At 39.5% G+C, this 72089-nt stretch overlaps 2 protein-coding genes across 8 annotated transcripts; one reads left to right on the top strand and one right to left on the bottom strand.

The window, feature by feature from the left end:
- The first annotated feature begins 14005 nt into the window (after nt 1-14005).
- LOC128253200 (rap guanine nucleotide exchange factor 2) lies at nt 14006-26533 on the top strand. Of its 7 annotated transcripts, XM_052981427.1 has the most exons (9): nt 14006-14222; nt 14298-14353; nt 16825-16930; nt 16987-17232; nt 17567-21341; nt 21448-21597; nt 23376-23813; nt 24003-24120; nt 26023-26533. In XM_052981427.1, exons 3-8 carry the CDS (start codon nt 16901-16903, stop codon nt 24068-24070), a joined length of 4707 nt encoding a protein of 1568 aa, XP_052837387.1. In that variant the 5' UTR covers nt 14006-14222; nt 14298-14353; nt 16825-16900; the 3' UTR covers nt 24071-24120; nt 26023-26533. The 7 variants fall into 7 exon arrangements, with proteins under 7 accessions (XP_052837387.1, XP_052837386.1, XP_052837385.1 ...); XM_052981426.1 differs by lacking the exon at nt 14298-14353 and having other exon boundaries at nt 14006-14216; XM_052981425.1 differs by lacking the exon at nt 14298-14353.
- A 20233-nt stretch (nt 26534-46766) lies between these two features.
- LOC128253202 (tyrosine-protein phosphatase non-receptor type 21) lies at nt 46767-71025 on the bottom strand. The gene is made up of 7 exons (XM_052981433.1): nt 70664-71025; nt 64936-66883; nt 52880-53744; nt 47952-48170; nt 47702-47878; nt 47322-47645; nt 46767-47262 (listed from the first exon to the last, which is right to left on the bottom strand). Exons 1-7 carry the CDS (start codon nt 70746-70748, stop codon nt 47134-47136), a joined length of 3747 nt encoding a protein of 1248 aa, XP_052837393.1. The 5' UTR covers nt 70749-71025; the 3' UTR covers nt 46767-47133.
- Nucleotides 71026-72089: the final 1064 nt, after the last annotated feature.

Here is a 72089-nt window from a genome sequence, read left to right as displayed (position 1 = left end):
GGTAGAGGCAACACACGCTCCACAAACTGAATTTTCACGGAAAATAACATTTCTAAATTTTAAAAAAGTGTGAAACCGTTTAAAGCAAATCTACTCGAGGGTAACACAACCTGTTGCTGATAAAAAGAAAAAGGCGTAAGTCTGAAATAATCAAATTGTTGAAATAAGCAACAAGTGCGGTTGTGCGTGCACTCTAAGTGAGAGTCAGCCTCTGCGGCATAATCTTGGAGTCTAAGAGAGTTTCAGGATGCCCCATCAGTTACGTTACCGTCGAAAAGGCTCTTCGTTAATAAGCTTACTGTGAAAGAGCAGGCTCGTAAAGATCAAGTTGCTTATCTACAGGCACTTGGGGATCGTGTTGCGGCATTGGCATTTTCTTGGAAAGATGACATCTTATGTCTTATATGCGATTCATCGCACTCGTCTATGGACAATGGAATCGCTGGAACCCTTCGCTTTAACATTTTCTATGTCTTTATTTAAACTTGTAGTAACACCTTATACTTTAATTATAATTATGTCTTATTATCTTCTGTGGCTTCGTGTCCTTTTTGTGATGGCTATGAATTGTTTCGTTCTCATCGCACTGGTCATGCTGGAGGAGTAGCGATATACATTTCCAAAAAACTATGTTCTGGGTTGGTTAAAAAGCATGATACAGAGGGTGATATTGCCAAAAGCCAACTAAATGTCAGTGAACAAAACTTCAATTGGTTGAATTTATAGACAAAACAAAAATATTGATTACTCTGACCTATTGATTACTGGTGACCTTAATGAAAATATTTTAAAAGAAAAAAGTCTTAAAGAGCTTTGAAGGTATAGGATTTGCTTATGTAAACTCAACTCAACCAACCATTTCCCCAATTTTTGTGACACTCTTTTAGATGTATTTCTGGTTACTCATAACATATTTGATAACAATGAGTGCAATGAGTGAATAACGAGTTTAGAAACTTTAAAAATATTTACTGTTCAAAATTTGAGCTAGAATTTAAAAATTTAATAATAGTTTGTGTTAACGAAACTTGTGTGACTGGATTAGGATTCAGCGGAGGACACACACACATACAGTCACATTTTTGCCGGCCAGCAAAACACAAACACAGACAACACAAAAGATTTATGAAATTTTAAATGCTAAAACAATATCTTGTTTAACTAGTTAGTTACAATCATAACCTATCATTCACTTATTACTTATTTATAAAGTTTAAAAATCTCTACTCACATTTTCTAGCGCTCCACTTGTAAAACGCTTTAACGAAGTCTTCTCATTCTTCTGATTCCATTGCCGCATTAGTAGACTTTTTAAATGTGCCTGATTCCATTGGCGCATTAGCATTTAGCCAATGCTACTCCGACATGTGAGCTGATCTGGGTTTGTTTACTTTTGAATTGTTGCAAATCAAAAGGAAATGAATTAAAAATCATGAATATGAGCAAGATTACGGATATATTTAGTGCTCAGCAGGTCATCCATAATGCCATCGACGCATTTGCCAACTTGGCCGACAAGAAAGGTAAGCTGATGGTGTTTTTGACGGGTTTCGAATGGAGACTACCACAGTTTCTAAAATAAGCAAGGATCCCCGTATACGTGGGAGTTTTTTCCTGATAGAGATCCAGCAGTAATGCATTGTGTTACTGCGAGCAGAATTTTCAGCGTGCGCTCTTGTTTTCAGTCATTTTTATACATAATAGATTTTATATTCGAAAGCAATCCAAAATTGCGCCAACCTTGCATATAGAAAACAGCTTTTTAGTGGAAGGACGAACAAAATATCGTTAAACATCGGTATTTTTTCTGAAAACGTTCGTGGCGAATGGTTTTTAATCGCATTTAATAATATCATTTATTTTAAATGATATTTTCGCCTTATGGGATTCCCTGTGTAATTAAATGCGCATTAGCTAAATGTGTTTTAATGCGCCAATAGAATCAGGCTATTAAAGTCAAATCACCTAAAAACAAGCAATGCGAAAGCCTTGTAAGCGGGACAACACTTGTAGAACTCGGGTGTTTGAATTTCGTAACTGTCCTTCTCCCTTTAACTTATTTTATTTTTGTCGCCATCTTTCAGAATTCTCTCTTTTTCGACTTGAGAGCACTTTAAAAGAGAGAGAAATCGAAAAATACCATTTTCCAACATCAAATTTACATTTTTCAATGATTAAAATAAAAATCTGTTGTAAATATCAAATTGAAGAGTCGTTATCAAATTGAACTTCAAGATTATTTTTTGTGTGCAGGAAGTACATATTCATTCTAATTACTGACCTAACAGGACACTGCAAAATAGGCAACCATGCGCGAGGGCTTAGAGTCCAACACCACGACTTCAGCTTTAGCTGAAAGCAGATAGACGAGGAGAAAACCATATAACACCATAGAACACATCCCGTGTCTGTGCCCTGCGCACAACCACAAAAGATTCCTATATTCCTTGCCCAACCTTTCGGCTTTACTTACAATCAAACTGGTCAATCTTTCACGATTCTTGCATCATACCAAATGGTTTGAGAAGACATAACGAGCTTAGGGACTGACCTCAGAGATCATGTGGCATCACAAAAGACCCATGCCGCCTAGGTGCGGCGGTTCATGCAGGCCAAAATTTGAGGTACATCGTTGCAAGTTAAGAGGATGGTAGTTGCGGGTTGATCTAAACTATTCCAAAAGTAATTTCGGACAAGGGAAGTAAATAATAAATTAGTTGTATAAGGATCTTCAAATTCTTTTGACCATCGCGAGTCGAGTTTTAATTTTGGGTCAAGAAGAAGCTTATCACCATAAAAAGTTATTACGTTACATTTAAGGCAGTTCAGATTTGAGAGGTTAGACTGACACCATTTCTGAAAACAATCAATATCAGAATGCAAACCGGAACCCGAATGCAAATTATTATGTACACTTAACATCAGTCTGCATTTTATTATTTAATCCTTTAACTATAATAGATGTCAATTCAAGCAGGTTCGTGGTAGTAGACCTTTGATAAGGTGATATTAGTAAAAAAAAAAACACACATATTGCAAATGACAAGTAATAATGCGCTCAAATGCTTTAGGTATCGCAGACAAGTGGAAGAATAAAATTATCTTTCCAGATATATGAATGAACTTATGTTGAGGTAGACAATTGAAACAGATTAAGTTTCGGCTTAGAACTACTTGAGGCACAAAACTTAAGCACGCACCTAGAAAGCCGGTCCGGCCCTGGAGAGTATGTTGGTGTTGTGGTCTCGAAATCCTTTAGAAGAGAACTTTCTGTTATTACCGTAACAGTATTTGACCTGTTTAAATTGTAATTTTAATAAACACCTCAGACGGATCAAAAAAAAATACAAGATTTAATTGCTTATTTATTGTCATGATCCGACTAAGGCGTGCAACAAGTGAGTCAGAAGGAGATGACCAAGATATTTCTGGGAGATTAAAATCCCCCAAGACTATCAAATGAACTCCGTCAGAACGTAGAAATAAAACAGATTTAAAGTAGCCAAATTATGTTTATAAATTAAAATGTCAGACCCAGGGGGATATAAGAACTTTGTCTTTTAGGAACAAATTCTTTTATTATTAGTTCATCATCAGGCCAAAAACATTTATTATTTAGACCGTCAAAAGCTTCTGGAGGATATCTTGCGAGCGTATGAAAATTAAAATTGTTGAACTGTCATGTTTGGAGATTTGTATTTTTCTTGAATAAACTCCATAACATCATCAGATGTGGTTTCGGGGTGAAATCGAGAAACAAATAATTGTTTCCTGTGGGGAACAACAGAAAGTTTCTTCTTACCACCACCAGCACCTTGAACACTTTGAACATTTTTACTCCGACTTCCTAATGAAGGGAGTACTTCATAGCACGCAGTACCATTAGGAACAGCTGTAAAGCTTTTGATCCCCCGGGCTGCTCTACAACTTCTCCAGCGACAGGGGCTGATGAGCTAGGTGCCGGTAAAGACTTATTACTAGTACTTAAAATTGGAATTGGGGAAGATTCCTTTTCTGAAACTGAATTTAAAGACGCGCCCGTTCTAATGGGCTCGGTTTTTTTAAGTTTAGTTCACTCACTTAGCAGTTTTTACTTTTTAAACTGTTCACTTACCGCGTTGAACCCTTCAGTGAGTTGTTTTAATACTCAAAAAAGATTCTTAAAACAGTCACTAGTCTGCCTCATAAAGCCAATCATCAGTCTTCGACTATCTCTCGTCGCGAGTGGACGTCTCTTATCTCCAAACAGCGGTTCCCGTACGGTCACTGTTTTTATTGGAACTACGTGGTTCTTATCTTTCTCACCTTTTCATCGCGTATTTTGCAATAGTCTTCTAACCACCGTTTATAAAATAACAATTAACGTATAAAATCAAGAAGCCCCATCGTGGGCCCATCATGAGCCCATGGGCGACAATCGGTTTGCGCCGCTTGTCATCAGCCCACCATCAAAAAAAAGAAGACAAACCCAAAAACTAGACATAGCATTTCCCGAACTTTCACCTACCTCAGTTGACAATCCAAGATATATTACAATCGCCTCCATCAATACCAAAAAGACAATTTCTCAATTCTCGTGCTTCGCCGTCCACCGTGCTTTAAAAATGATCCCCAAAAACATTGTGACAATTTCGAACCTCAGAGACGGAAATTTACTCATGCTTGTAAAATTGCTATTGATCTAACGTTAGCATCCGCATCACTGTTCCCTTTTTGTTTGTGGTCTTTAAAAGACTCTCTACACGGAAGCGATCATTATCCTTTAAAGACACATATTCAGTTTCAAACTAATCTCAAAAACCACCATCTGCAAAATATAAAATAGATAAAGCCAATTGGGATCTGTATCGCAGCAAATGCAAAGTTCACTTTAATTTCCCTGCTACAAACGACTTAAACCTGTTTGCCGCCAAAATAATAAAAGGAATCAAAGCCTCAGCTAACGTAGCAATACCACAAACCAAACCCTCTCCACATCCGCGAAATGTTTCTTGGTGGAGCAAAACTCTGCAAGATCTAAGGCAACACAAGCAATCCCTCTGGCATGCCTACAAACAAACTCAGAGCCCCGCTGCCCTGATTTCCTACAGAAAATCTAATGCTCTATTCAAATACAATTCCAAAAGAGCAAAACGGGAATCAATTGAAAGATTTACAGCTAATATAAGTCCTCAATCATCTACCAAGAAAACTTGGTCTGACCTAAATCGGTTATGAGGAATTTCCCAAATAACCCCAGAACAATTAAATATAACAACGTGGTTCTCCAGCACTCTGCAGATATTAGCGATGCCTTTGCGAACTTTTGGTCGGACTACTCCAAGGACGACAACTTCTCACACCAATACAAGACTCGTAAAGAAGAAATTCTTTCTCAGGAATACACACCCACCAAACTGTCCACCGCCTACACAGACCTTGACTCCAATTTCACTCCTAGTAAGCTCGAATATGCCCTTAAGTATGCGAAAGGAAAAACACCCGGCATAGACCGAATTTCATATATCCAATGCTTAAAAAGTTACCCTCCGAAGCTAAATACCGAGTATTAGAAATGTTTAACGCAATGCTAGCTAGAGGTACCTACCCTCATGTGAGGAAATCTGCCATCATTATCCCTATCTTAAAACCTTACAAACCAACCCACGAATTAACATCCTTTAGACCCATTTCTTTACTCCCTTGCTTAAGCAAAACGATAGAAAAAATGTTAGCCAAAAGGCTAATGTGGTTCATTACGAAACAGCAACTTATCAGCCCCCACCACAACAGCATAGCACTCTTGATTCTCCTCTGCATCTCCACCATTACGCATCGGACGCCCTTTCTACCAAAAATCATGTTACCATTTTGGCAACTGATTTTGAAAGGGCCTTCGATCGCGTAAAGGTGCATACAGTATTGGATCAACTTTCCCGGTGGGGGGTAGGTCAAAAGACCTTCAACTTAGCGAAGGCTTTCATGATCAATTCTACTATCCGAGTAAGAGTTAACAACACTCTATCCAAATTCTATACTCTCCACCAAGGCATCCCACAAGGATCGCCACTCTCTTTGGTATTGTTCATGATCGCCTTCCAATCCATGAATAATATAATATTATTGTAAGACATAAGCAAATTAAACTGTCAATTTATGCAGACGATGCCATAATTTTTAGCATATGTAAGAATACCACTACACTAAATAATAAGTTTAAAGAAATCCTTGTAGAAATCCAAATCTGGGGAAACACCTCCGGTGCGACCCTTGCTGTAAATAAATGTAAGCTTTTTGATATTTGTAGAAAAAAAACGCTGTACATACCCACCATTATCGTACAATAACATAGATATAGAACGAGTTCCTTTTCTTAAAATTCTTGGCCTGACAATTGTTAAACGAATCTCATTTAAACAACACTGTAACGAACTTAGGATCAATCGTATCAATAGACTAAACATTATTAAATTCCTAACATCTAAGCGGGTTTTCATCCATCGGACAACACTTATACAAGCGACTAGAGCTTTGTTTCTGTCCAAAATTGATTATGGCCTCGCCATTTATAGGTGGTGCGCGTCATCGAACTTAAAAATGCTGCCGTCAGACGTAGCATTGGCGCATTTCGAACAACCCCAACCAAATGCATCCTAGCCGAAGCAGGATTACAGGACAAACTACCTTCAAACTACCTTTAAATTAATACCAAAACTCATGTGCTCTATTCTGCTGAAGGACTTTGAAGTTGCTTCGAAGCATCGAAGGATATTTAAAGTCCAATCCACGATACGAAGATGTATAACCTTTACCAAGAGGCACAACATAGAAACGCCTTATGGCTGGAATAAACTCATTCCGTCCCCTCTGTGGAAATTACGCGCAACCGCCACAGACACTACACTTCACGATTTCCAAAAATCAAGGACACCAATCACAACTTTTAAGCAGCTATATAAAGAAGTTACCCACAAATACTCCGTTAGGAAATGGCTTTACACCGATGGTTCAAAGTCCGACGCCACAACCACCTTTACAGTGGTAGACCAACACGGATTAATTGTTTCATGGGGTCAGCTACCTCACCACTTCTCCGTTTTTACTGCGGAAGCAGTAGCTTTTATTCAGGCAACTAAACTGGCTCTCGAATTTAAGGGAAGATATATCATCTGTAGTTATAGTCTGTCCACCCTGCAAGGAGTCCAAAACTTTTGCAATAACAACACCCTGTTATCAGAAATTCGTCACCTCTGCATCAAAAACAACAGCCAAATTAAGCTATTATGGGTCCCGTCTCATATAGGAATAGATGGGAACGAATTAGCTGACAAAGCTGCAAAACTAGCTGGACGAGCTCCGTGCCACACTTTCATCCCTGGAGTACAACAGGACATCTGGAAAAACATCAAAAACATAATGCTGAACATCGAACTGGAAGACTGGTCCTCGTTTGACCACTGTTATAAGCAGTTTAATCCTGGCAAAAAGGACATCAAGTTTCCTACTTCGATCAACAGAAGGGAATGCGCCATTCTCACTCGGTTAAAAACTGGACACACAAATCTCACGCATAAACACATCCTCAACGGTGAAAGGCGGCTGAACTGCCTATGAACTATCAGTCAAACATATACTTGACACTTGTGGTCACTACCAAAACATCAGAATAAACCTATTCGGTCTTACCCCGCCCTCAAAACTATTATTTGATCTTACAGCTTCTAACTCCAATCGAATATTATCTTTCCTACGCATATGTAAAATTATACATCAGCTTTAAATGTTAAATCTCAAATACAAATAAAAAGTTTTATCAATTGTCGAGTCGATGGCCACAGTAGCTAGTTACTCCTTTCCCTAAATTAGTTATTTTATTTTAAATGTAATTTTACGTATAATAGCTAATACTGAATAGAAAAAAAAGCCAATCATCTCAAGTTCCATTTAAATGCAGGACTCACATGACCACTTGAGCCCATACCGCAGGTCAACGTAATCACTAATTCTCCCAACAAATCCTGCACATTTTGCATGCATGATTGTATCGCAGAGCCAGCAGAAGATAAATATATCTTTTGAAGTAGGTGGAAGCTGGCAATCTTTCTTGGCACAGGTAACAGACATAATTATTAAATATTTGTTTTGTTTAAAGTAAGTAAATAAGCGATAATGTAATTTATTAGGCAAAGAAATTGTATAATAAATAAATACCTGAGTAACTTAACTCAGTAACGTTCTTGATCAGTATTGGGCTTATGACTCTACATTGTTGACCACATTCATGCTAATTTTTTTTTTTAACAATATGACTTTACGTAAGTGCGAGCAAGACAGACGTATGACGATTCCAATGAGCAATGGGCTCTACATTGTTGGGCTCATTCATTGCTCATTTTTTGTTTTAACTATACGATTTTACCTATGACGATTTTAATGAGCAATGAATGAACAAAATTATCAGAAGATAGTAAAAAATATGCACCGGATTTTGATACAAAAATACCATACCGTAGCCGATACATCAATGAGAAAAATTCTATCTAAAAAGTAGAATTTTGCTCATTGATTGGAGTTGACGACAAAACGGAATGAAAAAGCAAGGCTTAAATGTATACGAAATAATTTTAAAATTTAAAATAAGCGGGATAAACACAGTTTAATAAACAAAACAATAAAGTTTTATAGCCTGATTCCATTGCCGCATTAGTGGACTTTTTAAATGTGCCTGATTCCATTGGCGCGTTAGCATTTAGTTAATGCTACTCCGACATGTGAGTGGCACGAGCAGCTGATCTTGGTTTGTTTACTTTAGCATTTTGGCAAATCCAAAAGAAATTAATCAAAATTAATGAACATGAGTGAGTTTACTAAACTCTGAAATGCTCAGCAGGACATCCATAATGCGACCGAGGCATTTGCCAACTTGAACGACAAGGGAGAGAAGCTGATTGCGTTGTTATGACGGGTTTGCAATGTAGACCACCACAGTTTCTATAAAGGGCAAGGATCCTCGTATATGTGGGACTTATTTCATGCCAGAGATCCAGCAGTAATGCATTGTGGTACTGCGAGCAGAATTTGCGCCAACCTTGCATATAGAAAACAGCTGTTGTAGTGGTGGCACGAACAAAATATCGTTCAACATCGGTATTTTCCGGTATTTTTTCTAAAAATGTTCGGGGCGAATGGTTTTTAATCGCATTTAAAAATCGCATTTATTTTAAATGCGGCATTTAGCCTTATGGGATTCCCTGTGTAAATAAATGCGCATTAGGCTAAATGCGTTTTAATGCGCCAATGGAATCAGGCTATTAATTCTTTATTCTTTCTAGTGTGACCGAAGTTTTAGTCTTGCGATCTTACTGTCAGTCAGCTGGGCTTGCAAATATATATAATACATATAATCATTATTAATACTGTAAAAGTATATGTAATATTTAATAGCCTGATTCCATTGGCGCATTAAAACGCATTTAGCCTAATGCGTATTTATTTATAGCCTGATTCCATTGGCGCATTAAAACGCATTTAGCCTAATGCGCATTTATTTACACAGGGAATCCCATAAGGCTAAATGCCACATTTAAAATAAATGCGATTTTTAAATGCGATTAAAAACCATTCGCCCCGAACATATTTAGAAAAAATACCGGAAAATACCGTATTGAACGATATTTTGTTCGTGGCACCACTACAACAGCTGTTTTCTATATGCAAGGCTGGCGCAATTTTTGATGTCTTTTGAATATAAAATCTATTTTGTATAAAAATGACTGAAAACTAAAGCGCACGCTGCAAATTCTGCTCGCAGTACCACAATGCATTACTGCTGGATCTCTGGCATAAAATAACTCCCACATATACGGGGATCCTAGCCCTTTTAGGAAACTGTGGTGGTCTCCATTGCAAACCCGTCATAACATCGTAATCAGTTTCTCTTCCTTGTCGTCCAAGTTGGCAAATGCCTCGGTCGCATTAAAGATGTCCTGCTGGTCATTACAGAGTTTAGTAAACTCACTCATGTTCATTAATTTTGATTAATTTCTTTTGGATTTCCCAAAATGCAAAAGTAAACAAACCCAGATCAGCTGCTCGTGCCACTCACATGTCGGAGTAGCATTAGCTAAATGCTAATGCGCCAATGGAATCAGGCACATTTAAAAAGTCCACTAATGCGGCAATGGAATCAGGCTATTACACAGGGAATCCCATAAGGCTAAATGCCGCATTTAAAATAAATGCGATTTTTAAATGCGATTAAAAACCATTCGCCCCGAACATTTTTAGAAAAAATACCGGAAAATACCGATGTTGAACGATATTTTGTTCGTGCCACCACTACAACAGCTGTTTTCTATATGCAAGGCTGGCGCAATTTTTGATGTCTTTTGAATATAAAATCTATTTTGTATAAAAATGACTGAAAACTAAAGCGCACGCTGCAAATTCTGCTCGCAGTACCACAATGCATTACTGCTGGATCTCTGGCATAAAATAACTCCCACATATACGGGGATCCTAGCCCTTTTAGGAAACTGTGGTGGTCTCCATTGCAAACCCGTCATAACATCGTAATCAGTTTCTCTTCCTTGTCGTCCAAGTTGGCAAATGCCTCGGTCGCATTAAAGATGTCCTGCTGGTCATTACAGAGTTTAGTAAACTCACTCATGTTCATTAATTTTGATTAATTTCTTTTGGATTTCCCAAAATGCAAAAGTAAACAAACCCAGATCAGCTGCTCGTGCCACTCACATGTCGGAGTAGCATTAGCTAAATGCTAATGCGCCAATGGAATCAGGCACATTTAAAAAGTCCACTAATGCGGCAATGGAATCAGGCTATTACACAGGGAATCCCATAAGGCTAAATGCCGCATTTAAAATAAATGCGATTTTTAAATGCGATTAAAAACCATTCGCCCCGAACATTTTTAGAAAAAATACCGGAAAATACCGATGTTGAACGATATTTTGTTCGTGCCACCACTACAACAGCTGTTTTCTATATGCAAGGCTGGCGCAATTTTTGATGTCTTTTGAATATAAAATCTATTTTGTATAAAAATGACTGAAAACTAAAGCGCACGCTGCAAATTCTGGTCGCAGTATCAATGCATTTTTGGAAACTGTGGGGGTTTTCATTGCAAACCCGTTGTATATTTGGTAATTACAATCTTTATAAATGGTTTCAGCTATATTTTGGACCGCGTTCAACAGAAGGGATATATAAACGGATGGGGAATATTTTGTACTATTATAGTGCGTTTTGCTGAGTTTTTCGTGTTTTGCCGTATATTTTTTGATCCGATCCTGGCGTACGTTCACCCAGAGAAATCTAAAAGCGCTTTAAAATTTTCTGGTATTTTTTCGTCGATCTGTGTACCGGTTACTTGCCACTCGCTCTCGCTCATAGCTGACGAACGGATTTCGTTGATCTAAGTACTAGGCTATAAAAGATACCTGTGCTTGAAAGAGACGGGGATAAAGGCGGTACAACTGCGAGTAGTATTCGGTAATTCTGTTGTGATCCAGGATTTTTAGAGTATTAAGATGATTTTTGCGATTTTTTGGAGATGGAGATGCATTTTGCCAAGTCGGCGGTTTTAAGGTTTGAGGTCAACGTCTTGAATGTAATTAATATGAAAGAGTAGGGCGGTATTGATTTCCATTTGACCTGCGGGGCAAAAAAGGTGGACGACCTACAATTATCGCGCAAAAAATTAAGCAGAAATTAATGGATCGGGTGGCCACCATAACATCCATCACAGGCCAACATCAGTGGAAAAATCATTAGCAGAGGAAAAATTTTCCACCGAATGTCCAAATTGTATTTAGTTTTGTGTTAATATCCATTTTGTTGCAGGATAATTGAATTTTGTGTTCTCTTCTTCTTTTTAGGTTTGTTTATTTCTAGTAGGCTGTTCAGCTGTTTTTGCGTCAGCGGATGCCTGTGTGAATGGGTCGCTTCAACTTTTTAGCTACATCTCCTTTAAGCGGTCGTGTGCAGACTCTGTTAAGCATGAACTAGCGAACTAACATGAACGAGTACTTTCTGATATGTTTTCGTACTTCAGCCAGAAGGACTTCTCTTAACACCTTGGTTGCGTCACACTGAAAAGATATTGTTATTTTCACTTTGCTTCATGATGAGCTCGTTGCGGACGCCAATTTGGAGGTAAGGGTTTCTGATTAAGTTCTATAACATTTATAGTTTTGAAGATACAGCTTTGTTTTCCTATTTTTTGCAACTTTAGTTATTACTATTTAAAAGAATTTCGAATTTTTTTGTAAACATGTCTGTCAAAAATAAAATTTTCATTTAGTACTTTTTACTTCGTTTAATACCTAGTTTAGGGTCTAAAACATGTATATAATTTTTTCTTCAGAAAAGACCTATTTTCAAGGGACTCTTGGAAGTGGCGTCGTAATGGCCAAATATCGAATCTTTATTAAACATGTATGTATATTTTGAACAAAACCAAGTTTAAATAAAATATTATATATATTATACTAAAAAAATCATTGGAAATAGTACAGTGGTGCTCATATACTTAAGCCACAAGACTTCAACCAAGAATTTAAGCGAAAATGAAGAAAAGTTTTTATTTCACAGCTCCAATTTTTTGTGTCACATTAGTTCTATATAGCTTTTTTCTAATAGAAGAATAAATTATAAAAATATATATTCAACAAAAATATTAAAAAATCAGAGACCATCTCCTAAATGCCCTGCTCACATACTTAAGCCACAAGGGAAAAAATGTTTGAAAGAGTTAAAATTTGCTCAATATTCCTAATACTTTTAATAAATTTACTTAAATATTGAGTGGGGTGACCTTTCTGCTTAAAAACAGCGAAGCAACGCTTAGGCATTGAATCCACAACATGTGCGCACTGTTGAGGGGTGATTTTCTTCCACTCTTCTTGCAAAATTCGTCACAAATCGCTTTTTTGTTTTTTTTTGGCCAACGACTTGTTTAAGAATTCCCCACAAGTTCTCTATAGGACTCAAGTCGGGGCTCTGCGGTGGCCATTGCAAAACATTGATTACCTCTTAATTAAGCCACGACTTGACTATCTTGCTGGAGTGTTTCGTGTCGTTGTCCTGTTGAAAAAACCAGACAAGTGGCAAATTATCCAGTTAAATTGTTAATAAGAATATATATACTAGCGGTGAGCGCCATAATCTGCCACCATTTGACCTCTGATTTGCGTCGAAGTCAAAAACGTCGTCAAAGCGTAAACAAAGTCAATAGGTCAACCATCTTTGTTTATGTTTTGATGAGCTACGGCTGTTCAGATCAGCAGAAATCGGAAGGTTGAAGGGGGATTTGCTCTGTAGAAACCGGAGTTTCACTTTTTTCAAAAATCCCAACGGTTTTTCAGGGATGGACTGCGTGGAAAGAAAGTTTCAACGCAGAAACATCGGCTAACTATCGCATAAATTGTCCGTCAAAGTCCGTCATATTTTAACGGCGGACTTACTGGGAAGTTTTTAAAACGGCAAAACCTTATGGACCATCCCTTCAACGGATGGATGGATCTCTGTGGAAATACGCTATTACAAATTAGTAGAATACTTGGGTTTTTTTTTTTTGGAATATTCTAGCACAACTTTACCGGAAAAAAACACAAGTTTGACGATTTTAGCTCAAGGTGGCTTAAGTATATGAGCAGAGCGCAATACTCCTGTTTGACATTTAGTCAATTTTTGATACCCACGAATTCCCACTTGTCATTTTTTTCTTGTGGTCAGCTGCTTAAACAACAGTGTTTCAAAATGTTAAATTTCCAGGCCGAAATAAATATGTTCAAAAAGTTATTACGATATATGGGCACCACTGTATGTTATTTAACCAAGGAACAAAAGAACCCGTTTAACAGAAATGTTATCTAAATTTTTTTAACAGTAATATTAGGAAATTTATTTCTTGATGATTTTTAACAGAAATGTAAAAATTATGCTTTGGAGATGGATTAACATCGATGACTTCTGCCAAACATCGATAAGACTGATGTTTTGAAAACATCGATGTTTCCCCACCTCTAATTTATCACAAAAAGACGCGTCGGACTTTTAGTTTTCAGCGACTTTATTTTTTTAAATTAGACAAGCGTCCTCAAATCAAAATAGCAATACTTCAAATGCAATTACAAAAAAGAGCACTCAGCCGCAGAGCTGAAAGCGGAAAATAACGGAAAAGTGGCCGAGCACAATCGAATTTTCCTCGTCAAAATGTGCGTGTGAGTAAAAAAATTCCAACAATGCGCAGCCCAATACTAATACATACACGCTGCCCGAAAATCTGTATGCAAAAGAGAGCGCAAAAAAGCAGCGGGGAAACTACTTGCCTACGTTGCGCCAGCTTTTAAAAGTGCGTATAATTAGCAATTGCACCCACATAAGCAGTGCCCAGAGGCTTAAAGGCCCTCAAAACCATTCAACTGTACAAACACGCCCATATTTGATGTCTGTGTGTGATGCTATTGTCCATGTGCCTATGTGGACGCTTCCAAGTGCAAGTGTGTATTATTTACTTTAATTTTGCAACGATCTTTTTATTGTAAATCGCTTATCCAGCGAACGGAAGTCGTCGCCTACAATTTTCAATTCATTTTATTATTATTTTTGTGTTGCTTGCCTTACAAACACACACCAGCAAATGCTCACGCTCACGTGCAGTGTTGACAATTTAGCTATTTTGAAGCGAATTTTAGCTATCATTAGAAAGCTACCAATCGGCCGAAATTTTGTAAAAAAATGCATGTGCCTCCAATATTTTGCGAACTTTGACATTACTCTATATATAATCTAAAGCTTAGGATGTTTGAATATGAATTTAATTTAATGAATTTCATAAAAAATATTAAGAGGACTTACAATAGGTTTTCACATACCTTAGATTTTTAATGTTTTCTTATGGGCCTAATTACGAACGAATGTCTTAAATGTTAAATTATAGTTGTTGCTTCTCCTTTTTATCTACATTTTACAAAATTAAGCGATTATAAGCTAAAGCTAGAGCTTGCAACACTGCTCACGAAGAGTAGCAGCTTTGCCTCCCACGCACTGTTGCCGCTACCTCAGCGCAGTCTCAAATGCATGGGAATGTTTCTTCAGCTTGTTTTTCTTTGACTTAATCTATTGCAGTGGTGTCCACATGCACGAGTCGCTAGTCTGCGATTTATTCTGCCGGCCCGCTGCCGACACCGACAGTGTAAACGGTCGTGTGGCTTTGGCAAGCGTCTTCGGTTTAACGCACACAATTGCAAGTTTACATGTCATTGTAATTGTGTGGACATCTCTCATCTATTGGCAGCATTGTGTTTGTGTTGCAGATAATGAAAGTGTGTTAGTAAGGGCCACAAAAGAAACCTGCAGACCAAAATATAAAATAATAGGCAAAAAAAACTGACAATAGTTTTGATTTGTTTTGGCGAAAGAATTCAAATCTTTAAGAGCTTTGTGCGTCAAATTTAAAAATTGTTTTCATATCCTAAAACTTCTATTTTTGTAGAAATATAATACAAACATAAAATCGTCTAAGTTGAATTTGTTAAGAGTTCCGAATAAAAAGATATCGCTCAAAAAGAGGTACCTGCAATATCTCAAAGTATTTATTTGATGGTACAAAGTTAGGCATAACTAGAATTTTTAGCTTTTATACACGAAATCGATTATGAATGAATTATTTTACCTTCACTAATAAGGAGAGAATAGATTACCACCTGGACTACATTGCCATTCAACCATACAATCTGCTTTACTAGTAATAGGGAAAGCAGGAGGGAGCCGAATCGCTTTCGGGTCCGAATACAATTCAATATACAAATAAAAAAAACGTAAAAATATTGTTTCCCCAATTAAGAATCGAACGTGGATCTAATTTTTACTGTGGACTTTCTAGCCACTGGGCCACAACTCCTTTAACCTGACCTAAAGCAATTTACTTATTTTTGGAGTTCCGCAGCGACGGAAGAAAAAACATAATAAAGAAGTCGTGTGAGCATCGATTACAACTTTGCTGACTTAAAACAGCAAATGTAATCCATTACTTTTGGGCTTACAGCAATGCATTTCGCCGCTGGGTAGCAGGGCTCAGTCGAATAAAAAAAATCTGTTTCAGCGTTAGAAACCAAGGAAAAACATATAAAGATATTGAAAAAACTGTTGGATGTAGTACTACTATGGTATTCAATGCTATACACTATGAGAAAAAGAAGAAAATCTAGGTCGTGAGCGTAAAACAATTATTTTGGAGGATACACTGATTGTCCGGTACAGCAAGCGCAAGTCCTTTGCATCGTCTAAAATGATAAAAAAGGATTTAAGATTAAGATTTAAGTAACTTAACAGTGCGACGTCGACTCATTAGTCACAACCGAAATGCGAGACCAAGAAGGTAATCTTGGTCGCAAGACTAAAGTTTGCAGACTAAAGTTCGCTTACGTTATTTATCGGTTATTACAGTTTTATCCTGGAAAACGTTTTGTTTGTCAGCACAAGTGTATAGTTCTACGATTTGATAACACTCAAGGGATGGTCACGAAAAATTATTAATATCACATATTACAAAAAAAATAGTGATTTACGTAAGTTTTAAGAGTCTATCTTTAAATCTAAGCTCGAAACCGAAACATAAACAAACGGACAAATGGACATGGCTATATCAACACTGGTCTAGTCTAGTAATGTTGTTTAGAAATGTATATACTTAATAGAAACAACTTGACTTCTGTCCAATATTATAATGTATTCTTTTGTTTCATCTTAGCTCTCCAATTAAATCTTCAGATAAACTACTCACTTCTGATGTGGACTTATGTCTTTTCTTGACTCTTTCAGTTAAAAGTACATAACATAAATCTGACGGGGTGAGGCTGGCAGTAGTAGGCAAAATTCACAGCAAAAGCTTCGCCTCATGGATCCGTATCACCATATCAAACATCATGTGAGTGCGCTCAGACTTTTTTTTATTGGTCTTTAATACAATTTATCTTTCTACAGTATCCACCCACAAGCATAGCCAGCACAGGAGCGGCGGTGGGCAGCTTTCCGGCAATCAACCGACCAGAATTGCACCAAAAATGCAACCGGGGATCGCACTCCAGTGACACCAGTTCGGCATACAGCGGTAGCGATACAATGGCCTCAAACTATGCCTCTTCAATGGAGGCCGAGGAGATTGACCTATCAGGCTTGGTGGAGTCCGTCGTAGACTCTGACGAGGAGGATCTGGCAGAGAGCATGGATGTAAGTATTGATGGTTAGACATCTATAATTTTCGGGAATAATGCGCATTTTACATATATGTGTTACATATTTTTGTTATTACTTAAGAAAGTTTTTTTGTGTTTCTATTTTGTTAAATTCAGAGTACAAATTCATTTATTGGCGATCCATATCTTGACCATTGCTCCAAAATTAACGTGTTTTTTAGAAGAATAGTTAATATGTATGTAAAAAGTCCATTTAGGCGTTAAACTTGCTTTGGTTTGAAATTCAGTATAGATGACCCATTGCGCAAAAAAAATATATACATTTTATTTTATTTGAACACCTCTTGTATTTCTTTGCACTGATTTAGAGTCTAACTGTTCGAGATGCAGTGCGGGACTGCCTGGAGAAGGATCCGGCGGAGCGTAGCGAAGAGGACGTGGAAGTGCTGCTTGAGTTCACGCAGGGCTTAAAAGCTTTCACTAACATCACACTGGCAGTACGACGAGCACTCTGTTCAGTGATGGTGTTCGCCGTGGTGGACAAGGCCGGAACCGTAGTTATGTCAGATGGTGAAGAACTGGACTCATGGTCGGTGCTCATAAACGGGGCCGTGGAGATCGAACATGCGAACGGCAGCCGGGAAGAGCTGCAGATGGGAGACTGTTTCGGTATCCTTCCAACTATGGACAAGCTTTACCACCGAGGTGTGATGCGGACCAAGTGCGATGACTGCCAATTTGTGTGTATCACGCAAACGGACTACTACCGTATTCAGCATCAAGGCGAGGAAAATACACGGCGGCATGAGGACGAGAATGGGGCCGTGGTCATGGTCACGGAGCTAAGATCCATTGGAGGCGGTAGCACCGATTGTCCTGGCGGTGGCGGATCGTCAACGAATGCTTTGGCTTCGTTAAACATGAAACGCGGCCACGTCGTTATCCGCGGCACTCCGGAGCGGCTGCTTCAACAGCTGGTCGAAGAAAACTCAATGACAGACCCAACCTATGTGGAGGACTTTTTGCTTACACATCGCATCTTTATTCATAACCCGAAAGAGGTGACCAGCAAGTTGCTGCATTGGTTCGATCTAGAGCAAATGGACGCCCACAAGACTCAAGAACTGCGAGATCGCGTTACGCGCGTGGTGCTCCTCTGGGTTAACAATCACTTCACGGATTTTGAAGCAGACCATGAGATGATGGAGTTCCTAGAAGTCTTTGAGGCACTGCTTGAGAAAAAAAAATTGTTAAGCCAACTGCGTCTTTTGCACATTGCGTGTGCCGCCAAAGCCCGAATGCGCAGCTCCACCCTCACTCGATCTTCGCGTGACGAGCCGCTTAAATTCAGCATCGTAGGTGGCTATGAGCTTAGAGGAGTAGCCGTAGCCACCGGAAACGCAGCCGTGGGCATTTATATTTCGCACGTTGAACCGGATTCAAAGGCACAGGAGGTGGGACTCAAGCGAGGTGACCAGATTCACGAAGTAAATGGACAGTCACTAGACCATGTGACTAGCAAGCGAGCCATCGAGATCCTTACGGGCACCACCCATTTGAGCATCAGCGTAAAAAGCAACCTCCTTGGTTTCAAGGAGATTTTGCAGGCCCTTGAGCATGGCGGTGGATCCGCTGGATCCGGAAGTATCTCTGCAGGCAACGTCACTTTTAAATGCCTAAGAAGTCCACGCCGCATTTGCGCTAATGACATTGCTAAGTTGCACGGTCGCTCTGATAGCACTACCGATGAATTGTCCACCGTCAACGCCTCGAATCGGGCGCATATGGTGCGCCTAAGTTCTGTAGATATGCTACTCGACCAGCCGGATTGCGCGCCCCCGCAAACACCGCCAGTGAGTGGAAGCGGTAACATGGCCTCCAACTTTATGCAGCAGCTCCTACAAAGCGTTAACAACAGCTCCGCTAAAAAGAGCTCATGGTCCAACTCTAATTCGGATCAGCAAGACACAAAAGGAGGTTTTATGACTTTGGCGCCCAAGCGGCGATTGCAAAAGGCGCTGGCAAAGATGAATTTGCTCAATAAACACCATCACGGAAGCAGCCTTAACGATTCATCGGACACGCTGCTCAATGAGCCCAAGTCAAAGCTCTCTACGGTCACCTCGTGTAGCAGCTCTACTCAGTCTTCAATTAATGGCTGTACAGTCAGTGGCAGTGGCCGTCTTTACCAGTCGCAATCAAATCCTGATTTAACCAGTCTCAACTATGAAGGAGGCAGTGAAGCGGGAGGAAGTGGTGACGGAAGGCTGCAGGCAAACTTTCTGGGCGCACACGTTCACCGGCCATCAGCAGCCAGTACCCTAACGACAAACTCGATGCAGTCACACCTGCCTGACTACCCGGACCACGTGTTAAAAGTGTATAAGGCAGACCAAACGTACAAATATGTGCTTATCTACAAGGAGACGACGGCTCACGAGGTGGTAATGCTGACACTGCAGGAGTTTGGAATCCACGATCCTAGCTCAAATTTCTCTCTTTGTGAAGTGAGTGTAGGCGATGGAGGGATGGTAAAGCAGCGTCGGCTTCCCGATCAGCTGCAGAATCTGGCAGAGCGAATAAGCTTTGCGGCGCGCTACTACCTTAAGCTGAATGATAGTACCGAACCACTAGTTCCAGACGAACTAGCCTTGGAGTTAGTACGCGAGTCAAGTGTGCACTTCCTGCAGCTGAATGCATACGAGCTGGCCATTCAACTCACCCTTCAGGACTTTGCCAACTTTCGCCAGATTGAGTCTACCGAATATGTGGACGAATTGTTTGAAATACGCTCTCGCTACGGGGTGCCCATGCTCAGCAAATTTGCTGAGCTCGTCAATCGCGAAATGTTTTGGGTGGTGGGTGAAATTTGCGCCGAGCACAACATCGTCCGTCGCATGAAAATAGTAAAACAGTTCATAAAAATTGCGCGCCACTGCAAAGAGTGTCGTAACTTCAATTCCATGTTTGCTATCGTCTCCGGCCTGGGGCACGGAGCTGTGTCGCGACTGCGTTTAACGTGGGAAAAGCTGCCTTCCAAGTACCAGAGGTTATTCAACGACCTTCAAGATTTAATGGACCCTTCGCGCAACATGAGCAAGTATCGGCAATTAGTGTCCGCCGAACTGCTGGCTCAGCATCCCATCATTCCGTTTTATCCAATTGTAAAAAAGGATCTTACTTTTATCCACTTGGGCAATGATACGAGAGTGGACGGCCTAATCAACTTTGAGAAGCTTCGTATGCTTGCCAAGGAGGTACGCCTACTGACTCATATGTGTAGTTCACCCTACGATCTGCTGTCTATCCTTGAACTCAAGGGACAGTCTCCCTCAAACGCCCTTTTCTCGCTTAATCAAATGTCTGCGTCACAGAGCAACGCAGCCGCCGGCACAGTAATCGCGGCCAACGCTGGCCAGGCAACTATTAAGCGGCGCAAGAAGTCAGCGGCGGCGCCCAACCCCAAAAAAATGTTTGAGGAAGCGCAGATGGTGCGTCGAGTAAAGGCGTACCTTAATAGCCTTAAAATACTCAGCGACGAGGATCTTTTGCACAAATTTTCGTTGGAGTGCGAACCGGCACAGGGATCAACCTACTCGGGCAGTATATCGCACGGCAACACATCGCACCGTAGCGGAGGTGGGGGCAGCATCAGTGGCGGTGGCGGTGGAAGCTCTAGTGGAGGGGGTGCTGGCAGTTCCAGCCTCAATGCCGGCGACCAACTGAGCATCTACTCGCATACCAGCTCTAGCTCGGCACCGAATTCCTCTCTTTCGTGTCGCAAAAGGCACCCAAGTTCGCCCACCCTTTCGACTACCAGTTCAACTAGTTCCACCAGCGATTATCAGCGGCGACATGTTCACAACAACGGGCCCAAGTTTGGCACAGCTTCGCCTCAGGCAGTCAAGAAGATGCTATCGCTGTCAGAGTCTTCCAAGATCCGGCCACACCAGCCGTTCGTAACACGCCACGGATCCGCTGTGCCTGGTGTAATTCCGCCGTTACATCACATGCATGCCGCACATGGTTTCAGCACACCATCGGCTGGTGGAGTAGCTACTTCGCCGGCGGCAGGTGTAGTACCCAATGTTCAGTGCACGCCGAGTCCTAGTCCCTGCTCCCATCGACGTCTGGCATCGGGAGGTAGGAGGATAAAACAATTTTATTTTGAAAAAACTTGTATTGTATGGACATGTTGTAGCCTGTTTGTCTAATCGATTTTCGGTTTTTGTTTTAATCTCGATTGCAGGCAACATAATGCCCACACGTGCCATCCACGAACGATCGCACTCGGATACTCCAGCTCCGCCCCCGCCTTTACCATCGGTTGATCTCTCTCTTGAGAGCAGTAGTGTAACTACTTTTCGCGATTTACCACTGCGCAAATCCGTAACTTCCGGTGAGTGCCCTTTTATCATGACCGTAGTTATAAACTAAAAAAAATGTTTTAAGGGCTTTTAAAACCGGATGCTAAGTATGCTTGTACTTTAAATTTGAAAAATAATTCTAGGATACGGATAAAGTGTTTTGTTGAATCTTAAATTTTTTTTTTGTTTAGTATAATTTTTGTATACCTCCTCAAGGGTATTATAATTTTGATAAAAAGTATAAAGTGAAAGGTGTTTAGCTCTCCTTTTTTTTCTTAATAAAAAACTTTGGTTCTGTTTTTTGATTATGTTTTTTTAAAAATACCACAAAAAGAAATCTGGAACGGAACCACATTTCATCCAGTCCTAATTCGCCCAATTGCGCCAGAAAAAACTCTGTTAAAATGGTCCTATAACGCGCACGGTGTACTAAAAAAAAGACGATTATGAAGGTTGTTCACGTAGCCTCTGAGGTGGTAATAAGCCTCATCGCTCGTTATGATTTTGTACAAAAATTCGTCTACCTCGTCAATCAATTATGACAGACCCATTTGGCTAATATCATCTCTCTATTTAGAAAAAATGCATTCGGCTGACTTCTTTTGGCCCACCTTGTATATATGTTCCTTAGTAGCATGATTTCTTTCTATACCGTTGGAAGGCTCAGCTTAAAAGCTAGAAAAACTTTTGCAATATCTGTCAGGGGAACGGTAGGCCTAAATTAGTTACATTTTGTTGCCTTTGAAGAGACCCTTATAACTGGCCTTATCAGTTAACCAATTTGTTATTTTTGTACAATTTCGGAACCGGATGATCCTGATCATTACATTGTTTTATTTTTTTTTTTTTTGATTTTTTAGCATTTATACATAATGGCGGTGCGAGTAAAAATAACTATAAAAAAACGGGTTGACATTTTTTAAATATTTTTTTTTATTGAATAGCCCTACATTTTTGATTATTTGTAAAAAAAACACATCATGCGTTTTCGGTTCGAGCAATGGGCCGAAGAGCGCTTGCTTGAAGATCAGCATTTTTATCGAAAAATCATCTTTTCAGATGAAGCTCATTCGTTTCAACCTCCGGTGGTTATGTCAATAGTAGAATTGCCGCACTTAGGCAAACAGGCATGTAGTCTTGGAGAAGCCTATGCATCCGCAACGAGTGGCTGTTTGGTGCGGTAAGGCACCTAGGGCCCGCTTTCCTTTGAATGCCAACGATCCAGAGAGAAATGACGACTTAAAGCCATTGAGTATCATATTATCGAAAATGTGCTTTAAAAATTTTGTCATTTAAATGACATACTGCAAGGCCTTCCAGGGCAACCAGTGGTCTTCCACAAATAAACCCCAATTTGTTGGCTATTCAATAAAAAAAAATATTTGAAAAATATTCACTAGTTTTTTTTTTAAAGCATCTAAAAGCGCAAAATTTTTATGATCCCCCTTACTATTACATTTTTAAATTAAACAAATTTATTAAAAATTTATGAAGTTGATTACGAAGCACAGTGCAGTGGCATACTTAGCAATCGAAACCCTATAAATTTATTTTAACCTTTAGTCGCCAATTAGATATTCTTCGCTAGTTGCGCTTTAGACTCTGTTCCCTGCTTGCATTTGACATTATATAGTTTGTTATGGTTGAATTGGGTTTGGTTGGTTGTCGGCTTAATATACGGAAGCATTAACACGCTTACATAACACACATATTCGCACCTCGTGGTGTCATAAAATGAATCCTAAAAAAGGTAACCATTTCGCGGTAGCCACCTGAGACATTTTCTTTAAGCTACTTTCACATCCAATAGGTTCCATATCGTCCTGTGACAGCGGCTACGTGCATCAGCAGCAACACCACCATTTGCACTACCGACAGCAACAGAGCAGCACGCAACACGAACTATCGCCGCCGGTTTATACGGCAGCCGACTGCCGGTTGCTGCAACAAATATCAAACAATGCAGTGACTCGAAATCTAAACAGTTTATGTCAGAACACAAACACATCGTCCAGCACACCAATACCTCCACCAACACAGCCGACAGCAACCATTCAGCTTTCTGCACCACCGACGGCAGCGGCATACATGCAAATACGCAACCAACAAAATCAGCAGCTTCAGCACCAACAGCAATCCTTGGTCATGCCACCCCCGCCTCCACCGCCGTACAATGTGCCACCTCTGGCCAGTCTCTACAGTCACCATCAAGGCAATCCTGGTAGCAGGCCTTTGAACCACATGCATGGTAAGCGGAACTGAGCAGACTTCATGCAACCAGACCCAGATCAGGATCCAGCAACTTACAAATGCAATGCGGGAACCGAGTCAGGTTTTTCTGATATTGGCGCTAACGGGATTTTGGGTATTTTCCCTTATTAATCTATCTTTAAAAGATAGTCGCTTCACCACCTTTTTTAATCTTTTTTTTTTACAGTGGGCCCGCCAAATTTTATGGATAGCACCAAGTGTACCATATGCCCCATGACATCCATAAATCAGTAAAAAAAACCCAATTGTGCTGTTTTTACTGCTGCATGTTTATTTAATTAGTTGTAAGTATTCCTTTATAGTGTTTAACAATCAGGTCCTCAAATTTACACCGAAATAAGTTTTGAAGAGTATTATTTGCCATGGGGCTATTCTATGTGAAGAGTGACAGAAAATATCGAATTATTGACAGAGCCAAATAAAAGTTTAAGGTACCTCGTAATGAAAAAATGGACAACTGTAGAGTCGTTCGCTTAAGGGAGCATTTCAATGTAACAAGTTGGAAAAATATATGAAAATTGTAGAAATATTTAAAAAATGAACTCTTTAAAAAAATGTAATAAAGTGATTTTAACGAGTTTTCCAAAAATGAAAATTGTTGATTAAAGGTCGAAGTTGTTAGGGCTTGCACTTTCGGAACACCAATATATTTTTTTTATTTTCTTTAACGTAAAAATATTTTTTTAAAATGCATATCGACATGTTGGACATTTTACCTTCTAATAAAGAGGGTAAACAAAACGGTAAAACCTATTGTTCTTTTTGGCTCAATCGACATCCTTAATTTTGTTTATTGTTTGTTTTTTTTTTTTTTTTTTTTTTTTTTGTGAATTTGAGACCCTACAATTTATGGCACGTTTCATATGGAATTGCTCAGAGGGTTTTATACCCCTTACTCGTAGATACATACATATATACCCCTATATTGTGTTATTTTTTTCGATCACGATCATTAGCAGTGTCGATTTATCCACGTCAGTATGTCTGTCCGTCAAAAGGTCCACAATTCACGAACCTCGGTAAAAATTGGATAACATAGTAACAGTGTCACTGTTTGTTAAAAACATAATTCGCAAATAATTGTTTTTTTCACTACGCTTTGCTCGCGAGAACAACCGAAAAAATCACCCTCCTTCGCTCGCTCTCTGACCGGTAGACTTCGTTTTTTTTCTTTTTGGTGAGACACTCTCCTACCAAACTTCACACGATGAAAGAAACAAGTGATGCTCGCACAGAGACACTTTCTAAAAGACCGATTGACTGAAAATGTCAACCCAAACGGTCTTTTCATTGTTCTCAAGCCAAATTCACAAAGCCAAGTGACGCGGTAGCTCTTTAAATTTAAGTTTAAAGCAAACGGTCCGGGAATAAGCAAAGCAAAAGAGATCGGGAAAACTGCCCGTCTGTTGACTGCGGATAAAATTTGTATACCAACAATGCAATTGGTTGCTCTCGGACTTTTTGTTCAAAGTCTGAATGGAGAACACTTATTTTGCGACCTTACGAATCGGTCAACAGCTATTTGCGAGCTATGGTTAAAGAACATTTATATTGGATAGAAAAAAAGAGACTCGACTTGGCTAGTGATGGTGTCTATGTGTTCTTTTTGGGTCATATTCCTTTTTCTCGTTGCTAACCAAACTTATAAGCGGCTCTGTTCCAGTTTCATCTTTTGAAAAACCTTTTTTCACGGAATTCTTCCTCCCGGCATTAGGCAGTAAAATTCAGACCCGCCAGCAAAATTTTTGTAAATACTTTTCGATGTTCCTTATATTTTTTATTCTAATCTAAAATCCAAATCTGTTGGTCCTGATCTGAATAATCTTTAGGCCAGAATTCCAGGAAATAGTACGAGAAAAGAATAATATTTTTTTGGGATTATTTTTCAGCAATCTCTATCATGTTAATTTAACTATGAAAATAATTTTTTTATTTCAAGTTCAAGAAAATCTCACAAGGTTCATTAATAAAAAAAAGCGGTATAAAATTGATCAGACCTTTGGGCAGAAAATGTTCTTATTAAACTTATTTGATCATAATCACTTCCGAGTGGAAATTGGAAAAGGCCGTAGTACCATCAAGCTTTTAGGATAAGTTAAAACTAGAAAGTGTTTCAAACCGTATGGTTCAGAAACGAATTAAATAATTCGTGTTTATATATTATAAAATTTATGTATTTTTTTCAGTATATAGAGCTGCCAAAATTTGTTAATGGTTGCGACTTCACGTTTGGCAGCATTTAATCACGACAAACCCAATAACTTTTTCGGAGCAGCCAAAACAACACTGGAATCCATTTGTTTTGAGTATATGATTAGCTTTAGTGTTTTAAAATTTAATTTTAGTTAGTGGTAAACGATTTATATTTTAATTTAGCAAAATTCTTTGTACACATTTTCACCCTCATCTTTCATCGCCAGCGTAGAAGTTGCCTTTTCTCTTTAAAGAAAACGTCTGCAGGCAGACTCTCAAAGCAGACCCTAATTAAAATTTTAAGACTTTTCGTCGGTATTTAAAATTGTAAGAACAGAACAAAAAATTGCATGCCTATCATGACAATCGATAAAGAACCACAAAATGAAATCAACTTAAAGCTCTCGTTAATTCCATAAATGTTGACTTCTTTGAACACTTATGTACAAGTAAATTTTACTTCTGTATACGCTATATATATATAACCTTCGCTCCAATTCCAAATATTTAGTTATTAAGCCCAAAAGAGAGAGACAGACAAAAATTTATTTCGAATATTTTTTCCAAACATTTATATTTATGTACTCAACAAAACAAGAGAAGGAAAATGGCAAAAAATGCAATATTTGTCTAAAGAATTATACAATTCCTTGATCTAGCCCACAAGAATAAAAATAAATGAACAATGTACAATTTTCTCCATTAAAGACAAACCTAAGACATATAAGTAAACCATATATAACATTTTTAAATCGCATTTTTCTCACACGTAATAAATAAGATTTACATATTTTTATGTGTGTATTATTAATGCCTGTTATATACATAGATATATACAATATATATACAACATAAATATACAAACTATACAAGAAATCTCTATATATACATACAAATCATAAGTGGAGATTCGTTTCCCGCTCAAAATATAAAGCGAAAATCAAATAAAATAAAATCAAATCAAATAAGGCCCGAAATATGTATACATTGTGCTTTTTGTATTTTAAGTTAGACTAACAATAAATTTCGCGTTTTACAGCTTTGAAGGAACTTATAAAAATATAAACTTAAAACTGTATAAACAATACAAATCGCATTCTTTGCTTTATTATCTAACTATTTTTATATTTTTCTAAGTTCACTAAGTAATTCGATGAGTATAAATTATCATTCCAAACTAAATTTTGATGTTTAAATAAGGACAGTTCCACTTGTTTTTTATACCCTTGCAGAGGGTATAATAATTTCAGTCAGAAGTTTGCAACGCTGTGAAGGAGACGTTTCCGACCCTATAAAGTATATATATTCTTGATCAGCATCACTAGCAGAGTCGATCTAGCCATGTCCGTCTGTCCGTCCGTTTCTACGCAAACTAGTTAAAGCTATCTGCATGAAACTTTCCCAAAAGTTGTCTTCCTCTTGCAGGTAATATATAAGTCGGAACGAGCCGGATTGGACGACTAAAGCATATAGCTCCCATAGGAATAATCGGGAAAATAAATGAAAAAAAATTATAACTTTGTTGTTTTTTAATTTTTTTTTGTAGGTTTTCGACATTTAGTAATGGGTAAATATTTCAGAATTACGGTTTAAATTTAATAAAAATCTGACGACTATAGCATATAGCTCCCATAGGTACAATTGGAAATTATAACTTTGCGGTTTTTTAATTTTTTTGTTGATCTTAAATAAAATTAAATATTTCAGAATTACGATTTAAATTTAACCAAAATCGGACGACTATAACATAAAGCTTCCATGGGAAGAATAAATATATAAAAATAAAAAATTTTTTTAATTTAGCTTTTTTATTTGGTAATTTTTTTTTTTTTTATCTTTTTGACTTTTTAATAATTTGACAGTTCAGAATTACGGTTTTAATTTTATTAAAATCGGAAAGCGATTTCATATAGCTGCCATAGAAACTATTGAATAACTGAGCTGCAAATCATCAAAGCTTCAATGTTTTTAAACATAAATGCATGTAAATCATAATTTTAATGTTTTCAAGAATATTTAATTTTTGCAATAGCTGCAAGGGTATATGAAATTCGGCTTGCCGAAGTTTGCTTCCTTTCTTGTCTCTTCTTAAAATCACAATTTTCCGACTATGATCAACACGAACTGAACAAGTGTTTTAACTTCATTGAAAGAGTTCGCTTTAGTTCCATTTAAACCAACAAACAATAAGCATAGTTTAACTTAACTCATTGTAAAAAAATTTTAAACTCTTTTTTCAGTTTACTTCCTTTCTTGAATGTTGATTAATTCTAAGCCATTCCTCTCGTGCCGAAAATTTCGTAGTTTTTTTTGCAACAAAATGAATAAATAAATAAATACAAATTCCATTGAGTGTACGGAAAAGAACAACTATTTGCAGTGAAAGAATTTTCGGAAGCTTATCTAGACTAAGTCCAAAAGTCGGTTAATTAATAAAAAATTACACAGTAAATAAAATGTAGTAAATGGCGAGTTGTAGTAGTAGTACATAATAGGAACAATAGGAAAAACTAATGAAAAAAATTATAAGTTGCTGTTTTTTAAATTTTTTTTTATTTCTTCGACATGTAATAATGTAATGTAAATTTAATGAAAATCTGACGACTATAACATTAAACTCCCACAGGAACAAAAAAATATGAAAAAAAAAATTTTTTTAATGTAACTTTTCTATTTTGTTATATTTTTAATTTAATTTTAAATTTTGCTTTAATTTTATGATTTTTCCATGCTAGTGTGTTGTTGAACGTAATGCCTTAATTGTTTGCATTGTAAACGTATTCAATGGGAATACTTTTAATCACTAAATTAGGCCATGTTCTTTATTCAATCAATTTCTTGTAATTGGTTTTTAATTTGGTGCATAAAATTGTATAATTTACTATGTCAAAAGCTTTGAAAAGTCAAGTAATGCCAGAAAGGTAACTCTGCTTTCATCCACCTCCCTCCGAATATCCTCGACGATGTCAAGAATGGCAGTTTCACAGCTTCTGTTCTTCCTAATGTTTCCATGAGGCTTTAGAGTCTTTCTGGGAATTTACCTTGTTTTAGAATTACTACGTCGTCCGGATATGCGATTATCTTAAAGCCCTCTCTTTGCAGGAGTAAGACTAGTTGGCTGACTTCTGTGACACATAGTAGAGGGGATAGTACTCCTCCTTTATTGGTTTCTCTGTTGAAGAAGCTTGTAGCATAAGCAGATTTCATAGTTGAAGTCGCCAACTTTGTATGGAGTGCGGTTTCAGTCAATTTGCCTTTTCGGTAAGTATGCTGTGCGTTTGAGAAAAGGATATATTGGGGGTGTCTATTAGCCTTCACAAGCTTTTGAGTAGGAACGAGGAGAAACTTATTGATCTAAAATCTTTTGTGACGATTTCCCATCGTCATCTTGATCTTGGGATGAAGATTACTTTTACTTCTAACCACCTCTTAGGTATGTGTTGCAGAAGTAGACAGTTAATGAAAATAACAACTTCAGCCAGATAATGTGGAGGGTCTCTTGCAGTTTTTCTGGAAAAAAAAAGCATCTGGTCCTAGGAATTTAAAGGGCTTGCATGTAACTTATAGCCAATTTATGCGCTCTGTACCTGTGGTAGGAGATTTAAATAGAATCATTTTTTGTCGAGCCGCTTCGGTGGTCGACTCTATGCTACTGCAAAAGCGGGCGACTTTTTTCGTTTGGCCATTCTATTTTTTTTTTGTATAAGCTAAATTTTGTGTAGTACTTACTTCAGCTATTACACTGGCTTACAAGTTTAAATCGATGTAGTCCTTGAGATTTGATAATTCTATTTCCCGGGTGTTTCGAATAAATGGAGGTAGAGAGTTGGTGGTCCTTAGCATTTTTATTTCTTCAAAGCTTGGGCATAAAGCATTTATTGTGAATTCTATGTATCGGTGGTCGGAGAAGCTGTGTTATAAAAAAATGTGCCGATGCTTTGTGTAAACCATTATCTAAACTTTTTCGGATATCCCTCCTACACTCGTATATGCCTGAAGTTTGGAAGGAATCTTTTAAATACTACCGCGGTATTGCAAAACTGAGCGCGATCCCCAAGCTATTTTGAGCAGCTTATTATCGCGCAGCTACAGCACCAATGCAACTCAGTAATGTCTTCAACTCAGCATGACTTTATGAAACAAAGGTAAACGACCACAAATCTTCTTGAATTTACCTAAGTCATCAAAAGCGCTTTTAAAAATAACTATCAAACTGATGTTATTTTTACGGACTTCAGTAAGGCTTTTGATTCCTTGAACCATCAGTTATTATTGAAAAACTAACACTCTTAGAATTCCCGGACCCGTTGACAAAGTGGATTTCAACATACCTGTCGAACCGGACTCAGAGAGTAGCTTTTAAATGCACATTCTTTAACTGTGTTCACGTGACCTTAGGTTTTGAATTTTCATAAATGACTTGCCTCAAGTTGTTCTCTCTTCTCGTGTTATGATGTCGTAAAACTTTTTTTTCCCTTATCGAACCCCAATGCCTAGAACATTTCCAAGCCAATCGGAACAATCTGCATTCTTGGTGCATAAAGAATTTATTGTTTTCAAATAACTCGAAATAAAACTTTATATCCTTTTATCGGAAGAGGCTTCTCCTCACTTCATATGCTGTTGGGTCGAATGATCTTGAACGCATAAATTTCGTATTAGACCTTGGAGTGTTATTCAAACACAACTTAAACTTCTCTGATCACTTTGGCATTATAATTAGTAAAGCAAAAGGGGTTTTTGCCTTTATTAAACGTTGGTCTAAGGAATTTGAGGACCCCTATACCACGAAACACTTATACATTTCCTTGGTTCGTCCAATTCTTGGATACTTCTCGTGTGTTTGATCTCCTCAATATACCAAATATCAGGACCTTATGTAATCGGTACAGAAACAGTTCCTTCTGTTTGCTTTACTTGGTTTAAACTGGAATACACATCGTCACCTACCATCTTACGTGGATATATGCGTCTACTGAACCTGCCCTCCCTCAAGGATCGTCGGACCTGCCATGATGTCATGTTCCTTCACAAATTAAATTAAAATTAAATTAAATTGTAATAAATAAATAAAAATATGGGGCTTATAAGTCACAGATTTTGATACCCACAATCCAAGATTATTGGACTAGGATTATGTCTATATCGCCTGTCTCCAGGCTTTTGAGGAACTAGTCAATTGACACATAGCCTGTGTTGCTTGTCTCCTCATCAAGTTCTAGATCGTCCTCGCTCGGGGGTTCATACGATGCTCTGGCCATAGAACATCGATATAATTCAAACAAACAAACAGGACGAAAAAAGTTTTTATTGTTGGATATCGTTGGGCGCGTATTTAGAGCCAGAAACAAAAACGTTTTTTCGCACTTTCACTCATATTTCTCTAAAAGCTCAAACTCTATATTTTTCGATTGTTTTATAATTTTTTAAGATCAGACTATTCTATGCTGATGGTAGTCTCGTTGCGTACACTTTCCGATAGCTCCACGTTCATACTGACGGACAGACAGACGGACATGTCCAGATCGACTCGGCATTTGATTCTGATCATGTAACTAGTAGATGGCTTGGGTGTTACTATATGATGATAAGGATAAGGACGCACGCGCATAGGTCCAGCTGCTCCTTGTCGGCTATTTATGAGTCTTCGAATAACTATGAAAGTCATGGCCGCATTTTATCTTGTAATTTGTGGAGATCGCCAAGTCTTTCTCACACAATTTGCATTTAGCCTCTGTTGCAGCCACTACTTTATCGGCATCACTCATTGTTTGGCTTTTTTTTTGTTTTTGCTTTGATTTCAATGCGAAATTTTTGTGACTTAAAGTCCTAAAATGATATTTGTTTTTAATTTACAGCTAAATGAATGAGTAAATTAAAGCTATATTATTTTTGTTTGCACACTTGGCGCTTTTGTTTAAATTGAAGTCACTAGTTGTAGGGCGAGATCGAAATATTTTGTCGATGACTGCTCGACTTTTCAACCCACTTGGCCTCTTGTGTCCTTTGGTCACAAAGGCAAAGATGTTGTTGCAGGAACTGTGGCTTCGAAAATTAAATTGGGACGAGTCGCTACCGATGCAGTTGCTTACATCGTGAGAGACGTTTAAAGCGACGCTTCTGCAGCTGCCAAAAATTAAGGTATCGCGATTCGTCAACTCAGATCCACAAGACCCGATTTAAATACATGGTTTTGCTGACGTTTCCATGCGAGCGTATGGAGCGTGCATTTACGTTCGGACCCAAACTGCTGAAGGTTTGAAAGTGTCTTTATTGACCGCTAAATCGAGGTAGCTTCCATCAAGACGAAAACTTTGCCGCGCCTTGAGCTGTGTGCAGCTCACCTTTTAGCAGATCTCTAAAATCGTATCAGGCCATTGCTTAATTGGACAGACTCCGAGATCAATTTACACTGGATCAAAACCCATCCCTCGTCGTTGTCGGTTTTTGTTTTGAACCGGGTTGCAGAAATTCAGGAGTGGTCGGAGAAAGCAATTTGGAGAGACGTTCCCACGAAAGTCATCCCAGCAGACATAGTGTCCCGAGGATGCGACGTAGAGGAGCTTACAACGTCCATTTGGTTCGGTGGGCCTTAGTTCTTGCTAGATTTAGAAAATAATTGGCCTGTAAATAAACATTTCGAACTGCCGCCTGATGTAGTGTCGATGGAGCTACGCAAATCGGCAATAGCTCTCGTAGTCAGCCCAGAGCCAAATTATTTGCTTAAGAGAATGGTGTCCCTCTCGTCGCACCTGAAGCTTCTGAGTGTGTTCGTGTGGGTTTTTCGTTCTATTCAAAGGTGCAGAAAGGTGTCGAAGCCCTTTAAAAAAAAGTATTTCGCCAAGAGAACAGGACTTCGCTTTTGAAAAAATTGTCGAAGCTATCCCAATTTTACGAATTCAGGGTCGACATAAGTAAAATTCGGAATAAACCGGTAGCACCAAATATAAAAAAGTTAAACCCTTTTCTTCAGGAAAATAAATTAGATTGGTGTTCCTCGACATTGCTACGAGTTGGGGGTCGGTTATTGAATGCTCCTATCCCGTACGAAGCCAAATTCCCCTTGTTCCTGAGTAAAAGCTCACAGTTCGTCAGATCCTATGTGTCATACCTGCACGTTACGAATTGTCACTCTGGCCCACGAGCTCTCGTAAGTCGTCTGCGCGAAAAAATATGGCTAGTTAATGCTCAAGAAATCTGCCGACGAACAGTTCGGTCGTGCATGCGCTGCTTTCGCTCTTGACGGAAATATTTGTGGCGTTGATTTTTGTGGTCCCTTCAGCACAACGTATCGTACCCGTGGTACGCCACCGTACAAGTCGTACGTGGCCTTGTTCGTCTGTTTTGCGTCCAAAGCGGTCCACTTAGAATTAGTGTCTGACCTAACCACTGATGCGTTCTTGTGGGCATTTCAAAGGTTCGTGAGTCGTCGCGGTATTCCGGTGAAGGTGTGGTGCGACAACGCCACCAACTTCGTCGGCGCAGATCGGCACATGTGGGAGTTTCGAGCCTGTCTGGATGCGAGTTTGCGTTCATACCGCCCAGAGCACCGCACTTCGACGGACTATGGGAGGCAGGTGTGAAGTCTGCAAACCACCTGTTTCTTCGGACGGTAGGCCAAGACCTCTTGACCGCGGAGGAGCTCGAAACTCTGCTCACCAGCGCGGAGGCCGTGCTCTACTCCAGGCCCCTCGGAGCTCTAAGCAGCGACCCGAACGATGGCGGGGCCCTGACCCCCGGCCATCTGCTCATCGGCGGTTCTCTTCTGGCCCCACTATCAGCGGCGCTCCGGACCAGACCAGCTTGTTCTGATTGCGAGGATGGCGAGGTGCCTCGTCTCTCAGGCACAGGTTTTGGCAGCGATGGTCCCGAGAGTACATCTCCAGCCTCCAGCAGCGGTCCAAGTGGCACCAGGAGGAGCCCAACATCGTCGTGGGAGCGCTCGTCGTCGTTGCCGAAGACAACTTTCGCACACCAGTGGAGGATAGGCCGTGTGGTAGCGGTGCACGCCGGCGCCAATACCAAGATTTGCCTAGCGGACGTCAGGACGCAGGAGGGGGAGTATCGGCGAGCAGTCCATCGACTGGCCCTGTTGCCCGTTCTGGGCTGAAGGACGTCGTCCCTTCAGAGGGGGCGGTGTTTGCGCACTTGGCGCGTTTATTTAAATTGAAGACACTAGTTATAAGGCGAGAGCGGGATCCAATTTAATAGTTTTTTAGATACATAAAATGAAAAGGCCTATTTAATTTGTTTTATTAGTACCTTTTCTATTAAATTTTTTTTTTCTAAATTTGCAATTTTAAATTAATTTAAAAGTATTTACTTCAAATGTTATTTATAAATTATCATTTTTTTCTTTGCAACCAGAATTATAAATTTAAACATGACTTGGTAGAATTCAGTTCATAGGAGCTGCTGACGCAACAGTAGAGTAGATCAAGAAAGTGACATAATTTCCGATGAACAACCTTGACAATAGAGCGACGATCCATTACGGGCCGAAACACAGCCCGTTTAAAATTTATTCTTGTTATCTTGGAGAGGGGAGCTACCAAGATCCACACCCAAATACGCCGAGTTCATGCGGGGCAAATCGCACGCTTTTACTTTTTAGCTATAATATGGGCAAATAAATTGTAACAAGACAGAAATTTATTTCCTCTTTTGATCGGTTTACCTCCCTTTCCCCAAAGAATAACACAAATCGAACGCTACAGAGTATGGTTATATTTTAATAGTACGATTGATTAAGACTACGTTTTCTAACTATAGTTATATCGAGCGAGATACTGCTTGCAAAGTGGTGTCGGCGCTGCTGAAGGGCCGAATGTGGTACTGCTTGTTGATATCGACGCTGCGGAAGGGCCGAGTATATCGCAGCTCGTTGAGTATCGCCCTGCTTGGTGTGCGAGATCGGCGCTACGGAAGGGCGGAATGTTGCACTACTTGTTTTGTGGTAGCGGGGTACACTGCTTGGTGTTGGCGCTTCGGGAGGGCCGATTATGCACTGCTTGATGCAGACGGTGCGCTGTGGCTGGGTGCACTGCTTGGTGTCGGCGCTTCGGAAGGGCCGATTGTGCACTGCTTGGTGTCGTCGTGTCTCGTCGTTCGAGTACGTCGGGTTCTTCAGTGACCGTCACCAGGTCGTAGAGCCGACTTGAAATCGAACTTTTACGGATCCACCACCACTACCAAGACTAACTACCAGAACACTTACCCGGGAATTGTTGTTTCCGCGAGAGTCGTCGGAACGCAAGTAACTGGTCTGGGGCTGTGTCTCCGCTTATATAGACGCTGCTTAGTGTGACCAGATCGGATGATGATGATAATCCCGCTTTGGGTACGGGTTTATTGGGCGATGATTATCGGCAATCGATAGCTTCATCGAATAGATGTGACCGGGTGCTGTAGGCTTTGGGCGCGCGTTAGAATAATAAAGGGCCAGTATTTGGAGTGTTCTTTTTAAGCTTTAATGTGAAAGTTGAATTTTTATATATTTGTGACGGTGGGTCGTCACACTCCCCCCCGTTTAGGAGGCCGTGGCTCCCGTGGTCGTCACGCTGACGTTGTCACTTCGTTTTCTACCACTTTGAATGGGCCCTCGTATTTCGGTACTAACTTTGCTGCAAACCCAATAGCTGCAATGGGTGTTGTCGTTCCCATACGAGATCTCCTACTTTGGGTCTCCAGTCTCTTTTCCGCAAGTTTTATGGTCTGGCTTGGTCTTGTGCTGCTTTTCCCATGTTCCGATGTGCTTGTTTGCTCGTTTCTATCATGAGTTGCAACCTTGCCCCTATCGTTTCCTTTACCATTCCGGATGCAGGTGTGGTCTCGTTATACAGGTTCCCGGATAGTCGTATTTCCCGTCCGTATAGTAGGTACGCCGGGCTGTATCCTGTTGATTCTGACCTGCTGCTATTGATGGCCTTTGCTATTTCGCCAGTCATCCCACCGGGTGTGTTCGGTTCCGGAGAATTGAGCTATCATTGTTTTTATTGTCCTCTTTGCCCTCTCGGCTGGGTTCTCTGGCGGGGTGTATGGCGCTGTTAATAGGTGGACGATTCCCCATTTCTGTAACTGTGCCTTAAACTTATTACTGGTAAAATGTACCCCGTTGTCCGAGATGAGTTTTTTCGGTGTACCATATCGTGTGAGGATCTGTTCCCGTAAAACTTTTAATACAATTTCTGTTGTTGCTTTTCTGACGGCTGCTAGCTCCACCCACTTGGAGAACTTGTAGACGAAGTCTATGCAGAGTGTTTCCCAGGGTGCTTTTGCTATTTCTGTTAGCATTGCTGCTCCGGGAATCTCCACTTTTGGCTGTCGGCGGTGATGGTGGTTGTGCTTGGTGGTGCTTGGGTGGGGCGTGGGAGTGGGCGTGGCTGCGGCTGCAAGTGCATGGCGACAGTAGGAGGATCACCACCATTCGATCATCTGACGGTGGCGGTGGCAACGGTGGCTGTGCTCTAACTGCCGACTACATCTGCTCGCCCCACTGTCCCTGCCCTCCAGTTCTCCGCCAACCTCCCAATCCCGTTCCCTTTCCCGATCCAGTGGCACTTCCCGCTCCAGATTGTGGTGTTGCTCGGCGGCAATTCCAAAGCTCGCACCACATCGCTGAGCGCGAATTACAAGTTCAGCTTTCGAAGATTAGGCCCGGAGTCTATGCCAAATTGGGTGGCCGAGTTTAGAAGGATTGAACCTGATGTGAGGTCTTGTACCGTTGGCATGTTTCACAGCGACGTACGTACTGTTGCATGTCTCTGTGCATCCCTTGTCAGTAGTACGATGCCATTACCCGATGCTTCGTTTTTCTAACTCCACGCATAGCTTCCACGGCTGTGTATCCTCGACATGACGGTAGATGTCTGTATAGTTTTCCTTCTATTAGTGCGTAATCTGGCCATGTTTCTGGTTCCTTTTCTATTGCAAGGAGTTTCTGTTTTATCCACTCGTCCTTCTCTACTTCGGCTCCGTGTATTTCTTTCTCGAGCATTCGGGATAATGCCTCTGCGACGACGTTAAGCTTGCCTTTGCGATAGCGTACCTCGAATGAGTATGGCTGCATTGCCAATGCCTATCTGGCAATCCGTCCTAAAGGGTTCTCGATCGAGTTAAGCCATTTAAGTGCTTGGTGGTCCGTGATAACGACGAAGTGGTACCCTTCCAGATACATCCACATTTTCTGGATGCCCCAGTGTATTGCCAGGCACTCTTTTTCGGTAGCCGAGTAGTTTTGTTCTGTTTTTGTCAGCTTCCGACTGGCATATAAAATAACGTGTTCTCCGTTTTCGTACTCTTGGGTCAGTACTGCTCCTAGTCCGTAATTACTGGCGTCCGTCTGAAGTACAAAGGTTTTTCCAAAGTCCGGACAAGCCAGGACCGGTGCTTCGGTTAGGGCTTTCTTTAGGTTTTTGGTCGCCTCTTCTGTCTCCTCGGTCCATTTGAACTTTGTCCCCTTCTTGACCAGGTTGTACAGTGGCTGCGCTAGTTCAGTGAAGTTCGGGACGAATCTTCTGTACCAGGAGGCCACCCCTAGCTGTGTACTTGCTTCGTTGTCTGTGGGCTTGGCATGTTGAGGATCGCGGCTATCTTTTCTGGATCGGTGTGTATACCTCTTGCGCTGATTACGTGTCCTAGGTATTTTAGTTCTTTTTTAAAGAAGTGGCATTTCTCCGTGTTGATCCTTAGATTTGCCTTGCAGAGTTTCCTCATTACCTCCTGTAGCTTCTCCAGGTGTTCCCGTTTCGTTTGTCCGATTACCACTATGTCATCCAGGTATGCGAACGCGAATGGTTCCATCTCTGGTCCGATGACTGAGTCTAGCGCTCTTTGGAACGTCGCTGGTGCTGTGTGTAATCCGAAGGGCATTACTTTCCACTGAAACAGTCCGCGCCCTGGTACGGTGAAGGCAGTGTACTGTTTACTGTCTTCGTCCATCGGTATCTGCCAGTAGCCACTTTTCAGATCCAGTGTGCTTATGTATTTTGCCTCGCGGAGTTGGTTGAGAATGTGATCCATTCGTGGTACCGGGTATGCGTCTCGCTCAGAGTGCTCGTTCAGTTGCCTATAGTCTATGCAAAGCCTCCATTCCTTGTTTTTCTTTTCCACGATTACCACTGGCGAACTGTAGGCGGAGTGCGAGGGTTCTATGAGTTTGTGCTATGAGTTTGTCGACTTGTTTGTTTATTATAGACTGCATTGCTGGGTTTCGAGGGTAGTACCTCTGTTTAATTGGGCGGTCGTGCTTCATGAAGATTTTGTGGCTAGCAATGTGACTTACACCTTTGATTTGGCTCATCATCTCTAGCTCACTTTTGAGGGTTTCTTGGATCTGTGCGTCTGTTAAATCCCCTGTTTCTAGTGATCCGATGCCGTTTCTCTTGTGTTTCTTGCTTCTGCGTTGGCTCCTCTTCTTTTTAATTTTCGCTGTGATGCGTTGCATTGTACTAAGAAGTCTATTCCCAAGAGTAGGTCTCCGATCACCTCGTCGAGGACTAATAGTGTTGCTGTGTTTGTTTGTGTCCCGCGTTGTATTTTTACTTCTAGTCCCTCTGTGACCGTTCTGTTTGTTCCGTCTGCCAGTCTAATGGCTTCGATTACTTGTTTTCTTTTTCTATGTCTAGCTATTCTGCTGGCTAGTTCTTGGCCGATAAAACTCCGTGTGGCTCCTGTGTCAATTGCCCCGCGAATTCTTGTGCTGCCTATGACTTGTGCTAGTAGACGTCGACCGTTGAATTTTATTGATGTTGCGGGTAAGGTATGTGCCCTGGGTGCCCGCTCTGATCCCATGGGCATCTTCCGTTTCCCGTCGCTTCATTCCTGCGGCAGCAATGAATTGTTCGTATTCCATCCTGTCCGCATACCCAGCAAAACAGTCTTGGTTGGTTATTGCATCCGCATGCTATGTGTCCCACTGCTTTGCACCGCGAGCATCTATTGCTCATGTCCCAAGATCTTGTGACGCCTCTGTTAAGTATTGGTTGTGTTTCTTGGGGTCTCCATTGGTTTATTGGTGGTCTCCAGTAACTTCCTGGTGGTTGGTGTCCCAAGCGAGTTTCCGGTGTTTGTTGCGTTGTCTGCTGTGCTATGTGCTCCTGTGGTTGTAGTGCCTCGAATTCCTCGGCTAGTCGGAGGTATTCCGCTAGGGTTTGGCATTCTCCACGTTTGGCATATCGCTTGAAATCCACTCGACTGTTTCGGTACACCCACTCCAGTTTTTTTTCTTCTGTGAGCGTAGTGAATCGCATGATTTTCCTGAGTTCTAGCGCATATTCCTTCGCTGGCTCGTTCTCGCCCTGGTGTCTATGTGTGATGCTTTCCATAGCTTTCTCCTCATGATCCGCTGGCCTGTAATACTCTAGGAATTCTTTCCGGAAGGTGCTCCATGACGGCATCGGGTTTGGGTGGGTGTGCCACCAATCCAAGGCACAGCCTCTGAGAAGTATTACCATTGCTCCTGCTGCATGATCTAGATCTATGCCGTATGCCTCTGCTAATTCCTCTGTTCTACTAATGAACTCTTCCGGGATTCCAGTTCCGTCGTATTCTTCTCCCCAGCTTCGTATTACTCCCATCGTGGCCACTTTATTTCCTTCTGTTTTTCCTCGATGTGTTCCTCTGTGTCTGTTGTTCCACTAATGCCTTTCGGTTGGTTTTCTGTTCCGTTAGGTGCTGGTGATGGGCTTCTTGCGTGTTTCTGAGCCAGTTCTAAAAGGCGTTTGATAGTTTCCTCGCCGTGGTTGCCGTTCTTTATAAAATCTGACATTTGTCTTCGCATGTCCTCGCACAGTGTTTCTGGTTTGACCTCGAATTCTATTAGATAGGCTTCCAGTTGGGCTTTATTGGCATTGCTTATTTAGCCTCGAGTTAATTTGTATGCCATTGTATTAGTTTGTGTTGTGTTGAGGAAGAGGGTAAACGATCTTTGGTGTTTCTATTTGAGGATACTGTCTTTTTGTGTTCAATTTGTTTGGGCGCCACTGTAACGACCCTGTTTTGGGAAGCGGTATAGCTCGCCGTGGCCAGGGTTCGAGACAGAAATTTATTTCCTCTTTTGATCGGTTTACCTCCATTTCCCCAAAAATTAACACAAATCGAACGCTACAGAGTATGGTTATATTTTAATAGTACGATTGATTAAGACTACGTTTTCTAACTATAATTATATCGAGCGAGATGCAAAGTGGTGTCGGCGCTGCTGAAGGGCCGAATGTGGTACTGCTTGTTGATATCGACGCTGCGGCAGGGCCGAGTATATCGCAGCTCGTTGAGTATCGCCCTGCTTGGTGTGCGAGAATGTTGCACTACTTGTTTTGTGGTACCGGGGTACACTGCTTGGTGTTGGCGCTTCGGGAGGGCCGATTATGCACTGCTTGATGCAGACGGTGCGCTGTGGCTGGGTGCACTGCTTGGTGTCGGCGCTTCGGAAGGGCCGATTGTGCACTGCTTGGTGTCGTCGTGTCTCGTCGTTCGAGTACGTCGGGTTCGTAGTGTTCTGGGTCGTTTTAGAGGAACGAACTACTTGGATTTTCTAGTGGGATGTGGGAATGTAGAGCATCGTTAGTTTCGAGCTGCCGGGCATCGTAAGTTTCGAGCTGCCGTTTTATTCCGTATCGTTTTCGGGTCGGAAGCCGGAAACGTGACTTCTGGGAGGAACTCACTGAGATGGGCCAGAGTTACGAAAACCGTGCCGGGCTCAGCGATCTCGACCGGGACTGGGTGCGTATTCCTAAGCCACACCGGGCGTCGGTGATCCTCACCAGGTCGTAGAGCCGAATTTCAAACCGAACTCTTACGGATCCACCACCACTACCAAGACTTACTACCAGAACTCTTACCCGGGTATTCCTCCTAGTTGTTGTTTCCGCGAGAGCATAGAGTAAGAAATGTATAGAGGCACCATTTGCTCTGCCGCTCTCTCGAGTGACTTTTCCAGTGATGCCACCTAGACTAAAACAGGGGAAATTTTCAGTCTCTCACGGTTCGATTCGAACTTGTAATTCGGTCCCGCGGTGAGTTTCTGCATCTGAACTGCTCGCTCCCATTGCCAAGGGCTGGTGCGAGCAGTGCAGTTGCAAATTCACCATGGGACCGAATTGCAAGTTCGAATCAAAAACTGAAAAGTAAGGGGGGAAATCAAGGTTAGCTTCAAACATGGCTCTCAGCAGAGCTTGGGCAGAGGTCCGGGCAGAGCAAATGGTGCCTCTATATAGTTTCTTACTCTATGACCTGATCATGAATATATACATTAAAAGGTCGGAATCGCTTTCTTTAACAGATAGGCACATGGACAAGGCTAGATCAACTCGGTTTTTGGACATTTGCTCTGCCGCTCTCTCGAGTGACTTTTCCAGTGATGCCACCTAGACTAAAACAGGGGAAAATTTCAGTCTCAGTCTCTCACGGTTCGATTCGAACCATTAGTTCGGTCCCGCGGTGAGTTTCTGCTCGCTCCCATTGCTAAGGGCTGGTGCGAGCAGTGCAGTTGCAATTTCACCATGGGACCGAATTGCAAGTTCGAATCAAAAACTGAAAAGTAAGGGGGGAAATCAAGGTTAGCTTCAAACATGGCTCTCAGCAGAGCTTGGGCAGAGGTCCGGGCAGAGCAAATGGTGCCTCTATATAGTTTCTTACTCTATGACCTGATCATGAATATATACATTAAAAGGTCGGAATCGCTTTCTTTAACAGATAGGCACATGGACAAGGCTAGATCAACTCGGTTTTTGGACATTTGCTCTGCCGCTCTCTCGAGTGACTTTTCCAGTGATGCCACCTAGACTAAAACAGGGGAAAATTTCAGTCTCAGTCTCTCACGGTTCGATTCGAACCATTAGTTCGGTCCCGCGGTGAGGTTCTGCTCGCTCCCATTGCTAAGGGCTGGTGCGAGCAGTGCAGTTGCAATTTCACCATGGGACCGAATTGCAAGTTCGAATCAAAAACTGAAAAGTGGGGGGGGGGAAATCAAGGTTAGCTTCGAACATGGCTCTCAGCAGAGCTTGGGCAGAGGTCCGGGCAGAGCAAATGGTGCCTCTATATAATTCTTACTCTATGGCCATAGAGTAAGAAATGTATAGAGGCACCATTTGCTCTGCCGCTCTCTCGAGTGACTTTTCCAGTGATGCCACCTAGACTAAAACAGGGGAAATTTTCAGTCTCTCACGGTTCGATTCGAACTTGTAATTCGGTCCCGCGGTGAGTTTCTGCATCTGAACCATAGAGTAAGAAATGTATAGAGGCACCATTTGCTCTGCCGGACCTCTGCCCAAGCTCTGCTGAGAGCCATGTTCGAAGCTAACCTTGATTTCCCACCCCACTTTTCAGTTTTTGGATCGAACTTGCAATTCGGTCCCATGGTGAATTTGCAACTGCACTGCTCGCACTAGCCCTTAGCAATGGAAGCGAGCAGTTCAGATGCAGAAACTCACCGCGGGACCGAATTAAAGGTTCGAATCGAACCGTGAGAGACTGAAAATTTCCCCTGTTTTAGTCTAGGTGGCATCACTGGAAAAGTCACTCAAGAGAGCGGCAGAGCAAATGGTGCCTCTATACATTTCTTACTCTATGACGCAAGTGACTGGTCCGGGGCTGTGTCTCCGCTTATATAGGAGCTGCTTAGTGTGACCAGATCGGACAATGATTATAATCCCGCTTTGGGTAATCGGGTTTATTGGGCGATAATTATCGGCAATCGATAACTTCGTCGAATAAATGTGACCGGGTGCTGTAGGCTTTGGGTGCGCGTTTGAATAATAAAGGGCCAGTTTTTGGAGTGTTTTTTTTAAGCTTTAATGTGAAAGTTGAATTTTTATATATTTGTGACGGTGGGTCGCCACAAAATATTTAGGTCTCTAGCTTTTTATACCCTTGCAGAGAGTGCTATAATTTAAGTCAGAAGTTTGCAACGCAGTGAAGGAGACTTTTCCGACCCTGTAATGTATATATATTCTTGATCAGCATCACTAGGAGAGTCGATCTAGCCGTCTGTCCGTCCGTTGCTACGCAAACTAGTCTCTCAGTTTTAAAGCTATTTGCATGAAACTTTCGCAAAAGCTGTCTTTCTATTGCAGGTAGTACAAAAGCTGGAACGAGCCGGACGGACGACTATAGCATATAGCTCTCAAAGGAACAATCGAAAAAATAAATGAAAAAAATTATAAGTTAAATGTTTTTTAATTTTTTTTTAGTTCTTCGACGTTTATCAATGGCTAAATATTTCAGAATTACGGTTTAAGTTTCATCAAAATCGTACGACTATAACATAAAGTCTCCATAGAAACAATAAAAATATTAAAAAAAATTTTTATAATACCCTTGCAAAGGGTATTATAATTTCAGTCAGAAGTTTGCAACGCAGTGAAGGAGACATCTCCGACCCCATAAATTATATATATTCTATTGCAAGTAGTGTATAAGTCGGATCGAGCCGGATCGGACGAAGCATATAACACCCATAGGAACAATCGGACCCACTGCAAGGGTATAAAAATTATAACTTTGCTGTTTCTTAATTTTTTATTAGTTCTTCGAGATATAATAATGGTTAAATATTTCAGAATTACGAGTTCATGTTCACCGAAAACCAACTTTTTTTCAATGCGCTTCTGAAGATTCACGGTCACCGGATTATTTTTCAATATTTTACTTTGAAGACATTGCCACATCCTAAATCTCTGGCTTTTATAGTTCCGACGTCATTTTGACGTCAATTCCATCGGTCAAACAGATAGGCACATGGACAAGGCTAGATCAACTCGCTTTTTGGACATTTGCTCTGCCGCTCTCTCGAGTGACTTTTCCAGTGATGCCACCTAGACTAAAACAGGGGAAAATTTCAGTCTCAGTCTCTCACGGTTCGATTCGAACCATTAATTCGGTCCCGCGGTGAGTTTCTGCTCGCTCCCATTGCTAAGGGCTGGTGCGAGCAGTGCAGTTGCAATTTCACCATGGGACCGAATTGCAAGTTCGAATCAAAAACTGAAAAGTAAGGGGGGAAATCAAGGTTAGCTTCAAACATGGCTCTCAGCAGAGCTTGGGCAGAGGTCCGGGCAGAGCAAATGGTGCCTCTATATAGTTTCTTACTCTATGACCTGATCATGAATATATACATTAAAAGGTCGGAATCGCTTTCTTTAACAGATAGGCACATGGACAAGGCTAGATCAACTCGGTTTTTGGACATTTGCTCTGCCGCTCTCTCGAGTGACTTTTCCAGTGATGCCACCTAGACTAAAACAGGGGAAAATTTCAGTCTCAGTCTCTCACGGTTCGATTCGAACCATTAGTTCGGTCCCGCGGTGAGGTTCTGCTCGCTCCCATTGCTAAGGGCTGGTGCGAGCAGTGCAGTTGCAATTTCACCATGGGACCGAATTGCAAGTTCGAATCAAAAACTGAAAAGTGGGGGGGGGGAAATCAAGGTTAGCTTCGAACATGGCTCTCAGCAGAGCTTGGGCAGAGGTCCGGGCAGAGCAAATGGTGCCTCTATATAATTCTTACTCTATGGCCATAGAGTAAGAAATGTATAGAGGCACCATTTGCTCTGCCGCTCTCTCGAGTGACTTTTCCAGTGATGCCACCTAGACTAAAACAGGGGAAATTTTCAGTCTCTCACGGTTCGATTCGAACTTGTAATTCGGTCCCGCGGTGAGTTTCTGCATCTGAACCATAGAGTAAGAAATGTATAGAGGCACCATTTGCTCTGCCGGACCTCTGCCCAAGCTCTGCTGAGAGCCATGTTCGAAGCTAACCTTGATTTCCCACCCCACTTTTCAGTTTTTGGATCGAACTTGCAATTCGGTCCCATGGTGAATTTGCAACTGCACTGCTCGCACTAGCCCTTAGCAATGGAAGCGAGCAGTTCAGATGCAGAAACTCACCGCGGGACCGAATTAAAGGTTCGAATCGAACCGTGAGAGACTGAAAATTTCCCCTGTTTTAGTCTAGGTGGCATCACTGGAAAAGTCACTCAAGAGAGCGGCAGAGCAAATGGTGCCTCTATACATTTCTTACTCTATGACGCAAGTGACTGGTCCGGGGCTGTGTCTCCGCTTATATAGGAGCTGCTTAGTGTGACCAGATCGGACAATGATTATAATCCCGCTTTGGGTAATCGGGTTTATTGGGCGATAATTATCGGCAATCGATAACTTCGTCGAATAAATGTGACCGGGTGCTGTAGGCTTTGGGTGCGCGTTTGAATAATAAAGGGCCAGTTTTTGGAGTGTTTTTTTTAAGCTTTAATGTGAAAGTTGAATTTTTATATATTTGTGACGGTGGGTCGCCACAAAATATTTAGGTCTCTAGCTTTTTATACCCTTGCAGAGAGTGCTATAATTTAAGTCAGAAGTTTGCAACGCAGTGAAGGAGACTTTTCCGACCCTGTAATGTATATATATTCTTGATCAGCATCACTAGGAGAGTCGATCTAGCCGTCTGTCCGTCCGTTGCTACGCAAACTAGTCTCTCAGTTTTAAAGCTATTTGCATGAAACTTTCGCAAAAGCTGTCTTTCTATTGCAGGTAGTACAAAAGCTGGAACGAGCCGGACGGACGACTATAGCATATAGCTCTCAAAGGAACAATCGAAAAAATAAATGAAAAAAATTATAAGTTAAATGTTTTTTAATTTTTTTTTAGTTCTTCGACGTTTATCAATGGCTAAATATTTCAGAATTACGGTTTAAGTTTCATCAAAATCGTACGACTATAACATAAAGTCTCCATAGAAACAATAAAAATATTAAAAAAAATTTTTATAATACCCTTGCAAAGGGTATTATAATTTCAGTCAGAAGTTTGCAACGCAGTGAAGGAGACATCTCCGACCCCATAAATTATATATATTCTATTGCAAGTAGTGTATAAGTCGGATCGAGCCGGATCGGACGAAGCATATAACACCCATAGGAACAATCGGACCCACTGCAAGGGTATAAAAATTATAACTTTGCTGTTTCTTAATTTTTATTAGTTCTTCGAGATATAATAATGGTTAAATATTTCAGAATTACGAGTTCATGTTCACCGAAAACCAACTTTTTTTCAATGCGCTTCTGAAGATTCACGGTCACCGGATTATTTTTCAATATTTTACTTTGAAGACATTGCCACATCCTAAATCTCTGGCTTTTATAGTTCCGACGTCATTTTGACGTCAATTCCATCGGTCAAACAGATAGGCACATGGACAAGGCTAGATCAACTCGCTTTTTGGACATTTGCTCTGCCGCTCTCTCGAGTGACTTTTCCAGTGATGCCACCTAGACTAAAACAGGGGAAAATTTCAGTCTCAGTCTCTCACGGTTCGATTCGAACCATTAGTTCGGTCCCGCGGTGAGGTTCTGCTCGCTCCCATTGCTAAGGGCTGGTGCGAGCAGTGCAGTTGCAATTTCACCATGGGACCGAATTGCAAGTTCGAATCAAAAACTGAAAAGTGGGGGGGGGGGGGAAATCAAGGTTAGCTTCGAACATGGCTCTCAGCAGAGCTTGGGCAGAGGTCCGGGCAGAGCAAATGGTGCCTCTATATAGTTTCTTACTCTATGACCTGATCATGAATATATACATTAAAAGGTCGGAATCGCTTTCTTTAACCTGTGTAAATTCTTTTAAACGAATAAAAATACCATTTCTCTCTAACGAATAATGAGTAAATATCCCATTTCGTGTTATCTTGGTTAAAAAAAACAGTAGCAAATTTATGGTTTTTTTTTTATTAATTTGTTATTTTTTGTTTATGATTTTTATAAAATATAAGGCTCTTAACCTGTGATTAGTTAACTGGCGTTTTAATAGGCTTACCAAAAGAACTATGTTATCGCTAAATATATTTTTAGGAAGAAGCCGCTTAAAGGGGTTTAGGTAACAAATCTAAGCTTAAAAACCAGTTACTATAGAAATGTAACAATATTAAAGATTAACAGCTGCCAATTAAAAACAATATTTCTGAACAAAATAATACATGTTTAAAAGGTAACATTTTAGTGGCTTAAGCTTAAAGTATAACTAGTTTTGTTAGTTAGTTTAAAACAAAATTGTACAAATAAATTCAAGCTTAAACAACGAAAGAACACATTAGCCAAGATTCACCTTTTGTTCAAAATCAACTTAAATTAACCTCGTGCGTTTTAAATACGTAATGAGAAGACTGTATATAAACTTGTATTGCGCCAGGGAAGGTATAATGCTGTCCCGCTGATGCCGCAGCTGGCCAATAACACGAGGTATATCTAAGTCCTGCAAAGGTCGAAAAGAGATTTCAAAAATAATTCAATTCAATTCTTTTTACCGCTAACCTCGTTGTGATCCAGAGTATAAAGCAGAAGATCCGCAGTAAGGGTTACGCCCGAACGTCCACCACCTTCCAGACAGTGTATAAGTACCGGTGGGTTTGTGTTATGTCCCGGCGGAACTTCTTGGGATGATGCTAGTCTTACTGAGTTTAACTCTTCGAGAAAGTCAAGAAAGTGATTTACGTCGCTGGGACAATTTTGCTCCGCCCAGTCTGCATACTGCAGATACCAGACGGAACGGTACCGACGTGATGGTACATGGTACAGGCGCAACTTTATGGTGGTGCAGCGATCGGTGGTTTGTGAGAATTCCTGATACACTTGGAACTGAAAATAAGAAAGATTGATTAAAAAGATTGGGCATATCATTAGAATTCACAAACTTGTCCAAACTCCAGACGCTGCTGACTGCTAAGGGGAATATAGCTCATATCCTCAGTTAGTTGGACCACCAAATACACATCTGCCTCCCAGACACACTGCCAAAAGATGCGCATATTTTGCGATTTTTGCGGGGATTGGCCCACAATGTAAAATCGCTGCTTAGTGCCGACTGTGGCCTAAAAAACACAAAGCATTTTGTTTAGTTCTTCATAGTTATATTACTTGACTTTGCATTAAAAATAAACTCACAGATATGTAAGATGCATTAACGTAACCATGACGATTTTCCATCGATGGCGTCAGTCGCACTCTGTTGTCATCGTAGGGCAAAAAGTTTGGGTCGTGGTTCTTTGGCTCGTTCTCTTCCAGCAGGGCGCACTCGTATAGTGCGTGCTCCCTTCGCTTCGGTATGCGTTCAAACTCCATAAATAACTGCGAGTCAGTTAGCTTCTCGTCTAGTATTTGGCACTGGAATAAGCAACAAGAGCATAATTGTATGCTGGTTGATTTTTTTTACAAACGAAAACGGTATCCTTGATGGATCGCGATTTCTTAATTTATAAGATAGGGCGATTATTAGTTTATTTTGTAGGTGAAACATTTTTATATGACTACAATTTTTTCGCTGGGAAGATTTAAAGGAATCATAGCTCATAGCGGGAGCTCTTACTCGAATCGTTTAGGCAGAATTTGAGATAAGAACGCTATAGTCGAGTTCCCGGACCATTAGGTACTAGTACTCGATAGTTTCGTTTGACTATCGTATTTGTGTACCCTGGGGAAGCCCAATAACTAAAGTCTAACATGTCTGCGTAAACACAAGAATCCACATGTCAAATCACCAATCTTTAGCTTTTCTAGTTTCCGAGATCTCCAAGTTTATACGGACAGACAGGGATAGATTAACTCTGATATTGATCCAGATCCAAGAATATATATCCTTTATATGGTCGGAAATGATTCTTTCTAACTGTTACTTCATTTTCAAAGAATTCAATATACCCTCTTACTCTACGATTTACAGGTACAACAAGAAGGAATACTATAAGAGACCCGCTTTTTGGCTAACCAATTTCAAAACAAACTGGTCCCTAGAAAAAATCAGGTTTTATCATGCGCCGTATGCCGAACTGCAGAATCAACGCCCCGCTAACACTTCTTTTGCTCAATATTAAAAACAAAAATTAAAAAAAAAAAAAAAGGAAAGAAAGCAAACTTCGGCAAGCCGAAGTTTATATACCATTGCAGCTATTGCAAGAATTAAATATTTTTGAAAACAATAAAATTATGATTTACTTGCGTATATGTTTAAAACCATTAAAGCTATGATGATTTGCAGGTCAATTATTAGATAGTTATTTTATATATTTTTATTATTTCTATTTTGATGAAATTTAAACCGTAATTCTAAAATATTTAACCATTACTATATATCCAAGAGCTAAAAAAAATTAAAAAACAGCAAAGTTATAATTCTTTTTTGTATTTTTTTTCCGATTGTTCCTATGGGAGCTCTATGCTATAGTCGTCCGATCCTAATATTACCTGCAATAGAAAGACAACTTTTGGCAAAGTTTCATGTAGATAGCTTTAAAACTGAGAGACTAGTTTGTGTAAAACCGAACGGACAGACGGACATGGCTAGATCGACTCCCCTAGTGATGCTGATCAAGAATATATATACTTTATAGGGTCGGAAATGTCTCCTTCACTGCGTTGCAAACTTCTGACTGAAATTATAATACCCTCTGCAAGGGTAACAAGAAAGGAAGCAAGCTTCGGCCAGCCGAAGTTCATATGCCCTTTCACCCATTTCAAAAATTAAATATTCTTGAAAACATTATATTTATGATTTACTTGCCCATATGTTTAAAAGCATTGAAGCTATGATGATTTGCAGCTCAATTAATAGTTCTTAATACAGCTATACGTAAGTGTAATTCTGAACTGTCAAATTATTAATAAGTCAAAAAGAAATTAAAAAACAAAAAAACAAAAAAAAAAGAAATATTTTAATAATAATAGTATTTTAATATTTTTATTGTGTTTTATGGGCGCTCTATGATATAGTCTTCCGATTTTGATGAAATTTAAACCGTAATTCTAAAATATTAAACCAAAAAATAAAAACAACAAGTTCTAATTTTTGTTATGTATTTTTTCCGATTGTTCCTATGGGAGCTTATGCTATTGTCGTGCGTTCCGACTTATCTACTATCTGCAATAGAAACTTTTGGGAATGTAAATTGCTTCAGCAGATAGCTTTACAACTAAGAGACTAGTTTGCGAAGAAACAGACAGAAACAGGACATGGCTAGATCGACTCTCCTTGTGTTGCTAATCAAAAATATATAAGGTCAACTAAAAAGTAATCCATTATTTGAACAATAGATGACTTTAGTGATCTGTATCTCGCGTTGTATAAATCCAATTTAATTTAAGTAGGTGGCGTTAGAAAGTTGAGCTTTCGTACTATAAAAGCTTATTAGAAAAGTTTTGTGATCGGTTACACAAACGCTTTGAGATCTCGATAAATATGGAGATCGGCAAAGAAAAAATTCGTTACATTTTACAATTTATCTTTGACAAAGGCGAAAACGCAAGCCAGGCAGCTGAAAATGTAGAAAAAATTGTGCTTATTCGAAATAAATCGGTTAATTCTAACCATAAAAAAAGCTTTGAATTTCATGTACATATGATGGATTACTTTTTACTTGACCTTATATATACTTTATAGGGTCGGAAATGTCTCCTTCACTGCGTTCCAAATTTCTGACTTAAGTTATAATACCCTCTGCAAGGGTATAAAAATGTCGTGTGTCGATAGATTTTGACCGAATATATAACAAAATATACTAAGACATAACGAGTTGATAAAGCCACGTCCATCTGTTTTTATACTGATTGCGAGCTCAGTTTGAAACTTTTGAAATCCGATCGGAAATCTGTTTTAGGTTTTAGCCCTACAAAATTTTGTTATATTATTTAAATTCTATTCCTTTAAATTTTATCAAATTTGGTTGTCTGTATCTCATATCTCCCACATATCTGTTATACTGACCATACATTTATATGACGATTATGACGATTATTCGCGCAGTACAAAATATAGTTTCTTGAAACATTCCAAATCTTTTTTGTATGCCTCAAATGCACCACAAAGCGCAAAGTATAAAGTGAGGGTAGAACCTTATATTTGTTCATACAAAAAAACACCACTGTTCAATTTCAAAAATCTTACCGATCGATCAAATAAATCCAATAGCTGCCATAGGAAAGATCGGTTAAAATTCTATCAATTTTTATTTGTTCTAAGAAATATATGTATATCTCTTTCTCTTTGCCTAAAATATTGATTTTATGTAGTTTTGTATTGATCTCTAGACTGCTTGTGTATTAGAATTTCAGCTAGCCGATGTAATTCCGTTTTCGTAATATTCAATTTTTGTTTGTCTATTAATTTTAGTTTTCTTTGCACTCTGTTGTTTTTCCATGTTTTTTAAGTTTTTTTAATTAATTCTTTTTTTTTTATAATAAAAGAAAACGGCAAGGCCGCTCTGATATTATTTAACAAAATTTAAATAATAATGTTTTCTATTTATGTTTATTAAGTTTAAAAAATTTGTGTCAAACTTTAACGACATAATTGTTTTAAATTAATTTTCAAAGAAAAATAGTTATCAAGAAATATACGATTTTTTTAATTTCGCGATTTGCTTCTGAAGACAAATTATTCGTATCTGGCAAAGCTTTATATCGTTTTATAGTTTGGTTTGATCTTGACAGCAGCTGTCAAATGAGTTTCCTTGTTTATATCAGTTTCCCCGCTCAAAATTTACAGTCTGTCCGTCTGTCAGTCTGTCCGTCCGTTTCTACGCAAACTAGTCCCTCAGTTTTAAAGCTATCTGCATGAAACTTTCCCAAAAGTTGTCTGTCTATTGCAGGTAGTATATAAGTCGGAACGAGCCGGATCGGACGACTATAGCATATATAGCTCCCATAGGAACAATCGAAAAAATAAATAAAAAAACAAGAAGGAAAGCAAACTTCGGCAAGCCGAAGTTCATATACCCTTGCAGCTATTGCATTAATTAAATACTTTTGAAAACATTTAAATTATGATTTACTTGAGTATGCGCTGAAAAACATTGAAACTATGATGATTTGCACCTCAATTATTAGATAGTTATTTTATATATTTTTATTATTTCTATGGGAGCTATATGCTATAGACGTCCGATTTTGATAAAATTTATACCATAATTCTGAAATAATTAAAAATTGCTATATGTCGAAGAACTAAACAAAAAATTAAAAAACAGAAAAGTTATAATTTTTTTCATTTATTTTTCCGATTCTTCCTATGGGAGCTATATGCTATAGTCGTCCGATTTTGACGAAATTTAAACCGTAAATCGGAAATATTTTACCATTACTATATGTCGAAGAACTAAACAAAAAATTAAAAAACAGCAAAGTTATAATTTTTTTTCATTTATTTTTCCGATTGTTCTTATGGGAGCTATATGTTCCGACTTATATACTACCTGCAATAGAAAGACAACTTTTGGGAAAGTTTCATGCAGATAGCTTTAAAACTGAGAGACTAGTTTGCATATAAACGGACGGACAGACGGACATGGCTAGATCGACTCTACTAGTGATGCTGATCTAGAATATATATACTTTATAGGGTCGGAAACGTCGCCTTCACTGCATTGCAAACTTCTGACTGAAATTATAATACCCTCTGCAAGGGTATAAAATACAAAAAAAATTATAATTTTGCTGTTTTTTAATTTTTTTTTAGTTCTTCGAGATATAGTAATGGTTGAATATTTCAGAATTACGGTTTAAATTTCATCAAAATCTAGCTCCCATAGAAATAATAAAAATATATAAAATAACTATCTAATAATTGAGCTGAAAATCATCATAGCTTCAATGTTTTTAAACATATACGCAAGTAAATCATAATTTTAATGTTTTCAAAAATTTAATTCTAGCAATAGCTGCAAGGGTATATGAACTTAAGTCCAAATGGAGCAAGAACTGCAGTTCGGGGATCGTTTTGTCAATTGCATTTTTTAAGGCAGGTGGGCGGCGAATTATTATTTTTTTGCGGATATATTTTTTGCCTATTACTAAACGCAGTGCTCTGGTTAGTTATGACCTACCAGCTTGTCCTTGGAAAATCTCCCGGAAATTGGATGCGGCTTGCTAACGCCCGTGGACCAACGATTTGGCAGGTTGAGGTCATCTTGGGCCAGCTTTAACTTTGCCGCCAGCTTGGCGTGCTGACTTACTGTCAAGGCCTTTTCCCTGCCCAGCGTGGCAGACTTCTGCTTCTCGGGTGTTTTGCTTCGCGACAAGAAGTTCCAGCGCTTCTTGCGCTTTAAGTCCTTGCTGGCCGCTGACGATGACGTGGTGTCCAGCGTCGAATTAAACGCGGAGGAGGTGGAAGCCGAAGTGTTAGAAGAAAGATTCATGGCACATAATTGCTGTTGCAGTGATTCTCCCGACCAGTTCGCCTCAACTGTTGTCGACTTATTAAGGCTGGCTGTGAAGGAATTTTGACGTGGCGGAGTCGCGGTTCCCATATTCGGAGCAGCACTGGCGGCTCTGGTGGAGCGCTTAGGTGCCTGCGGCTCCAGGAAAAGCAGTTCTGTTTCTGCCGCCCGGTCCGCCCCGTACTTCTTTATGTTGTCGTCGTCAGGCTGGGAATTGACTGTGACAGTGACCAGGTTATTCGTGCTGGCGTTCCTTGCAACTGGAACAGGAACAACACTTGGGGCAGACTGTATGGACGAAGCTCGCTGTCGCATAGTTTCGGTATGAACGGCCCCAGAGCTGTCGTCAGAGGCTCGCTGTGGTAGAGGAACATTCTCGTATATGGGCTCGATGGAACCGTTCAGCAAGCTCCGCTGAAGGAGAGCGGGCGTGGTCGACTGATGCGTAGAAGCTGCCAACGGCGGTGGTAGCGGACTGCTGGCTGGCGGTGGGACAGATGGGCGATATCCACTTGGAGGCAGGGTAGGCGAACTGCAATTTTTATAGAGCGTCGAAATAAAATATTCATTTAAAACGTGCACATAAAACATAAATGATTTAAGAACCTCTAAACAGTCGTGCGCAACATTATTAAGGTATAAATTTAAAGGTACGTGGCGTCTTAAGATAGATGAAAGAAATCTGTGATAATCAGAAATATTACTAGGTGTCAATCCCTGAGGGACATACAAAAAAAATTAGCGCTTATGAATAAAACTTGACTGCTCAAAGTTGGCACATGAGTGGCCAAGATAAAAAATAGATTAATATAAACATAACTAAGGGGGTATTCTGGTCTAGAAGTCTGAATTTTCGGCATTTTTTCAAGAAAGTTAAAAAGGCATTTAAAAACATTTTTAATATACATTTTTTTATTTGTTTTGTATTAACATTTTAAGAATACAAAAAAGTAAACAAAAAATGTTTTTTAACCAATTTTTTCAACTTTTCAAGTATGTTACAAAGACATATAACAAAAAATCCTCCACACCAACTGTAGGACGCAATCAATATCACACGGATGGCTTTAGGCTACATCATTAAACGTAGGGTGGGGGGTTCTCCTTCATACTAGAAATTAAAATACCTTTTCGTCTATCAGACTATTGAAGTGTGTTTCAGGCAATGGCTCTCCTAGACACTTCTCAGCATAGTCAAACTGACATATACATTGTCTAGGGCAGGCAAGCATGATAGCCTCCGAAACAAATAGTGTCGCAGTGTCGAAATAGCAGCGCCCTTTAACATCATCTTCAGTTGACTGCCGGGACACAAAAGCAAAGCTAACGAGCTGGCCAGCTACTGTCTCTAATGCTATCCGGCCCAACCACAATCCCAAGAGAACTGAAATTTCTTTACAAACTCAAACTAGCCACTAGCAACCTTACCATGCATCAGGATTTCCAACCCTGTGGTTCCTATACCTAACAAGTTTTTTCGAAAAAAAAACTAACCAAAGAACGCCAGGTGCACTAAATCCGCTCACGGAGAAAAAAATACGAAAACGGGTCATTTATCTGGCATTTTTTCATATCAAGTGTTGGGGTGTACCTAGGTACCTACTTCGGTAAGAATTTATGAAACCTTGTCAAGGTATTAGAATGTGAAAGGTGATGATTTTTATTTGCCTTAAATACTGGCTATATTAGGCATTTAGGTGCTAAAATATATTGTGTTTTGTTTAATTAACTTTGTATTTGCACAACGTTAATTCCACCGCATATGTAAGATATAAGATGTTTCTTTTTACTTGTTTTACAACCAGACTTAGTTGCAGAGCGTGTACACAATATTATAATTCATGTACAACTTCGTGAAAATTAAAAAAATTATTAAAAAATTTTTGTTTAACTTTGTTGTACCTTTTACATTACCTAGGTGCTTACCTATTTACTTATTTTCTCAAATACCTTGTCCAAAAAACTTGAATTTGTCTTTAACTAGTATTTTCGAACATAACAAATTGATATGTTTGTAAATCAAATTGCTATGCTGCACATATCGAACTTTTCAAATCAATATAGTATTTTAATTATATATTTTTCTATATTAAGTTGATATTTTTTCGTATAAGGCAGTTATTGTTATGTGTTATCAATTTGTCATGGCTTTCATTTAAACTTGTTATGTTTCTAAATACGCAGCTTAATTTTAAAATAATTTTTGTTCTTGCTTTTATATTTAATTTAAACGCATATCTTTTTTTGAGAACATTTATTAAATTTCAGTTCTTAACATATGGTGTTTGGTAAGGAGCTTCTACTCCGCAAACATCAATGTTCTGAGATAAAAAAGAAAATTAGTAACCAATTTTAAAATGTTAACAAGAAAGGAAGCAAACTTTGGCAAGTCGATGTTCATATACCCTTGCAGCTATTGCAAAAATGAAATATTCTTCAAAACATTAAAATTATGATTTACTTGCGTATATGCTTAAAAACATTGAAGCTATGATGACTTAGAGCTCAACTTTTAGATAGTTTTGGAATTATATGATATCGTTTTCCAATTTTACTAAAATTAAAAGAGTAATTCTAAACTGTTAAATAATAATTAAGTCAAAAAGAATTAAAAAAAAAAGTTACAAATAAAAAAAGTTACATTTAAAAACAAATGATTTTGATGAAATTTAAACCGTAATTCTAAAATATTTAACCATTAATACATGTCAAAGAACTAAAAACAAAATTAAAAAATGATTTTCCTATGGGAGCTTTATGCTATTGTCGACCGATCCGGCTCGTTCCGACTTACGTACTACCTGCAATAGAAAGACAACTTTTGGGAAAGTTTCATGCAGATAGCTTTAAAACTAAAAGACTAGATCAACTCTCCTAGTAATGCCGATCAAAAATATATATACTTTATAGGGTCGGAAATGTGTCCTTCATTGCTTTGCAAACTTCTTACTGAAACTATAATAATTTTGACTTACTTGGGACCGCTTCCACCTAACCAGCTTCTGAACTCTGATTTAAACCCGAGATCTTCTCGGCTTCTGAAAATAAGATCCTTTTCCGCTTGACAGCTTCATAAACCTATTACTTCTGAAGTATTAGCTCGATTTTAGAACATTTTTGTCTATCGATAGATATGACCAAAATACACGAACAGCTAAGGCTGTCTCAGAGCGACGTGACAGACGCGTTTAGTGTCTCGGGATTTGTGAGCGATAAAATTGGCGTAGCTCCGTTTTGAATTTAAATTTAAATCCCAAACCTCTAGCTATTATACTTTCCGAGATCTCGACGTTCATACAGACGGACAGTGGGCCAGAAAGACGGATCGGCTATTGATCCCGAAGAATTTAACGATCACAATATACCCTTTTACTCTACGAGTAACGGGTATAAATACCATATCGATATGAAAAAAAGTCATGGTAGTCATCCTTCCGACGTTACCAAATCTTTTGTAGGCTTCTGCTGCAGCTGTTAGGCGTTCTCTAAAAGACGTGCTGAAAGCTTTTGCCAACAGTAATATTCCATTCATAATGGATTTCTAAGAGTTTAACAACGTCGTGCAAGCAGGTACAGTTATGCAGCTTTAAATGTAATTGTGGCAAAACATAGAAATAACGTATGTTCTTATCCACTATATCAATAAGGTCGGGAGGTTCGGATTGTGAAGTCACTAAACAAGAATGTGTTATATGTTTTTTTTCAGTTTTGCTCAAAAAAGCGTCAAACTTTGAGCCAAGACAACATAAGAATCACTTTACGCACTAAAAGCGTGCACTTTACGCACTATATAGCCGCAGAATTGAAAATCCGATCGTAACGAGTAATACATCAATCAAAAGGTATTGCTAAAAGAAAAGGTATTACATGCCAAGACTTTGGGAAAATTAATTGCTTCAAGAAAAGGGCAGAAAGTGGCATACTAAAATTTTAACTTGTGGGCCCGGATTGGTAAAATAGCTTATTTAGTTCAAAGTTTAAATTTTGATGAAAATACGCGTCCAATGACACCCGCTTTGCTTTCAAAAGGTATTTTAAAACTTTTTTTATTTTTAAAATCTAGTTCATTTAGCAGGAAATATCTCAACTTTGCACGCCCATAACTTTGAAACTAAGTTACAGACAAGTGCCATATGTCGTTAAAAACGTTTTGTAAAATGCTAATCACGCTGCATTATTATAACTTCAAATAAAATACATAATTAATTTTTTTTTATTATTTTAATTTATATAATTTTTTGCAAACTATTTAAAAAAGGCCCCAACAATTTTTATTTTACTTTGAAAGTTAAGCTTCAACGTTTGGTATATAAGAAATGTTTTTAAAACATCGTTTTTGAAAGTAATTAAGCAACAAAAACGACAACTTATCTCAGTTAAAAACATCTAACGCTGCCTGGCTATGAAATTTTGCTGAAAAGTATGAATCATCATTTTGGAAAATGTTTAAAAAGAAGAAAGGAAGCAAGCAAGTATATAAACCCTTGCAGATATTGCAAAAATTAAATATTCTTTCTATTTTGTGCGTATTTGTACAAACTCAATCGTTCTTAGGATAGCTATATGACATAGTCATATTTCAATAAGCCCCGGGCCCCAGAGTTACAATTTTAGTTGTCACTCTAAAACTGTTACTCAGAAAAAATAAACTTTCAGTCTTAATAAATTAAAACCTTATGCAGAAATACTTAATCATTACCATACCTTAAACAATTTAATATCCCCGAGCGTCCCGACTGGTAATGTCGCCACATTGCCTGAATTCAGTTGGCATTTATCTAAGATAAGGGGTCAAGGGATGGATCTGGGTTCCCAAAAATGAAACCCTAGGCGTTGGACATATGCTGAACTTGAACAGACACGGCGGTTAGAAGCGCAGATAGACTTGCGTCTTCTTAAACCAAAAGTGACGTGTCACGCTGTTTTGCATACCTCTACTTTTTTTATCGGTGCAGTTGTTTATAAGTGTAAAAAAAGTTTTAACCTGTTTTGATGACTATTTTATTTTTAATATCAAGTTATGTCTAGGTATCGCCATCTGTCAACACTAGATACTAAGAGCATGCAGCCCAACCACCCCCCGCTAACAATTCTTTCGTTCTGTCTCTCAAAATCAGCTCTCACCACGGCCCCATTTAGTTAGCATAGGATAGTGTTTAGCCGGCAGAGCAGTGGAAGAGCGACGGCAGAGGAGCTATTAAAGTTTCCCAAATCTCGACGTTCACACGGAAGGACAGATAGACGGACTTGGCTAGATCAACTCGGTTATTGATCCAAATCAAAAATATATATATGGTTTATATGATACAATATAATAATATAATACTCCACGAGTTTAGCGGTTATAAAAAGCGAAATTTATCATTTTGATCTGATTATTCCTAGGCAGCTATACGATTAATCGTCCTCTCTCTGCCGTTTTGAACTTGATCTGCGTACAGAGATTGTGTCGGCGAACTATAGCTTTAACAAATTCGGCCAGAGAGCTAGTGGGATGGCTCGGAAGACGACGAGCTGAGGGCAACCGAACGGGTCGCAGGCTGTGGATAGCAAAAGCCACATTGGCACAGGGTTGGTATAAATTGAAAGACCGACTAAAAGACCGAAGGGTAAAAAAGTCTTCCCGGACAGTCAGTGTGTATCTGCGTCTTAGCAGTACCGACGTCGAGGGACCTGCGTTTGCCCGGCAGTGATGAAAAGGGCCGTTCTTGACAACCTCTTGCCTTTCCGGCAAAGATCGAGTCGGCGATTTTCAAGCAAACGCTCTCAGGGTGCGTGTAGTGGTACATATCCAGCAAGTCAAGGACCGCAGTGGATCGGTGCAGCTGCATTCTTTGCGCTGCAAAGGGGCTTAAGGAGATGAGCCATCGTGTCGGCAACAAGAGCTGTCTACTGTCTACGAAGAGCGTAGACACCAATCTCCCGTAATGCAATTGATTCAACTTTACCTGAATCACTGCAGAAAGGCCCAGAAACGTCTCCCGCAGGCTGTGCGCGAACTGTGAATTGATGTGGCTCTATGGGTGCAAGGCTTGAGCCTAAGATCTTTCGGGCAGAGCGGCGATATGAACTTGCTGGTTAGATAGCCAACCCATTAACGAGGTGAGGAGGGCGGTAGGCTTTTTCTGTGAAGGATTGGCGGCTAATGACTTAAAAGCTGCTACCTGACTCCAAGCCTTTTCTCAAAACGTTCAGCTTAACAGTCGGACTGCAAAAAGTGCTGGTCGCAACCGATTTCAACACATGGGGTCATTATTGGGGCTACCCCACTTCGAATTGTATGTAGCGTGCATTGCGGAATACGCACGGTGGAAGAAATCAACGAACTTTTTACAGCCAGCGACCATGCTATTGTGTGCTTGATTGGTCAACGCCAGCTAGGACCGGAGCTAGCTCAGCCAAGCTAAAGGGCTTATCGACAAAACACCCTTCTCCACAAGTCGTTCGTCGAGTCAGCATGCGCCATCGGAGAAGCTATAGTCCAACCCGTAAGTTCTGCCTATAAACTGATGGTTGAACGGGTCAACGCTATATAGTGGAGACCAGTGAAAGGCAAGTCAACCAGACAAATGGTAGCATGTAGGGTAACTGAGTCCTAAGTGGTTGAAACTGGCAGAGCATCGCGAACAACAAAGCCCCACGACCAGATTCAGTCCGAAACAGGGCACTGGTGCTCTGTCCTGAAAAAGTTAATGACAAAGTCATCTCTACGCTAAATGCAGCGATTGAGAAACTCGAAGGACTATCCAGCCGCCAGTTTGAAATCAGAATGTGTTGGAATCGGACACTGTCAAGAAGTCCATCGCCGAAATAAGGTGAAAAGAAGGCTCCAAAAAGTACTGCCTAGAAGTTACGTTTGACATTCGCAACGTGTTTAACTTGGCTTACGCAGAAAGCTCTGGCTTCGTTCGATAATCAGAAGATACTTCACCAACAGGATGCTGCTCTACGACTCAATTTTGGGAGTCAAAACGCATGCCGCAGGGTATGTACGTTGTTGTTCGTAAGCATCCGCTGCTGGAAGACACCAAAACGATTGGCTTCGCCGACGATGTGGCGCTCGTAGTTGTGGCGAAATGCCGGAATCCAGGCTGTGGAATTTTTGCTGTCGATGGCAGGTCTAGAACTGGCGGTGTCTGAGCATGGTCAAGTTGATTTTTACGTGACCCAGCTCCTAAGCGGCCACGGCTGCTTCCAAAGCTACCTCAGGCGCTTTGTGGTTGTGGTATCATCGAAGACTCGCAGCACGTCATCTTCGAGTGTCGTAGGTTTGCCAGTGAAAGGCACATCATGTTAAAAAGCAAAGAGTCGTGTGATGCTGTAGCACAATTCGCTAGGGCGATAACGACCCAACTAACGGGTAGCTTGCGGGGTCTCATGCGGGCGAATTATTGCTTTGACCTGCTGGATTGCCTGCTACGCTTCCACACCTTCCCTACGGCTAGTTATAAATGAGTAAGTTATAAATGTTAATAAATTTAATTTCAAAAAAACACTAACATTCATCAGACACAGCTCGGGCCGGACTAAGTTGTCACTCTAATCATGTTGAGAGTCAATCTGGCTGAGGAGCAGAATTGACAAATAATCCTGTCTTGAGCGGTGGGTTTAGACAACTGGCGATCGTCTGATCTATTCTAGCCTTACCCGGGAACAGCGGATCTCTATCCGGGCGGAACTGTCTTTCTCCGCAGCTCGCGGGATTAGTTATGAGGAAAGTAAATAAAAATAAAAACCAATAATAAGAGACCGACACTCTTAAAAGTACAAAGCTAGCATCTGCATTTTTATTAAGACAATGCAGATCTTGTTTCACAGTTTAACTCAAGACGGTCAGACTCGAGCTAAGCACACATCTAAACCACACCATATTATCTTTCTTTTAAGAACTTATAAATGCTTACTTTTTTATTGCATCCCTTACCTTTATCACCTAAAATAGAAGGGAAGTTCTGGACATTGCCATATCCTCGGAGTATGATTGACGGGATCCGGAGGATCGGGGATGTACAATTCTCTTCTCAACATCATTGCATAGAATTCACCATAGATACTATGCCCTCAATCTGAGAAAGTAACTCATTTAGGGAAAACCAATTGGAGGACTACACTTAACACCCAGCCACTAGCCTAAAAACCCTTCCTTTAACCCAAACACCCCCCACACAACCTCCCACGCAAGGTGGAAATTGACATCAATATACATACGCGCGTTACGAGTTTAAGGTGTACAAACAAATAGGAGACAATTTCTACTCCCCTGAAATAGACATCAAAAACTATGTTCGTCTACCAGGCCAGTGTATTACAGGCTTAGGTTATGGCAATACAGGACGCCATGATAATTGCAAAGAATTCGTGCAATTCCTCAAAGACACTGTCCATAACGTAAGCGAACTATGGCCAGGAGCGAAGATTGAGGTCGACCCACCTAACAAGGTCGGTCGTCAAGATTTTTACAAAAACTTATCAAACGGCAAAACCAGGACTTTGCAACGGGTAACTGTGACTCGCAAGGAGGTACGCAAATAACTTTATATCAGCGAAGTCAGTTAGGTCGGCCGGAGAGACTACGAGTGGTGCAGATTAACCTGAAACACTCAACAGTTCCATCGGACGACCTACTGCGATTCATGGATGAGGAGAGGGTGGAAGTAACGCTAGTTTAGGAACCCTGGACTGCGAAGAATAGAGTCTGTGTACTCAAGCTTCTTTTCTCTTCTCGTTACAGCAATGCCGACATCGTAGCCAGTATGTGAGCGCAAGAACGGGCCACGCATATATCTGTCCTGAGCTTACCTGGCACTGTGTTAGACACCAGCCTCTCAATCAGCCGGTTGAGGAGCTGAAGCTTCCAGTTAAAATAGAGATTGCAACCCAGCCCTCTGCTCTGCCTACCTCAAATCCTGCTTTATAGGTCGGCCTCCAGAATTTAACCGTCAATAATAGTGGACGCCGGAGCTTAAGCAAATAAGAAAGAAAACGAGATGGTTATTTCGCAGATCGAAAAATCGAAACTGCAAAAATTTTTGGGACGCCTGATGTAGAAAGGGTAAAAGAGAATCCTGGGTGGCCTTTTGTACGGACCTAAATAGCAAAACTAAAGCCCCCTGACTGGAAAGGCTGTTAGCCAATTATTCAGCCTGGCCTGGGTTCCTACGCAAGCAGGACGGTAAGCTTGCAGAGATCACGAAGAAATTACTGGGAGCTGCTAAAAGAGACATTTGGCAGGTTGCCTTGATGTAGATCACAAGAGACGAACGATATTTCAATCATTTATGCTGTAATGCTTCTATAGGAACAATCGGAAAAATAAATTCAAAACAATTACAGCCCTGCTGTTTTTAAATTTTTTTCTTTAAGATATAGTAATGGTTTAATATTTTATAATAACGGTTCAAATTTAATTAAAATCGGAACCAATAAAAACAATCGGAATATTAAAAAAAAAAATAATAAAAAAACAAGAAAGAAAGCAAACTTCGACAAGCCGAAGTTCATATACCCTTGCAGCTATTGCAAAAATTAAATATTCTTGAAGACATTAAAGTTATGATTTACTTGTTTAAAAACTATGATGATTTGCAGCTCAATAATTCGATACTTCCTATGGCAGCTATATGCTATCGTTTTCCGATTTTAATAAAATTAAAATCGTAATTCTGAACTGTCAAAGAATTAAATAATCAAAATGAATTTATAAAAAAAATTACAAAATAAAAAAGTTAAATTAAAAAAAAATTTTTTTTAATATTTTTATTGTTTCCATGGGAGCTTTATGTTATAGCCGTCCGATTTTGATGAAATTTAAACCGTAATTCTGAAATATTCAACCATTACTATATCTCGAAGAACTAAAAAAAAAAAAAAAACAGCAAAATTATAATTTTTTTTGTATTTATACCCTTGCAGAGGGTATTATAATTTCAGTCAGAAGTTTGCAACGCAGTGAAGGAGACATCTCCGACCCTATAAAGTATATTCTTGATCAGCATCACTAGGCGAGTCGATCTAGCCATGTCCGTCTGTCAGTCCGTCTGTCCGTTCGTTTCTACGCAAACTAGTCTCTCAGTTTTAAAGCTATCTGCATGAAACTTTCCCAAAAGTTGTCTTTCTATTGCAGGTAGTATATAAGTCGGAATATAGCATATAGCTCCCATAGGAACAATCGGAAAAATAAATAAAAAAAAATTATAACTTTTCGGTTTTTTAATTTTTTTTTTAGTTCTTCGAGATATAGTAATGGTTAAATATTTCAGAACTACGATTTAAATTTCATCATAATCGGACGACTATAGCATATAGCTCCCATAGGAACAATCATAAAAATAAATGAAAAAAAATTATTACTTTTCTGTTTTTTATTTTTTTTCGAGATATAGTAATGGTTAAATATTTCAGAATTACGATTTAAATTTCATCAAAATCGGACGACTATAGCATATAGCTCCCATAGGAACAATCATAAAAATAAATGAAAAAAAATTATTACTTTTCTGTTTTTTATTTTTTTTTTTTAGTTCTTCGAGATATAGTAATGGTTAAATATATCAGAATTACGGTTTAAATTTCATCAAAATCGGACGACTATAGCATATAGCTCCCATAGGAACAATCATAAAAATAAATGAAAAAAAATTATTACTTTTCTGTTTTTTATTTTTTTTTTTAGTTCTTCGAGATATAGTAATGGTTAAATATATCAGAATTACGGTTTAAATTTCATCAAAATCGGACGACTATATCATATAGCTCCCATAGAAATAATAAAATTATATAAAATAACTATCTAATAATTGAGCTGCAAATCAACATTGCTTCAATGTTTTTAGACATATACGCAAGTAAATCATAATTTTAATGTTTTCAAAAATATTTAATTCTTGCAATAGCTGCAAGGGTTTATAAACATCGGCTTGCCGAAGTTTGCTTCCTTTCTTGTTTTTATTTATTTTTCCGATTGTTCCTATGGGAGCTATATGCTATAGTCGTTCGATCCATCAATAGAAAGTCAACTTTTGGGAAAGTTTTATTCAGATAGCTTTAAAACTGAGAGACTAGTTTGCGTAGAAACGGACGGACAGACGGACATGGCTAGATCGACTGTCCTAGCCATGCTGTTTAAGAATATATATACTTTATAGGGTCGGAGATGTCTCCTTCACTGCGTTGCAAACTTCTGACTGAAATTATAATACCCTATGCAAGGGTATAAAAATATATGTATTTTTGCAAAAGCTGCAAGGGTTTATAAACTTCGGCGAGCCGAACTTTTGCTTCATATCTTGTTCATTATCAAAATGGCTTGTCATTATGTTTTATATATCAAAAGCTATAACTAGAAAATTAAAAGAAATCGTTACTGGCGTTTTCAAAAAAATCGCTTAATTGTGAATTCAAAAAGACGCGTAATAAACATTACTTTTTTTAAGGTTAGTTAGACTACAATGTTAGTACTTAGGGAGTAGTGGTTTTCTTCTTAGTTTTCCCTGCATTAAAGGATACCTCTTCAGATCTTCCCAACCCAGTTCAAAGCTTATAAGCTGCTTACTTCTTGCGACTTGCTGTTAAATAGCCATCAATATCATCAGCAAGCCCAAATGTGTTCAAAAGTCGACCGACAAAAACAGTAAGATTCTTTTTGGGTTATGCTTAGCATTTAACCGAGTATAACCTTTTCCAATTCTATTAAAATTACTCTGACTGATGCAAGCTCCGCTTACCTCTGTGTGTCCACGACCGCCGCAGCTGCAGCAGCTGCCTGGCTCATCGCTGACTGACGCAGCTGTGACATTATGGACGGTTGCTCCTCAATCATGTTGAGGTTTTCGAAAGTGCCGTGCGCAGGCAGGTAAGGCTGCGAGTGCCCCATGTGGCTCACATGCTGGTACTGGTGAAGCATAGTGGCTCCGGAGGAGGTGGGAATGTTTCCGGCATGTCCCCCAGCGGCCATAGCCAAGAACTGGCCGCCATTGAAGAGTGTGCGGTTGGAGACTAGATCCGGAGATGAGCCGCTTACATAGTTCCGGTAGCCCTGCAGCGGACGGGGCGTAGCCACTGCCAGATCGGGCGTGGAGGAGGAACTCAGCCTATTGACATACGGCGGCGGCACTTTTTGACGCATTAGTTGCATACGCTGTGAGAGCTCCAAATACGCCTGCGCCGTACTCATGGGCTGTAAATGTGACTGCGGTTGCTGATGTTGCATAGGGTACAGGTTGATGTGGTGGTGTAGGGCAGCGGCCGGCTGTGCCACATCTGGATAACGATGCGCAGTCAGGTGACCATACAGCAAGTTTTCGTTATGCAAGCCTGTATTGTGGACATCCGGCTGGGACCCCGCATAGTATGCATTCCCAGGAGCTGCCAATGCAACTGTCACGTTGTGCAGCTCAGCCGAAGGTGTGCGGTACTTTAGTTGTACTGCGGTCTCATAGTCTGGTGCAGGACGGTATGTGGGAAGCATCGCTTTGAGTCGCTCCCGGTCCTCGTTATTGTTATTGTTGCTGCTTCCATGGTGTAGCATGCCACTGCTGCTGTGCAGGTTGCTGTTGCTTAAGTCTAGGCAGGACCTGCTCTGTCCTAATAGCTGGCTGGCACTGGCGGCCAGCGAAATGTTCGATGAGATCAACTGATGCTGTTTCTGAACCTGTTGTTGCTGCTGAACATGTTGCTGCTGATGCTGTTGTAATTGCTCGGCTGATTCGACGTAGTCATAATCCACGTAACCGACAGTATCCAACCCCACCTGACCGCTCTCCACATCTGCACCACTTCCCAGGCTCGGAGGTGTGGCGGTGTCAATGTAGCGCTTAAAGAACTTATGTTGACTGATGGTGAGCTTCCAGAAGTAGCGCGCCATGTCGGCCTCGCCGAAAATAAAGCTGCCCACTATGCTGCCGCCACCGTCCAGCTTGTTTTGCTCGATCTTGATCGTGCGCTTGTCGATTGTCACCGTGTGGAAGTCCTTCCACGGGAAATACTGGCGCCCATTGTCCGCATTGACCACCATCCCGTTGATGGCGAGGCCCAGTAGCAGATCATTGCCGAGCGTGTCTTTGGCGGCGAAACGCTCCTCCCCATAGCCATCGAGCTGCTGGCAGCATTGTATGTACATCTCCTCCGCCTGACTCTGACCGCGTTGGGTCAGACCTGCCTGCTGCTGCAGGACCTCCACGATTAGACCCTCCAACATGCTGTCGTCGTTAGCCAAGCCCTGCATGTTGCGCGGCAGGACCAGCGACTTTTTCAAATAGTCCTTGCTCTGCTTGTCGCCCTGGTAGGTGTCGTACTCCGCCTGTCGGCAGTAGAGCGCCAGCAGAATGGCCGTGCGGATGTCGCAGGTAATGCGCCCTTCGTAGATGTCGCTCTTGAGCTGCAAAAAGTAGTAGAAGCGCGTGGCCTCGTCGCTCAGGTGGCGAACGCCCGTTGTCACGTAGTGGCGCACACGCAAGTATATTTTCGGCCCTGCCGCGTATTTTTCCAGCTGCCGGCTGAGCGAGCGCTCAAGGTCAATCCATTTAAACTCGTCTTCCTTGTCCTTACCCTTGACCAAGTAGCGCAGTCCGAAAAACTCTGGCTGCTGAATCAAGAGGCGCTGGCAAACGTTGTCCAGGCACTCCAGCCCTTTGCTCTCCGCGCTGATCGTGCAATCCACTGTGCTGGAGGTGTCTGCAATGGAAATGACAATGAAAACGTAATCCGACCATCGGTTAAAACCACTAAAAGACGTAGCTTCTAAAGCTTAACTAACAAGAAAGGAAGCTAACTTTGGCAAGCCAAAAATTGTATATTGCAGCTATTCCAAAAATTATATGTTTATTAAAACAACAATATTCCAATTTTTATGATTGCGTTGTCCGATTTTGATAAAACTAGAACCATTATTCTGAAACAATAAGCTATTGATTTGTACCGAAGTATATTTAAATCAATTAAAAAACAGCGAAGTTGTAATTATTTCATATATTTTCCCGATTGTTCACATGGGAGCTGTTGGATCTACTCATCCGATCAGTCTCGTTTAATTCCTACTAATAAGCTTAAAAACTGTTAGGCTAGTTTGCGTAGAAACGAGTCGACTCTCCTTGTGATGCTAACAGGGTCAGGCATGTGACTGAAATTATAACACAATTTGTAAGGATATAAAACTTAACAAGAAAGTTGGGAGCCAGACCCCAATGCAACATTAAATTTTTTTATAAGATCGTTGTTTTTAAGTTATTTGCTCTTATTTTGGTCATATTTTGCAAAGTATCTAATTTTATATTAGTTTGCTTAAAAAAGGAATAATTTTAAATTTAATTTTTAAAAAATAATTAAATGTTTAGTGAAAATGTTTCTTGCCTTATCCTTAAACCATTTTATTATGACATTTTCCTCACCAAATGGATGGTGCATACTTTAAGGAGGAAATTCCTGACAGGGCAGCGTTAACCGCTCTAAACTGAGAAAAGTTGCAGTTCTCAGTTGGTTTATAACTTTTAATAACATTCATGCAGAAAAAGTTGTTACACAACAAAATTATATGGGCTATAAACGAAAAAAAAGTAAAATAATAATCGGTTCTAACAATTTTTAATAATTTGCAAAGAAGTAAAAAAATAAAACTTAAATCTTTTTGTAAGTAATTTATTAAGATCAATTATGTTAGGGCAGTGTGATAAGCATTTGACAATAGCTTTTTCACATATGAAATATATCACTTTCTTTTGCTTTACTAATTTAGAAGTTATAGGCGTGCAAAGTTTAGCTATTTTTAGCGATTTCCCGCTAAATAAGCTAGTTTTTCAAAAAGTCGTAAAACAAACTTTTTTGTAACGACCTGCCCAACACAAAAAAAATATTCCAGAATTCTAAAACAAGTTCTTAAAATTTTTGGAAACTAACAAGCAGACACGGAATAATTTACATTTCAAGATATACCAAAAACCGACAGGAAGCAAACTTCGGCAAGCCGAAGTTCATATACCCTTGCAGCTATTTCAAAAATTAAATATTTTTGAAAACATTAAAATTTTGATTTACCTGAGGATATGTTTAAAAACATTTGCAGCTCAATTATTCGATAGTTCCTATGACAGCTATACGATATCGTATTCCGATTTTAATAAAATTATAAGCGTAATTCTGAACTGTCAAATTATTAATAAGTCAAAAAGAATTTTAAAAAAAATTACGAAATGGAAAAGTTACATTTAAAAATAAATTTTTTTTTTAATATTTTTGTTGTTTCTATGGAAACTATATGACCGATTTGGATTAAATTTAAACTGTAATTCTAAAATTTGCAAGCATTACTAAAAAAATTAAAAAAAAGAAAAGTAATAATTTTTTTGTATTTATTTCTCCGATTTTTCCTATGAGAGCTGTGTGCTATGTTTCGTAATTTTTTTAGAAGTTTTTTTTGACTATATAATAATTTGACAGTTCAGAATTACGCTTTTAATTTTATTAAAATCGGAAAAAGATATCATATAGCTGCCATAGGAACTATCAAATAACTGAGCTGCAAATCATCATAGCTTTAATGTTTTTAAACATATACGCAAGTCAATTATAATTTTAAGGTTTTGAAGAATATTTAATTTTTGCAATAGCTGCAAAGGTATATGAATTTCGGCTTGCATAATTGTGCTTCCTTTCTTGTTATACCCTTGCAGAGGGTGTTATAATTTCAGTCAGATGTTTGCAAGGCAGTGAAGGAGACATTTCCGACCCTATAAATATATATATTCTTGATCAGTATCACTAGGAGAGTCGATCTAGCCATGTCCTTCTGTCCGTCCCAATCTAAGCAAACTAGTCTCTCAGTTTTAAAGCTATCTGCATGAAACTTTCCCAAAAGTTGTATTTCTATTGCAGGTAGTATATAAATCGGAACGAGCCGGATCGGACAACTGTAGCATATAGCTCCCATATGAACAATCGGAAAAATTAAGGACAAAAAATTATAACTTTGCTGTTTTATAATTTTTTTTTAGTTTTTTTTTTTGAGATATAGTAATGGTTAAATATTTCAGAATTACGGTTTAAATTTCATCTAAATCGGACGACTATATCATATAGCTCCCATAGGAACAACCGAAAAAATAAATACAAAATATTATAACTTTGATGTTTTATAATTTTTTTTTAGTTCTTCGACTTATAGTAATGATTAAATATTTCAGAATTACGGTTTAAATTTCATCAAAATCGGTCGACTATATCATATAGCTTCAATAGAAACAATAATATATAAAAACATTTTGTTTAAAAATTAAACTTTTCTATTTTGTAATTTTTTTTAAATTCTTTTAGAATTTGTAACAATTTGATAGTTTAGAATAACGCTTTTAATTTTATTAAAATCGGAAAACGATGTTATATAGCTTCATAGCAACTATCGATTAACTAAGCTGCAAATCAACATATCTTCAAAGTTTTTAAACATATACGCAAGTAAATCATAATATTAATGTTTTCAAGAATATTTAGTTTTTGCAATAGCTGCAAGGGTATATGAACTTCGGTTTGCCGAAGTTTGCTTCCTTTCTTGTTTTTTATTAACGAACGTCACGTTAATTTTACCTCGTCCGGAGGTGTTTTTGTTTGAAACGCATATAACACTGTTTTAAAAATTTAAATCGATTAAATCATCCAGAGATCAAACCTTGACTTAGCAGTCCAGTTGGACTCCCTGATTTAAAAAAATTACACTCAAAAACTACATTCAAAGAGGTGGGTAATTTATTTTTTCGAAAAAATAATTTTTGCCCCGTCGTCAATTGGTAGGAAAAAGTGGTTAAAAATTGCGCAAACGATTCCGCTTATCAAATTCTTCGAGCATAATTTTTTTTACATATAGCTTTATTGTTTTTATACATATAAAATTAAAACTGAAAAAGTTCTTTGTTGTTCGTAAAAGTTTGCCCAAAAATGTAAATAATATAATACAAGTAATTTTGAGATACAGAAACCAGCAAACAAAACAGGAAGCTTACTTCGTCATGCCGAAGTTTTTATTGCTTTACAGTCATTACAAAAATCTTATATTCTATTCCAGCTTTTTCGTTTTCCCCAAGTATTTTTCGATCGTTCTATGGCAGCTTTATGTTATTGATGTCCAATTTTAATAACCATAACTATATCCCAAAGTATATTTGTAAAAACAACGATGTTATAATTCTTTCATTTACTTGTTTGCTACTGATAAAATGGGAACTATCAGATTTAGTCGTACTCTCTGCGAGGGGATAAACACGGTAGTGAGCAAAATTTTTGCCAACTTAATTTGAAATCCAGTTAATTGGAAAACAGGCGTCCCCCTTAAGTCCGAATAAATAATTCAACAAGTGTAACAGGCAGCGGCAGCTGTCAAGTTTGGCTCTGTCACCGAGTGGTTGTTTCTATTGCATCTACTGTTACTGTTTTAGGTGCTACGCCCCTTGGACGGTAGGGTTTACTCACCCAGCAGGTGATGCACTGATATAACAAACAAGCTCTTCGACGTAACATTGTACTGGCGACATTTCTTCAAGAACTTCAGTGGCATTTCCAAACCGCGCGCTGCTTTTTGACCGATTGGGGCTCCGCTAGCTTATTAGTTGGCTAAAACAACAGCACCATCGAGGCTAAATTACACGATTTTAATTATCCCACATAAATTCGACGGCTAAGGCACTTTGGCACGCACGTTGCCTGGTCAAAACGGTTGACCAAAGCAAACTTAGTGCTGCTCTGAACAAAGAATTAACAAAAGAATAACTAAAAGAATAACCAAAAACTAAAACGGAGTGGGCTCGTAGTGGTGATATTGATGTTAGTGACTACCTTAGTGTTTGGCAGCTAATTGATCGATAGGCGACATCAACTATCGATAAGGCTTTGCACCGTGAACTCCAAATACCAAATAATAATATTTAAATTAATTAAAGAATTACTATTGATTTGTTTTAATTGAAACAACAATTTTCAGCATTGCATCATGACCCGCGAAATTTAATCTGGGTATTCCCAAGACGTCTGAATCTCTGTTTTTTCAGCAAAAATATGCGGAAATTCGGTCAGCTGTTCGTCAGGTGTTCCATACAAAATTCAACTTGCTGAAATTTCAGCAGCTCAGCAATCCTGTTGTTGCTGAGTATATTTTTGTAAAATTTTAAGTACCCAAAATTACTTTCACATATTGTAGACGTCGAAATTAATTTACAATTTATAACTCTCAGTAAGTGGAATGTTTTTTTCAGCGAATAAATTATCCACTGATGTTGTCCTATGATGGATGATATATTGACCACCACTAGCTGATCCATTAACTCCTATTGGATTTCCCCATACATATGAGTGTTTTTCCTTGTTCATTTACCATTCACACAGCTGACTTTGCCCGAAACGCACATACTTCTCCAAAAACAACTCAATGTACCAAGTAAAAAACACATAAAAGCTTTAAACATTTAGATTTCTGTGATATTTCAAGACATGTTCGGCAACGCTAATTGCAACAGCGAATTTAATATCCCCTTTCCACAGAGATCCATCCACCTTCCACCATACGTTGAACTGAAAGTCCGTAAGGTTTCGCCGTGCGAAACATGCATCCATATTTGTTCTTGTTTTGATGAGCTACAGCTACAGCTGTTAAGATTAGCTGAAATCGGAAGGTGGAGGGTGGATGTGCTCTGTGGAAACCGAAGTTTCACTTTTTTCAAAAATCCCAACGGTTTTACAGGACTGCGTAAAAAGTGGGTTGCACCGCAGAAACATCGGCAAACTATCCACAGAGCACATCTTAAAACCTTCCACCTTCCGATTTCAGCTGATTTTAACAGCTCTAGCTCATCAAAACATAAACAAAGATGGTTGACCTGTTGACTTTGCTTATGTTTAGGCG

This window comes from Drosophila gunungcola, assembly GCF_025200985.1.
Source record: "Drosophila gunungcola strain Sukarami chromosome 2L unlocalized genomic scaffold, Dgunungcola_SK_2 000007F, whole genome shotgun sequence".
Classification (NCBI taxonomy): domain Eukaryota; kingdom Metazoa; phylum Arthropoda; class Insecta; order Diptera; family Drosophilidae; genus Drosophila; species Drosophila gunungcola.
The sequence above is the reverse complement of the archived record's forward strand: the minus strand, read 5'-3'. Positions and strand labels throughout refer to the sequence as shown.

What these genes read in the sequence shown, in the direction of transcription:
- LOC128253200 (XM_052981426.1), top strand. Translation starts at nt 16,901, where the DNA reads ATGGATCCGTATCACCATATCAAACATCAT. An exon ending in ATCACCATATCAAACATCAT is followed by an intron (nt 16,931 to 16,986) that starts GTGAGTGCGCTC and finishes ATCTTTCTACAG; the next exon opens with TATCCACCCACAAGCATAGC. An exon ending in GCGCAAATCCGTAACTTCCG is followed by an intron (nt 21,598 to 23,375) that starts GTGAGTGCCCTT and finishes CACATCCAATAG; the next exon opens with GTTCCATATCGTCCTGTGAC.
- LOC128253202 (XM_052981433.1), bottom strand. Translation starts at nt 70,748, where the DNA reads ATGCCACTGAAGTTCTTGAAGAAATGTCGCCAGTACAATGTTACGTCG. An exon ending in GCGGTCGTGGACACACAGAG is followed by an intron (nt 53,745 to 64,935) that starts GTAAGCGGAGCT and finishes TAAAAATTGCAG; the next exon opens with TTCGCCTACCCTGCCTCCAA. An exon ending in TTAATGCATCTTACATATCT is followed by an intron (nt 47,879 to 47,951) that starts GTGAGTTTATTT and finishes TGTGTTTTTTAG; the next exon opens with GCCACAGTCGGCACTAAGCA.